Below are 72,089 nucleotides of genomic sequence, written 5' to 3' on the forward strand. Positions count from 1 at the left end.
AGTTTCTACTGCAGACATAAGTATTCCTCTTTTTAATGGTAAAAGTTGGTCCTTCATCCTGCCAAATAGTCTGAACCCATTGTCGTCTAGTTTCACCGTTAACAGGGAAGGAGTGGAACGATAGATAAGGCTGCTTTTGGGCATTACAAGAACAACCTGGTACGCTACTGCTGTTTACCCGTTGCCCTGACCGCAACAGGAAGTAGGTTTCCACAACGATTGCATATTTCCGGTACAAAATACGAAAGTTGTGAAAAATGTCTATTCCTTTTTACAGACAGATGGTGAAGCTCTGTGGACCAGTGAGGTAGTGGAGAGGCTGCAGGCGTGTTTGGACTGAACAGACTAGAATGTTTTCAGGTCTGGAAACAGGACATGTTTACAGATGCTGTGACGTCCTACATCTGCATTCCAACAAAAACCAGGGTGAGTTTTAACAATAACAAGTCCTGGTTCACAGCAAAGCTCAGATGCCTGAGGGCAAACAAGAGGACGCTTTCAATTAAATAAATGAATTTATTTTATTGCATAATTGTGACCATCACCAGCCCTCCCTAAGGAAGGGTAAGAAATTCTTTATTAAAAAAAGGATGTAAAAAGAGAAGACAGTGTTACTCATAGGCGCCGCACCCGCAGGCATGCAAGGGCGCGGTGCGCGCCACCCACCCTGGAAGACCCCCGCCAGGACCGGCCCAGCCAGCCGGCCAAACCCGCCGGACCCCAAGAGCACCCCCCCGGAACCGGGAACCCCCAAGGGCGAGACCCCGCAAAGAAAGCCCCCAGAAACTCCCTCGCCTCATGAACCCCACGAGACCCACCGCCCTGCAATGCCCGACCATCTTGATGTAATTAGAGCTCACCGCTTGACAATGGAAATGATGGCAGACTTCAGGAAGAACCCAGCCTTCATCATCCTGGGAGACTCTACAGTGAGCTCTGTGGAGTACTTCTGCTTCCTGGGGACCTTCATCACTCAGGACCTCAAGTGGGAGCTGAACATCAGCTCCCTTATCAAAAAAGCTCAGCAGAGGATGTACTTCCTGCGGCAGCTGAAGAAGTTCAGTCTGCCAACAAAGATGATGATGAACTTCTCCAGCTCCATCATCCAGTCCATCCTCTACTCCTCCATCACCATCTGGTACGCTGCAGCTACGGCCAAGGACAAGGCCAGAATTATTTAATAAACATTCACATTTGGGCATGATTTAAAGCTTTAACGAAATAACCACAAATATTGGGTTTGCTGCTGAAGGCAAAGGAGCAAAAGTTTATTCATATAGGGTTCTATTCTCCCGTGTGGACTTAAGCGTTTGTCGTGCGCCTGCAGTTATACACTTCTTTCCTATGCGTATTCTCAGTCCAGGCTCCTGACACGCCCACCGCGCGAAAGTCGAGCAAAAGAGTGTGTGAATGAAGGCGGGCTGATGGAAAGAAGGCGGTGATTTTTTTGGGCTGTCAAGAAATCACGGAACATGGAGTTTTCCCAACACTTGTAAATGTCATTGAAATCCGTGAAAATGATAAATGATTATTGCAGTGTGACTGAGGATTGGCCACATTCTGTCCGAGTCACAGTTAAAATCTTACTCCTTGATCATCATCATCATCATCATCATCATCATCATCATCATCATCATCATCATGACAGAGTTAGATGCTGTAGATATGAGGAAATAATGCGTCCGCAGAGCGTCCTGCTTTAATACAGAGGGATGTTTACAGTGAAACAGAACTATTAACTTCCATAATACACAGTTTTAAATATAAATAGTTTAAAGTGACCTGAGCTGATCCTCATTAAAATATGTGTGTGAACAGTTTGTGTTCCATCCTCATCTACATATGACAGCTTGTTTCACTCTGTAGTGGATCAAACTGTGACTTTACGTTGAACATAGTATGAAAATAGTTGAATCACTGTGACCAACGTGGACAGAAGTCTGTGTCTGTCACAGTTTTAATTAGTCACACAGCAGCAGCTGAGTGATCACAGCTGCTGCTGTGTGACGCACGAGTCCGTGTGGCTTCAAATGTAACTAAGTCCATATTTCTAGTGCAATATAATGTTTCACCTCATGGGGGCGCTGCACTTATTCCAGGGTTAGAAGAAGGAAAAGGACTTACACACACCGGAGAAAGTGCATAAAGCCAGATTTGAATAGGAACATCCACATTTCAAGGCTGCTTCACCCACAGTGCATAACTAAGATGAAGGCGCACAACGACTGACTTAAGTACAGGGGGAAAATAGCGCATGTTGTATTTTTCTAATTCAGATTAAATTACTGTATAATCAAAATAAAAGTGCAAATAGTTCTTATTATGTGGTCTTCTATGTTGAACCTGTTTGTTGGGTGTTTTTTCCAATAATGTTTTCTCCCTGTCAAATTAGAACCCTTACCAACCCCCAGACCTAAAGCAGATTAAATAAAGCCGATTAAACATGTTTTCCATGTAAACCTCAATTCAGAATCACTATTTCCATCTAAACACGAAGCAGAACACTAAACGTCATGTAACCGTGGCCGTTAGAAGAACGTTATAATAGTCCAGTCTGCTGAAGATCAAAGCATGGAGCGGCTTCTCCTTAACTTCACACTCTTCACTGCTGATTGTCAGAACATACTTGGTCTTTAGCAGGAGTAGGTGTAACTTCCGGCAGCTGAGCTGACAGCAGCAAAAGAGAAGAGTGGAGCTCACAGAGGAATTTATTTACTAAACATGAACCTTTTCTTCTGAGAAATGACACGATACTTCAACATCAAACTCTATCATTTACCATCTGACTCTGGCTCTGAGGTAACCATCTACTGCTTTTTTTTGGCTGGCTCAACTGGAAAGCTAAATAGCAAGCTAGCTAGCGACAAGAGGCAAGCTAACTAGCAGAAGAATGGCTCTTTCCACAACAGAATACAGCAGTCTTCTCCAAAAGATTACTGAACTGGAGACTACAGTGCGAGGAATACAAGTAAACATTGAGGTTAATGGACACTGTGGATATGATAATGATACGACTGTGCCACTGTTTCAAAACAGCGGAGTGGATAAAGCTAACTCGCTACCAGCCCGTGCTAACAAAGCTATCAGGCCTATGGAGGATCCTGTTCTCGTTGATAAGCCAACAGGTGTGAGTCCTCCCTGGAATACTCTGGGAGCTAAGCCTAAGAAAAAGTCATATCCACTTCAAAGGCTAACGGGCCGAGCAAAGCGCCCTGATATCAATAATGAGACAGACTGGCCTGCACTGGCTTTGCAGACTGCAGCCTCAACATCAACTCCCTTGTCTGTCCAGGCACAAAAGTGGACATCTGCTAAAGGCAGGAGTATCACCAAGTCACAAACCCAGTTTCATGTAGAACTGGGTAATCGATTCGCCCCACTGCTGAATGACCTAGGATCTGGCTCTAATGAGGTCAACACACAACCTTCTAGAACTGCGAAGACTGAAAGTGCTTCAGGAAAACAAAAGCGACATGGTCGGCCAAAGCAACAACCTCACACACTGATAGTGGGAGACGTTTCTGTTAAAGATGCTCAGAAGATGTTTAGCAGCAACATGAAAGTGATCTGCTTACCTAATGACACAGTATCAGACCTGGCTGACAAAATCTTGCATATTGTTGCAGATTACCCACATTTGAAAAATGTTTTGATTCATTTTGGGTTAAATGATTTAGCCAAGGAGGAGTCTGAGCTGTTAAAGCAGGATTTCACCCATCTGCTAAAAACTGTGAGCTGTTTGCAGCCTAAAGTCTTCATCAGTGGCCCGATACCTCCAGTCCGCAAAGGAGATCTGAAATTCTCAAGGATTTACTCTTTGAATAAATTTTTGTCTTCGGCTTGTGCTGCCCTTTCACTAAATTTTATAGAAAATTTTCCTATTTTTTGGGAACGTCGTCATCTTTTTAGAGCAGATGGACTGTGTCTAAACAAGGCTGGAGTAAAACTCTTCACATCCAACTTGTTTTACTTCACCAGTCACACTGCTATCAGTTCTGATAAAGACAGAGGACAACATGTACCATCGGAGAACAAAACAACAAGGAAAGAACATGGAGTCGATGAGCTTCCAGCAAGAAATCAAAATCGCCAAAATGAAGAGGTCAACCCAACCCCCACATCTCAGGACCCACCTGCTTCACCCCAAAGTTCACCTACTTCCACCTCATCCAGCTTCTCTCCTGCCCCTGCCTTCTTGGATTTAACTGCCCAGATGAACGAGCTGGTTCTGGCTGGCACCAGACTGACACCCCACCCTTTACCCCACCATGGTCAATCTGCACCACCCATCCCTCCTCGACGATACCAGTCCCAGGATCACTCTTCTCTTCAGGCCAGCTGTGTTCATTTTAGAGCGACACAGGTCTGATGTGTGCTGGGTCCAGACTGCAATAGCTCTATTTTTAGGAACAACCAGAAAAAGTCAGGGCCGTATGGAGTTAATGCAGCTTCTTTAATTCCTGTGGTGACAGGTAACACAGGTAAAATTGTGAAATTAAAGAAAAACAAAAAGCTTTATAGAGATAAAAATGTGACTCCTATAACATGTCATCCAAAAAGTCCACCAGTGTCTCCAGTAAAGTCTTTAAAATTAGCTCTTCTTAATGTTAGATCTCTTGTTAACAAGTCAATTAATGATATTATTTTGACACATCACTTGGACTTTTTATTTCTTAATGAAACATGGTTGAATGATGGTATCAGTAATACTATTCTCAATGAAAGTGCACCACAAGACTTTATTTATTAAAACAAGTGTCGTACTTGCAGGAAAGGTGGTGGAGTTGCTGCCATTTTTAAATCAATGTTTCAGTGCAAAGAAATAACATTTGGTGATTTTATCTCCTTTGAATATATGTCATTCTTACTGAAGGGTGATTCAAGAGTTCTGTTTTTAGTCATTTATAGACCCCCAAAATATTCTGGAGAATTCATGGATGAGTTTGCTGAACTACTGTCAGTTGTATGCACTGAATACAACTTTTTAATAATAACAGGTGACTTAAATATTTATGTGGACGTGAAAAAAAAAAAATATTCATGTGGACAATAACATGGACAATATTGCCAAAGAACTGTATGCTTTAATGGGCACTTTTGGTCTTATACAACATGTGACTGGTCTGACACACACTCAAGGTCACACTTTGGATCTGATTACCTCTAAAGGTGTTGATATCTCTGCTGTTGATGTAAGAGACTTAGCTCTATCTGATCATTTCTGTGTCTTTTTTGACCTAGAGACTGTAACATCTGTTCCCCCTAGTTATATGTGTTTAAAGAAAAGGTACATAAAAGACAACACAAGTGCACAGTTTATGGAAGCCATAGCAATGACACCAACATTGAGTGGTGAGACAGTTGATGACCTTTTGGATGAGTTTAATACAAAAGTCTGTAATGTCATAGATGTGGTGGCTCCAAACAAAACTAAGAGAAAACCAAACACACAGAAAACATCTTGGAGGAGGACTGAGCTAATGCAGAATTTGAAATCTGACTGTAGAAGAGCTGAGCATAAATGGAGATCAACAAAACTCCAAATTCATCTAGAACTATACAAAATAAGTCTGCAAAAATTGAATGATGGCTTGTTCAAAGCAATGCAGCAATACTTTACTGAACCCAAAAACATTAGAGGAAACTGTTCAGCAGATGAGTCCATCAACGTGTTGCCTTGTGTCACGGAGTGAGCCGTGACGCTCACACTATAACCACAGTTAGTTACTGACCTCAGCATCTATGCAGGGAAAGGCCTACCAGCATATGTGTTTGTGGGTTAGCAGCTAACTCACCACCATGGTCACAGGAGCACTTCCATTTTCAGGAAACCAGAGGGACGAAACCAACTCATGTAAATAGGGGTGTTTGGTGGGCTGGTGTTGGGTCAAATCATTTGTACAGGGGTGTTTGTGTAAATTTTGTTTGTTATGGATTTTAAAAACATTTAAGGTGAATTAATTTACATGAAGTTATTATGTATGATTGAGTAATTAAGGTTTGTTGTTTTGTGTGTTGCTTGTATGATTATTTGGTTTGTTATTGAGTTAATTGATTTTAGATGGGGTTTGGTTTGTCTGTGGGAGGAGTTACAGTTAGAGGCTGCCTATAAAGGAAGCACAGCCTCAGTTGCTAGAGAGGACCCTGAGTGAGCAGACCTGTTAAAACTGATGGCAACAAACAGAGGGTAAAGACCATGTTCAGGATTTGCAAAAATATAGCCTGGCATCTCAATGCCCTTTTCTTTTTGTTTTGCTCAAGTTTTTGGTTTTCTGTTTTGAGGGTTTCACTGTAAATATATTGCACCTGACAAGGAAGAAAAATAAATAGAAAAAGCTTGAAACGTATTTCTACTCTCGAGTCTGTCTGTCCCCTCCGCTGCCGGTCATCCTCACCACACCTTGACACAATACCCTCAAACTTCTTTAAAACTGTTGTAAAGTCAATTGTCACTGATTTGTGTCAGATAATTAGCTGCTCATTCCAATCAGGCACCGTACCAAAATCCCTGAAAGTAGCTGCTGTGAAACCTCTGTTAAAAAAGAGAACACTGGATACCTTACTGACTAACTATAGACCAATCAGCAACCTTCCATTCATGACCAAGATCATTGAGAAGGTGGTCTTCAACCAACTGAGTCAATTCGTAACATTCAACAAAATATTTGATACATTTTCAGTCAGGTTTTGGTTCTCATCACAGCACTGAAACTGCTCTGATCAAAGTGATCAATGACATAAGGTTGAACACTGATTCAGGAAAAGTATCTGTTCTCATTCTGTTGGATCTAAGTGCTGCATTTGACACTGTAGATCATACGATTTTGTTGCACAGATTGCAAACATGGGTTGGACTAAATGGAAAAGTAATGCAATGGTTTAAGTCCTTCTTGGAGGAGCGAAGCTATTTTGTAAGCATTGGAAACTTTGAATCTGACAGATTACCAATGTCCTGTGGGGTTCCTCAGGGATCTGTTCTTGGACCTCTTCTGTTTAGCCTTTATATGCTTCCTTTAGGACAAATTTTACAGAACTGTAAGGTTGATTATCAGAGCTACGCAGATGACACACAACTATATCTATCACTGAACCCAGATGACTATGGTCCCATTGAGGTGTTGTGTGACTGCTTAGAAAAAGTAAACTGCTGAATGAGTGAAAACTTCCTTTAACTAAACCATGACAAGATGTTGGTGATTATCTTTGGTAACAAGGAAAAGAGGACTGCTGTTAGCAATTATCTTGAGTCTCGATTTTTAAAAACTAAAGATCAAGTCAAAAACCTTGGTGTTCTGATTGACTCAGATCTAAAACATTAGAGCACTGTAAAGTCATGTAATGCTCTGCGGTCGCTTTGCCTAAAAGGAAGAATACAGCAATCAGACAGGCCTGGACAGGTGGGAAACAATGGTAAATATAAGAAGAACATCTGCCCGTAAACGGTGCTCAAATAATATTTTTATGTGTGCATTTTATGACTGGTGTATAAAGTTGTCGCTCTCACTTTTTAAAACCTCTTTTAAAACCTCTTCAATTCCGGCAGGGGCAGCTCCAGCTTCCCTGACTCTCACGGGTCTTAATGTTGTAAACAATTAATGAAATCACACACCTCTTCATAATCATAAGTAACTATAGAAGCTAAAACTGTAGCCAACCCACATTCAGAACAAAAGACCGCAGCACACACACCAGGACATGTTCAAAGAGGGAAAAGTCGACAACTCTGTAAACTCTGTCTTTTTCCGTCCTCTTCTTCAAAAAATAATCACATCTCTCTACAACAAGAGCCTACGTGAAACTACATGCTGAGCTGAATCCACTGATATACAGGTCAGGTATGTTACATACCAAAACAAAGCCACAAAATCAGAAAAATACACCGTGGAAAAAGTCAGCAATGACAACAAAGTTATGTCTTACTTTTGTTGTTTCAGGGTTTCGGGTAAACAACAGTAGCGTACCAGGTTGTTCTTGTAATGCCCAAAAGCAGCCTTACTGTATCTATTGTTCCACTCCTTCCCTGTTAACGGTGAAACTAGACGACAATGGGTTCAGACTATTTGGCAGGATGAAGGACCAACTTTTACTATTAAAAAGAGGAATACTTGTGTCTGCAGCAGAAACTTCCCATCTTGGGGATCACTGTTCGCCGCTTGAAACCCGAGTCTGTCTCTAGTTTTTCTCCTTGGAACAATTACACCTCTAATACATACAAAAAAAAAACATTTAAAAGTGATTCTAAGAAGAGACAGCAGTAATCAGAGGAGGAGAACATTGTTTCCTGGTACTGTGAGTGTCCGAAGAGATTCAGGGGAAGTGGGCGGAGCCCCGTGGACCAAATAGAACTTCAGTCACGAAGGAGCTCGTCCTGTAGAACTCTGTTACTGGTAAATTGTTGCCTGTAAATTGTCACCCTGTTGCTAGTCTACTACAATACACTCGCTACAGTATTCCCTCATCAATATTATGAACATGACATCTAACATGGTGCAGGCTAGCCAGTTAGCCACTAGTTAGCTCGGAAACAGTAACAATCCTGAAAGCAGCAGCAATACAATTTAATATATTTACATTCAGAACTTTCCTTATTGTTACACAATGGTCATGTAATAATATTACTGAACTATATGGAAACAATGTTTCTGCTCATTCCAGAGTTGTTGATGTGGGTTTGGAGCCAATGTTTCATCTGTAGCTCAGCTCATCTTCATCTCAGAACAAATCCAGTACGATTAATTCAGTCTATGCAAACATCAACATGATCAATATTATCTGTTGGTCCATTCTGAAATATTATTATACACCATTTACTTGAATTTATATTTGTTTATGAATAAATTCAACTATTATTAAGAATTAATAACATTTTAAATCTTTCAAAAACGAAGGAAGATGTTAACACAGATGTTCTTCCGTGGAACAGTCAGGGCCACGGTTCATGGACCAAAACCAGCAGGGCCAGGACCACGGCCATGGTCCATAACCTCCAGCTCATGATGAACTCCTCAGCACTGGTTGGACTGGTGTTGATTCTGGAGCAGATAGTAACTGAGTTACTTTATGAATGAAGTAACTAGTTTCTCTTTTTCAGTAACAATCATAACACTGTGCGTGTGTGTTTGCACCTGCTTGTCAGTCGTACTATTTTCCAGTGCTAAAACAATCACAGCAATAACAGTTCCAGGTTTGATGAATTGCATTGCGCCCACTACATTCATTTATTTGCATTTTTTCCACCCGTTATGAGATCCGCCTACTTTACATATTCATCAGAGGGAAACATGCTAAATGGATTGAGAGCGCATAGTGATTCCCTGGGGTTTGTACGCGTTATTAGCGCGTGGAGTGACGTTGGCACACGATTTAATACCCCTAAACCTTTAATGAATCTGCTCCCAAGTCTCAAACACAAGCAGCAGAATATCTCGAGGTTTTCTAAACAGCTAAACTCAAAGAGCACTTAGTCATTACTGCTGATGTTGATCAGACTGAAAACCTCTTCTCTTTAGAAAGACACCAAACATGAGCACAGTAAACACTCTGTAGAAGGTGATTTTCTTTAGGTTCTTTTCATTTCAAAGTGTTTTGAACAGAATAGAGCAGACACTTTGTACAGACACATTGTCCGTGGAGACGCCAGTATCAGCTGTGGCCACGTGTGTTCAGGGATACCTTGTGGTATACAAATGTAAAGAAAACCATTTAGCAAGTTTTACAAAGAACAGCAGCAGCACCATTTCTGAACTTTCCATCTTCACATCTTTTCTAATTTCAGCAGCTCATTGGTCAGTTTGTCCAACCATTCTCTATACATTCTTTATTTTATTTAATTAAATTAATCGCAAATCATGAATGTGGTTAAATTGGCAAAGAAAAAAAGTAATTAAAAGTGACATAACTGGGTCAACGTATGTGACGATCAGAGGAGAAGTAGTGAAAACAGTTCATAAGTGCTAAAAATGTCTCAAAAGTGGAAATGAACCTGCAGAAAGGCACTGCAATCTGATGGATAAGTGACAGAAATGTAGCAAAAATGTATTAAAAGGAGCAAAAATATAGCAAGAAAGTGATGAAAATATGTTAAAATATGGAAAGTTTGGTGTAGTTACAGAAAAAGGGTAAAAATACCAAAAATATAATAACATATTTTGAGTTTCTTAAAGAGGGGGCACATAGTTATTTGGGTATGCTGTAGAATGGTACTAAGCTACCCAATTTTTTTTTGGAAAATGTAGTAAATATTTAAAAAGAACTTAAAATTAATTTCCCTCTGTAGCACATGGTTCATGACGCTTTGATTTTGCCTCTGTCTCTTTAAGAAACTCCAAGCTTGTCTGACGCGCCCATGAACACACCCCCTTCAGTACTCATACAAACACGCATGGATGTTTAATTCTTTAAAATAAGTAAATGAAAATCTAAATCTGCGAAGGCGGGTGCTGTGGGCTGAACTAAGGAAGAGAACATAGGAGGGGGAGGGGCTCTGCTGTGGAGCGGTGGGCGGTAACTCGGCTGGTGACGAAAGGTCCGAGGCGTCTCTAGGAGGTGGGGGCGTTCCTAGGAGGACTCAGGCGTATTTACACCTAAAATGGCTGCCGTCAGAGTTTTTAAAGATTACTCAAACATACATGAATGAACCAAGGCAACACTCCAGGTATGTTTTTTTAATGAGGGAATGACAGTAACATGATATAAATCTTCAAAAAGTCAATTTTACATAATACTCCCCCTTTAAAGGCATCTGGCAACCCCCTCCCTGTGTCTCATAACCCCAAATCAGGGCCCGACTCCAAGGTTGAGAACCCCTGATGTAAAACAGTTCAACTCGTCATCAAAAATTGTGATATATGCATGTAATTAATGTTTTTCCCACCACTAGAATAAATAGATGAAACATTAATTATGAATGAGGAACTACTGTGTTCTGTTATTTACCCACATTACTAATCTTAAAACCAATGATAACATGTGGTTTAGGTGTTGCTAAAGAAAACACAGCTTGTGTTGAGGGTCATATCGTCACCGTTCTCTGTTTGCTATTCCTCCTGCTAGCTGCTGCTAGTCCTCACACTACAGATACGCTTAAGCCTGAACCACGCGGACAAAGTGAACACAAGATCTGTCCAAAGCTGTGGAGGTGGAATTACATTCAGTGCTGAGCTGTTAGCTCAAGGCTAAAGCTGGGATTTGATTTCAGGAGGCAGATTAAACACAGAGGAGGAAGAATGAAATGAGGTAAACGTATAGTAGATACTTGAATAAAAAATGACTCTGGTAAAAAAGTGAAAGTAGTGAAGTTGCTCCCTTACTTGAGTAAAAGTATAAAAGTACACGTTAGTAAATGTACTTAAGAAAAAGAGTAAAACAAATGCCCCTTCAATAACAAGACAGGGTTTTAAAACCAGCAAATTCCATCCATTCATTGGCAAATGGCAGCCACGCTTCTGTCACTATGCCAAAGGCAGCTGTGGCTACAATGTAGCTTACCACCACCAGTATGACTGATGTGAATGATGCGCTTTTAGTCTCCTTGACAAAAAGTGTGATATGAATCTGAGCCATTATCATTATTTATTCCAGCTTCAGGGTTGTTGGTTTACATTTTTTTACGTTGTGACATCATCTCCAAAGGTTTTAAAAGTAACGAGCTCATTTTTTAAAAGTGAGGAGGAGAAAGTACATATATTTGTTTAGAAAAGTAGGGAGTAAAAGTTTAAAGTTGCCAAAAAAGAAATACTCAAGTAAAGTACAGATACCAAAAAAACTACTTAAGTACAGTAACAAAGTATTGCAGTTTTTTTAATGTCAAACAGTTGAAAAAACTCAAAATTCTCACAAAATCCTTTAATTTTTGACATAATATTTCCTTTAATTAAATAGAAATTGGTCACAAACTCTAGGAAATTTAAAGTGAAGATCCTCTTTGGACTGACATCTGTCACTTATTGCTTGGATATTGTCAGTTTCTTACGTACAGTATTTTGTTTATACATAGAAGTGTAAACTAGGGCACAAAATTGTTGAAATTACTCATTTTCCCACAAAAATCTGCGTCCAACTAAAGATTAAACGTCTCCGTGTTTGGCCCCTGAACTGAAATAAGTTTGACACCCATGTTGTAGAGCCGTGGTTCCCAATCTTTTTTGACCCCTGTACCCCCTTTTGCGATTTTGTCAAATCATGTTGTAAAGACATCATTTCAGCATAATTTAGACCCACAACAGTTGCTCTGTGTTGATGAAGTCCACGCTGAGACGGGAATGTATAAAAAAACATATTTAATAAAGAAAAGAGCAAAGGATAAATACAACGACCCTTTTCCACAACAGGGGTGATGCGCTGAACCCTGAAAGAGAAAAGCAATATATTTCATAACAGATGAAGAGGAAGGGGAGGGAGGAGGGGGTTAGATGGAAAATAATTACTGCTTCTTCAGAGCTTTGTTGAGACCTTGAGCAGAGACTGGTTGTTGCTGGCACTGTGAATACGGTATGTAATCTAATCTAACATGACTCAGCAAAGGAGCAACGTCTCTGTTCAAAAGTACAACAAAATAATGCAGTCATCATAAACACATGAAGAATTGTACACATGAACACTCATTTGATGATTAATATAATAACTGCCATAACAATATGTACCCCCTTCATATCATAAGAACCCTCTCAATAAGCTTTTTCATTTGTGGAACAACGTGTTCTCCTATACCCTTAACTATGTCTGGAACATTGGTTCTATTTCTAAGGCTTAATCTACAACTTCAAAACAATGAGTTGAATTGAAAGTGGAATTTATTTAAAAAAACGACCAATGCAACTTTTATGTGATTACTCCAACAGTAAGTTATTACGGTCTCCTATGTATTCATTTCCTATGTATTTCCTATGTAATTATTGTCAGACGTGTGATAAAATGGGCCTCTACATCATAAAATAATCCTGTTTAAATAAATTACAAGAAAACATAGTATTTTATTGGGTAATAGTACTGTTAGTTTGTGGTGAATTTGTCCAAAAATAGCCGAAAAAGATTATTTTTTAAATCAATTGTTAAATCTTTCTGGTACCCCCTGCAAAGTGCTCCTGTACCCCTAGAGGTACATGTACCCCTGTTTGGGAACCACTGCTGTAGAGTATAAAGCTCCACCTTTAATTATACAAATAGTGTTATATTAAATGACAGAACTCTCTCTGCTGGTCAGACGGACCTAAACAAGTCGGATACAAAGCAGCAGCATTCTGTGTTCAAGGCCACTCTGAACTCTCATTTATAAATTGTGAGAAATTTCAATAAAAGCATTAATGTTTGTGTGATTAAAGCTGTGATTATTCTGAATTTTATGTTTATATTGGCCCAACAAAGCAAGGCAACATTATGTAGAATAGTTCAGCAACAAGACATTCAAAGTGATTTATGTAACGCTTTAAAAACATGACACAGGGTAAAAAGATAAAATAAAAATAGACATCATTTTGAATTCATTTTAAAATCATAAAAACAGCAACATAAATAAAACCTGCACTGTGTTCTACAACAGCTGTAACTCATTTGTTATTGTATATTATTTACAACAAGGTTTTTGTCATTAAAATGCTTTCAATCACATGTGGTTCGACATGGTTAAATCGTTGTTATGAGACTCAAACTAAGTACTTTAGAGAAAATGTGACTTTACAATGCACAAGCTCCGCCTCCAGGTGGGGAACCTCGTTAGATAAACCCAGAGTTCGGAGTGCATTGAACGCACCATGAGGCAAGGCAAATGTATTTGAATAGCCCATTTCATACTCAGGGCAAATAACTGCGCTTTACATGATTAAAAAGTTTAACAGAAAACATTCTACACCTTAAAAAGCAATAAGAACATTAAAATCAGCAGCAAAAACATTTAAAATCAGCAGTAAATACATTAAATCAACAAGAACATCATTAAAATGTGATGTAAAAAGCTGCTAAATGGAGGAACACAGGCTCTAAAACTGTAAAGTAGTCCCATTTATAAAAGGCAATAATACAAATATGATGCATAATAATGTGTTTTATTAGACATATATTTAGTAAAAAGGACATTTCAAAGGTTTTAGGCCACATCTGTAAAAACAGTGGAGGATCCCTTTAGTGTTTGGACTATCTTTGGATTTGTTTTTCACTACGTTGGTGTTTGGTTTTAGCCTCCAGTCCAGACTCAGCTCTGACATTAGGAACGTGCACACAAAGGGAGCCGCACGGGCACAGATGACAGTTTGAAATGTGAAGTTACTAAAGAAAAACATTCAACTTCATAAAAGCACAATGTGTTTGTGACATGGGACTGTTTTTGTGTACTTTCTATCCTCCGTTCTAGGAGTTCTGTTCACAGGAAAGTATGGGTACAGAAGATAAAGTTACAGAGAAATACTTAAAGGGTACTTGTAGTGTAAATGTATATAACACAAATGTTTTTAATGAATTTTCAATTAAAAAAATACGTGCACTTTTTTTTAAATTAAAAAAACACATTAAAAGTACTTTTAGAAATGATTTTATACAGTGGGAAATAAACTATGGAGAGCCGCCATTTTGTTCAGGATATGACACACGTTCATTGATCGACACGGCCTGTGACTTTAAAGAAATGGTGCATTGTGGGAGGTAGAGGCGTAACAGGTGTGTTTACCATGTGGGACGTGTAGTTTTTCTGTGTGCGCTGTCAGCACCACTACCTCTGAGGATCAGCACCTGGACCAACAGATAAGTTCTCCTAACAGAGTTCAACATTCAACCACAAGAAAATAAGAGGCAACAATGTGGTGGGGGTGGGGTTAGTGCCATGACACCCCCCATTGTATCAACTGTAAGCAGAAACGTAGAACAAGTATGTTTACAAGATGCATTCAAGGACTTCCTGTTTAGGAATTCTGTTGGGATCACATCTGGTTTCAGACGTAACTTTGGCTTGGAGCCCCAAGTCGACTAGTTAGGGCAGGTGGGTGGGGGCTTGTTGATTGTGGACTACTGCCCACTTCAACCACCCGGGCTTTTTAACGCACTGCACAACATAGGGCCGACATACATAAAAAAATAAATAAATAATTAAAGAAAAAATAGCATATTAACTAATATTGTATCGAGAATGGTAATAACAACAGGGAAGTATGATCATGGAACATAATATGTATATTAATGTACTTATATAACATATAATTGTATTGACTCTATAATTTGGAAACTAGTGACTATTGGTAATGCTTGGCATTGGTAACTATATGAAATAAAGTGTGGTGTGTGTGTGTGTGTGTGTGTGTGTGTGTGTGTGTGTGTGTGTGTGTGTGTGTGTGTGTGTGTGTGTGGTTATAAATACATTGCCTTTTGTTACTTGCTTTGTGAACATCTTACCTGTTCAAACAGTGGTTGTAAGCTTGGTCTATAAGCTGCTTTGAGATGAAACTACAAGTTCTTCTTTTGTCAATGAGGCCAATTGCAAAATGATGCTGCTAAATATATGGGTGATAATGTAATTGCAAAAGGATAAAGGTAATTCATAAATGGGTACAAGCTGAACACGTCTTATTGTTGTTATTACTGTAATAAGTATCACTCCTTTTGGGGAATGTATATTAGAACATGAGTTTATTCATGTAATTTTCTATTATGTAAATGCCAGTGATATTTTTACTATTAACAGATTGTGCATATAGTTCATTAATGTTTTTTCCTTGTTTTTTTTTTTTTCCTTTTACATTAAACTATTGTGAATTGCAAATGTTTTGGGGGTAGAGCAGAATGTTTACTGCTCAAAGAAACAAAATAAAAAATAAACATTTAGCTTAGCCCATTAGCTTAGCTCAATAGGTTAACCCATTAGCTTAGCCCAGTGGTCACCAACCCGTTGATCACGATCAACTGGTAGATCTTTGAAACGTTCCCTGTAGATGACTTCTCCTGTGTATGAACGTGTGTGATTCCTCGTCCACACAGTTGCTCCGGTCAGAGAGCACACAGCATGACAACAGTGATCAACTGTTCATTAGTTCACTGATGTAAAGGATAAACCATGTGATGAGATGATATCTTCCTCATTTGTGGGGTGTGACCCTGGATTTCCACTGGATGCGTATCTAAATATAATTTTAAAAGTGCTCGGATCAGGCTAACCATAGTATCATTGGAAAGGTCTGGTCCCCCTGAGTCCGAATATGTGCTTGGTTTTTGGGTAGAATCCGAATTGCGAGAGCTGAAACGCACAATTTTATTGCCGAAAATTCTTTTTCAAAAATGTGGTATCAGTGGACATGTTTTATTGCTTGGTTTTTAGATAGAGTCCGAATTGGGCTCATTGGAGGTCTCGGAAAGTCCGTTTTTTCCCACTTGAACTCGAAGTATTTTATTTTGAAAATAATACGAATATTTTGTTCTGTGTTTATGTACCACTTCCTGCAGCAAGTTAACAAAAAGTTATTTTTGTTAACTTGCTGCAGCGTCCAGCAAAAATAGAAGTGCTGCATATTTGCTGCAGAGGGCCGCAGCATGACTCAGCAGCATGACTCAGCAGCATGACTCAGCAGCATGACTCAGCAGCACGACTCAGCAGTGACGGTGCTGTGCTGGAGCAGATTACCATGCGGGGGAAATTGACACATTGACATTAATGGAAACCTATCTTATTATCATATTATCGCCCGTACATTCCTCAGTCAGGACCCCTTAGCGGCTGAACACAATGGTGTAAAAAACAATAGCTGCCTGTTTAGATCCCTGAACAAAACCACCGGAACACAAATGAAGCATACGAAATGTATAATAATCGCAAAAAAAATAACACAAATACATTATGGCTGATCAATGTTTCTGTCAATCCAGTCCTTGTATTTTTTCAGTGTAACAGGCTCATTAAATTGACCAATAGGATCAAGCACTTCTCTCCTATGCGTAATCTCCGGTCCAGGCTGCTGACACGCCCACCGCGCGTAAGGAGACAAAAAGTGCGTATCTGTGAATGAAGGCGGGCTGAAGGAAAGGAGATGATGATGTCATTTTTTGGGCTGTCTAGAAATTACGGAACCTGGAGTTTTACCAACGCCTGTAAATGTCTTTGAAATTCGTGAAAATTATAAAGTTCACTTTTAATTTGAAAAGCCTTCATTGATAAACAATGTAACAGGTTGATTTGATCAGATTATTGATAAGATTATTGATCAAATTATTGATCAGATTATTGATCAGATTATTGCAGTGTGACTGAGGATCGGCCGCATTCTGTCAGAGTCACAGTTAAAATCTCTCTCCTTGATCATCATCATCATCATCATCATCATCATCATCATCATCATCATCACTGTAAAGCTTGACAGAGTTAGATGATGTAGATATGATGTAATAACGCGTCCACAGAGCGTCCTGCTTTAATACAGAGAGATGTTTACAGTCAAACAGAACTATTAACTTCCATAATACACAGTTTTAAATATAAATAGTTTAAAGTGACCTGAGCTGAGCCTCATTAAAATATGTGTGTGAACAGTTTGTGTTCCATCCTCATCTGCATATGACAGCATGTTTCACTCTGTAGTGGATCAAACTGTGACTGTACGTTGGACATAGTATGAAAATAGTTGAATCACTGTGACCAACGTGGACAGAAGTCTGTGTCTGTCAGAGTTTTAATTAGTCACACAGCAGCAGCTGAGTGATCACAGCTGCTGATGCGTGACGCACTAGTCCATGTGGCTTCAAATGTTTTTAAGTCCATATTTCTAGTGCAATATAATGTTTCACCTTATGAGGAAAAGGACTTACGCACACCAGAGAATGTGTGTAAAGCCAGATTTGAATGGGAACACCCACATTTCAGGGCTGCTCCACCCACAGTGTGTAAATGGGATGAAGGCACGCAGTGACTGACTTAAGTACAGGGTGGGAATAGCACACAGTAAAAAACAGCACTGCTGGGTGGCTTTTTGGACTTACACACATGGATGTTTTACATTTACAAATCAAACATTCAGTTATTATAGTTAGTTAAAAATGACATTTTACTGTTGATTAAAGCAACACAAATTTGTTTAAGATTATTGATTTATTTATTATTATTCATCTTTTAGGGGTCTGTTGGGTCTGCTTTATTTGATTTTTTAGGTATATAAACATGATTTGTTTAACGTGTATTAAGTTCAAGTTTTAAAATACAATTATTCTTATTTGTTAATGATTTAGACTTTGTGTATTTTGGGTCAAACTGAAATTTTAGTGTTTAGTGTCCGAGTTATTTATTTCTGATTTGTATAATCACATGGTTGTGTTTTTGTTAGAGTTAGATTTATTTAACTGTTTGTCCTGTGGGGCTTTGAAAAAAGTTGGCTTGACTGAGAATGTATTTATTTAACAGGATTATTGAGTATAAAGATATATAATTATAGCATTCCACACAAAAAAAAAAAATCATGAATTATAATTTATTCCAACAGTGTGTATCTCGTACCGATATTATGGATCCAACGTTTGCATAATTCTGACTTAGTGTCGTTATTTGGCTCAGAGACGCTAAAGAAAGGTTTCTGTTGTTATAGCAACCATTGGCTTTACACTCCACCATTGTTCAGAAACTGCAGACCAACGGAACACAGTTGCCTAGCAACAGCTAACAAGAATCAACAAACGTGTAATATCCTGAACAAAATGGCGGCTCTCCATAGTTTATGGCCCAAGGTATAAAATCGTTCTAAAAGTTTTGATGTGTTTTTTTTTTCTATAAAAAGGTGCACATATTGTGTTTATTGGTAATACATCAAACACGTTTTTTATGAGATACATTTTCACTACATATACACTTTAATGAGGATGAGATCACGAGATACACTGATTGTACGACGACCAACAGCAAACTAAAGAAAAATTCAGTGGCAAAAATGAATTATTTTGGACCGGTGTATTGAACATGTAAAGAAAATCTAGATCAGGATCAGGCAGGAGGGTCACTGTATGTTTTGGTCAGAATTTTTTGTTCAGAAAAGGAAATAAAAACAAAAAACAAAAACATAAACATAAAACGAGTGGTTATTTGATTTTCATTTTCTAATATAAAAAACAAAAATTTTAATATAAACAAACAAAACATTTTTGTTTCTAAAACCAAAAAAAAAATGGATTACCACAGGACAAAAACAAATCAAACAAAAAACTGCTCGTTTTTCATTATGGTGAGACCAGAAGTTGTTCTTTTCAAAATAAGAACATTTGAGGACGCTGCTGTTTTTCTGGCACCAAAATATATTAAATATCTCTATATAATCCCTGCTGTTTAAAATGTCTTTGGAACTGTACTCTGAAATCATTTTTGAAATGACAAAACAAGGCTTGTCATCTGCAGAAATCAATATAAGTGAGAGTGGAAGAGGTTTGTCAGCAAGATTTTACACAGAAAGTGGTTTAATGCTGATATATATATATATACATATCAATCAATCAATCAATCAATCTTTTATTTGTATAGCGCCAAATCATAACCAATGGTATCTCAAGACACTTTACAGTAGAGCAGTCTTAAGGACGGACTCTTCATTTTATGGATACACACATATGCATATATACGTATATACACATACATATGTATCCCACACCCAACATGAACAGACTGTATTGTTATTGTGTATATATATATATATATATATATATATATATATATATATATATATATATATATTTATACACACACAGACACACACACACACACACACACACACACACACAAGAGCAGCAATTTGCAGTGACAAACTGCAGAGTGAAACTCCGGTCGGACGCCTGTTCACCCTTCCACTTCTGAAGGCTCCATCCATTAGAGCAGGGCATGCTGGGTAAGTGGCAAAGAGACACACACACACACACACACACACACACACACTTGACTTCTAATATAAATTGTAGTGTTGTGTTCAAGCCCACACTATCCGAGGCCAAGACTTGCCCGAGACCAGAATGCACCGAGACCAAGACAAGACCAAGACTTTCGGGAGCCGAGACCGAGACCAAAAAATATATATAAATAAATAAAATGATGACAAGGTTGGACAGTTAAATAACATTCTCTCTTTAATTTTAGTTTATTTTAAATACATTTGACGGAGAAAAAAGGTGCCTGGAAAAAATGAACTAAAATATTAAAACTACTACTGCTACTGATGAATTCACAATTATTCTACATATTTGAAAACAGGTCAACAGGTCACAGAGTTCACAAGATAGTTTTTTCAGTTTGAAAAAGCCTTTACACAGGTTATTTTCATTAATTCACTTAGTTGATACATTTTAATTTGGTTGCTGTAATGTAACTAGAATAATCAATTAACAAAGGTTTGTAGCTGTAACTGTAAAAGTGAAACTTTTTGAAATAAAACTACAAACAAGTTGTCATCTATACTATAATTCAAGGGAGGTCTGTGTGTGTGGATGTGTATGTGTGTATGTGTGTGGAGCAATTATCTCCCCGACGCAGTGCGAGTTCGACCTGAAACTCGGTCAATGGGTTCCAAATACCCCGAGTGTGTGTATCTTTTATTTTGGAGTAATTTGGTCATTTCAAAATGTTTATTTTTATTTTATTTCACTTCTGGACTGTCCCTAAATGAAACCTATTCAACTTTTAACCTCAGGGTGTGAGGGGGCGCTAGCGCACCATATGTTGAGAGACGAGTTGAGTCGACTTCTGGTATCCATTTTGATGGCGAAACAGATGAACGGTAATCACTGCAACACATTTAAAAAAAAAAATCTATCGGCAGCCGCGTTAATCAATCTTATTTTAGAGTAATTTGGTGTAGCAAAACGGTCAAATTAACGTTAATTTTATAATTACGACTCCCTCGGTAAGAGCGCAGTTTTGAGTGCGCTACTTCCCGTTCCGGGTTCATGACGTCACCGTGTCGCAGTTTGGGGTAAAAAAAAAAAAAGAAGTCAATATTAAAAACATTTTTGTACCACTAAAAGTAATTTAAGTTAATATTTCATGGTTATTTAATATTATTCCCGTGATTCCAAACTTCCTTTAAATCTCCTTCGTCTCCATGACTGTTGACGGAGGCTGTGCTGACAAACATTCAGAAGAATGTAACGTTATTGTGAGCGGAAGGGTCCACAACACCGCTCCACTATAATTATTGTTTCTGGATGTACTATTCTGATAAGTAAACATGCATGTTTATCCGTGAACACAGCATTATAAACGCTCATATTTTCACCACATAAGCAAAACAAAAGCACGTGAGGCTTTTACTCCAGAGCAGAGCATCACACGTTGGAGAAGTCAAGTCATTTATAGCAGAAAAACCCACAAAGTCCGTGTTAACATGCACATAGTTCTAATGTCTGCAGAAAGCTAAGCTAAGCTAAAGCTTATCACATGGTGCTCGAGGTAATACACCTAGACGTTGCATCCAAAGAAGGAGAGATGAATGATGTGACTACATATTAGTCTTTCTTCTAATTGTTTTATCTTATAGTTACTGGTATTCTCATTGTAATATTGCTATTACCTCATTATTTTATATTGTTTTATTTATTATTGTATTATAGTTACTGGATTCTCATTATAGTATTTTGTTATTGCTATTATTATTTTATAATTGTACTACTACTCTGTTATTGTTATTGCTATTTTATATCCTTAATTGATATTTTATCTTATAGTTACTGATATTATCATGTAATATTATCATTGCTATTACCTTTTTAATATTTATTATTTTATTATAGTTACTGGATTCTCAATATATTTTATTGCTGTTATTATTCTAACTATTACTACTTCTACTATTAATATCATATCCCTATCTAATTGTACTACTACTTTATTATTGTTCCTGCTATTCTTATTTATTATTTTTATAACCATTACTATTACTACTTTCACTAATAATATTATATCTCTATCCAATTGTACTATTACTGTATTGTTATTCTTAAATTATTATTTTTTATTATTTTATCTTATAGTTACTGGTATTCTCATTGTATTATTATTATTGCTATTACCTTATTATTTTATGTTTATTATTGTTTTTATTATTGTATTACAGTTACTGGATTCTCTTTGTTATTTTGTTACTATTATTATTATTATTATTATTATTATTATTATTATTATTATTATTATTATTATTATTATATAATTGTACTACTACTGTATTAATGTTATTGGCATTATTATAATGACCAGTATGTTTTTAAACTCCTTTTTAATTATTAATATTTTATATTATAGTTACTGATATTCTCATTGTATTATTAGCATTGCTATATTATCATCATATTACCATAACATTATTTAATATTTTTTATTATCGTTTTTTATCGTGTTATCGTTACTAGATTCTTATTATTTTACTTTGTTATTGCTATTATTACGATAATTATTATTACTATTTTCGCTAAAACTATTTTTCGTATATTATCATCAGGGCTCTACACAAACTTATCCAGTGGTGGCACTGGTGTGACCAACTTTCTCTGTACAGCATAGCCATGCATGCTGATGACTTAACTGGCATACTGTAGTTTTGTATGAAGTAAAGATTGACAGTGACTCGAGATATATTTGCAAAATGTTTTAGCATCAATGTTAAGTTTTTCTGTAACAAGCAGTGGCTGAAGTAATTATAATAATAATAATAATAATAATAATAATAATAATAATAATAATAATAATAATAATAATAATAATAATAATAATAATAATGGGTCCACAACACGGCTCCACTATGATTGTTTGTTCTGCGCAAGGGTGAGTTTTTCTTATATTATTCTATGCGCTAAGAAAGGTGCTAGCAGCTACAATGTAAACACACACACACACACACACACGGCTGATGCACGTTCGTGCACTACACCGGTATGAAAATACTGAACTCACACAGAGCCGTCTAGAGAGTTGGTGTTGCAAAACGTTTATTTTTCGTGGTACTTCTGTGTCTCTCTTAACAATCTGCGACGGATTACGTGTAAGAGATAACGCACGGAGGAGATGGATGGAGAGACACACACACACAGTATATATAATAAAAATATACTAAATGAGTAAAATAAAACAAAAACTAAACAATATTTATACAAAAAATACACCAAATGACTCCAGAATCACACTACAATTGCAACAAAAAACAATAATTATACAAAAAAATTCACAAAAAGACAACTGAAAGATTAAAAAAACACAATGATGACATTAAACCAGGAATATTGCACCCACATTTTGCACCCGCAAATATACCCCTTATGCTCCCACATGAATGCATACTTCCGATGGTCACTGTACTAGTCTATACTATAATTCAAGGGATGTCTGTGTGCGTGCCTGTGTGTGTGTGTGTGTGTGTGTAGCAAATATCTCCCAGACGCGGCGCAAGTTCGACCTGAAACTCGATCGACGGGTTCCAAATACCCCGAGTGTGTGTGTCTGTTATTTTGGAGTAAATTGGTCATTTCAAAATGTTTATTTTAATTTTATTTCACATCTGGACTGCCCCAAAATGAAACCTATTCAGCTTTTGACCTCAGAGTGTGAGGGGGCGCTAGCGCACATCTATATCTATTTCACTGCACAGCTCCTCACACGAGTAAGAGTCACGTGTGCAGCCAGAGCCAATCGCTGCGCACACAGCCAAGCAGACACGGACTGTAAACACACGAGTGAGAGAGAAGAAGATAGTTTTATACCGGAGAGGGGAGAGGAACGTCTTAGCAGCCGTGCTTGCACTGATAAACTAGCAAAGCTCTTAAGTCTCACTTTTTGGGCCTGATGTTAGTCACTGAGGTTCATGTGTGTGAGCCACGGCAGACTCCACTTCCTCCTGTGCCATGCTATCGTTAGCATCTCAATCACGGGAACTCTCTGAAAAGATCATTTGAAACCATCAGCCACTGGTGAGTCTTTTGCAGACACGTTTCCCATTGTTTAAACCATAAAACTGTTGTTCAATAACGCGCTGTTTCACTAGAGTCGGTTTTGACCTCAACCTGTTCAATTCTCCATCTGGAAAACTGCAGATTCTGTGTCATGCTGTGCATGGAAGCTAAGCTCTGACCACTCGACTCGAAGGTAAAAAATTATTTTTCTTTTTTTAAAAAGACAGCTGAATTGTAGGTAATACTTTGATTTACTTACTCACTCATGTAGTTTGGAGCTTTACATTAAGTTTTGTGCAGTTTTGTTACTTTTCTGATTGGCGCTACAATGTCTATGGAGTTTTGTTATCAGCGTCTCAACCATTTCACGGACGGTATTTATTTATTTAAATATACTAAATGAGTAAAATAAAACACAAAAATGCACAAAAAGACAACTGAAAGAATAAAAAATACACATGACTCCAAAAAACATACTGTACATTACAGAAAAATACACCAAACAAAAAAATATAAAAGCGAGTAAAAAAACAAAAACAACAACAAACACATTTATTATGTTCATGTCCCATAGAAGTAAGCCAAGGAAATCGCACACGCTGTTTTATATTGCACCCACAAATAAACCCCTTTATAATACCACAGAGTACAGAGTATGTACACCTCTTTGTACATCCAACCTTCAAACACATACTCATTTGGACATAATTAACTCTACTTAAGCTCCCACATGAATGCATACTTCTGACTGGCACTGTATCTATTTCACTGCACAGCTCTCTTCCGGTGCGTGCCAGCTGAGTTTGGTCCTGATCTCGCTCCTGTGGAATTCTCTTTTGAGGAAAAATATTTTTTTACTGTTCCTTATTTGGCGATGATGTCGTTTCAAAACGTTAGTTTGACCGTACGCTATTTAGACCGGACAGACCTCACCCGGAAGTAGGGATGTAACGATTAATCGTAAGGCAGTTAAAAATCGATTCATAGGTATCACGGTTGATATCGATTTTCTGAAAATTGAATCGCAGTACTTTTTTTAACCAGCACAAGTGTAGGTGGCGGGCGGAGTCTGCTAATACTTTCTTTCTGGCCGCCTTCTACTCTTAAATATGTTAATAAATGATTCATTACCCCTTAAGCACCGAAATAATATCTGTAATATTACTTGAATATCTGTAAAAGTCACGTTTTTCTATTAGCCCTGTCTGCTAGCATAGCTTCTCTTCTTCACTGCAAGATACCTGCATGTCAACCGACCACTGTGTTACCAGCGCCCTCTGCTTTAAAAGTCCAATTGTTAAGGCACAAATTACATTTTCAGTGGCACTTTTAAAAGAAAAAGAACTATTGTGCAGTTTTGCATTGTTTATTATAGAACCAGAATTTAAATTAATAGGCTTCATTTTCATTTGTATTATTCCTTTATTTATTTCATTCAAGATTTATTTTTAGTTAAATTGCATTGTTTTGAATTGTTTATCAAGGAATTCTTTTGACAATGAAAAATAAAAGGTAAATAATACAGTATTTTCTAGTTTTTTTCCCAAAAAAAAAAATTGTCTACAGTCCCATTTTGTAAAATAAATCATGAGAGAATCGTATCATGAACCCAGTATCGTGAATTGAATCAGATCGGGAGTTGAGTGAATCGTTCCATCCCTACCCGGAAGTGATTGACGGCAATGGCTGCTGTGTTGAAAGCTACAAATTTCTCTGCAAGTGCGTGTGTGAGAGAGAAAAAACATATATTACAGAAAATTACACCAAAACGACAACAAAAATATGAAAATGACTCAAAATACACTAAACTAAATATTTATACAAAAAATACACTTAAATGACTCCTGAATCACACAACAATGGCAACAAAACAATAACTATACAAAAACACAACAGAAAGACAACATACATAAATACACATGACTCCAAAAAACATGTGTTACAGGAAAATACACCAAAGAAAAAAATATAAAAGTGATGATGAAGTCATGCACATTTCCCATAGAATTAAACCAGGAAAATTGGACCCGCAAATACTGTATACCCCTTATGCTCCCACAGGAATGCATACTTCCGACGGATTCCGACGCACTGTACTAGTATACATCAATGTAATTGGAGTCTAAAGCCACAAAAAACACCACTTTAAAAAGATAATAGACTAATATAAGACCTCTTTACAGTTATTTGGGTAATTCTGCGCATGTGCGCTGGTGACGACATAATCCAAGATGGCGGCGGCCCGGACTACAGCCGACACTATTTAATAAAACCCTTAAAAGACATGGATATAATGAAAAGAGTGGATGACAGAGACATAAACATGCAGACTTTCACACTGACACACACGGACCTCGGTAAACGGAACAGGCTTTACCGACGGCAGGCACTAGGACCCAGAGGCGGAGTAAGTGCGTCCACTGTCCTGCATTCACAGGCTGTAATATCATCAGTTTATCATTTTACCTGTTGTTAGAGCTACTGTCTTTACCAGGGAGAAAATATTTATTACTGGTGATTGACACCGTAGCCAGACACACACACACACACACACACACACGAGTGTGTCATTATACGGGGTGGACTAAAGAATGAATAAAGGATTGTTTTATCCCGTTTTTCGCCGTGTTATTATCACATTATAAAAAAGTTTAAAAATAGCAGGAATTAGTGCTGGTCTCGAACGGTCTTGAGAGAAAATTCCGTGTCCGAGACAAGACCAAGTCAAAATGCTTCAGAGTCCGAGACGAGACCGAGACCTTTAAAATTTGGTCTCGAGACCAAGACCGGTCTGGACTACTACAACACTAATAATTTGTGTGTGTTGTGCAGGGGTGTAAAGAGTACAGAAAAAATATACTTAAGTATAACTACTGTTACTTTGAATAAATTTTACTGAAGTAGAAGTAAAGTTACTGGTGTAAAAATCTACTCGAGTAAAAGTAAAAAGTAGCTCACTTAAAATGTACTCAGAATAAACGTTACTGTTACTTTTTTTTTTTTTTTTTTGTCCTTTTGCATGCCGGAAAGGGCGACGGAAAAAAGCATTATGCTTATCCAGATCCGTCCCCTGATTTGAACACAGATAATTTTACATACTAGGTTCTTTTTTAATTATTATTAGAAAACAAGACATGCTGTGGCTAACCTGGATGAATAAAATAAAATAAATGTCAATTTGATGAAGTAAGTATTTGTGTCAATACATCCAATAAATCACCTCTGAAAGCAATAAATGCGTACAGTATGTTATATAATGTCTATAAAACATTCTATGTGGAATGAGCCAAAGGAGGGAAAATTGATACTGACCCAGGGTGACGTGTGCGTGCCAACAAATACAGTTTTATATTAATAGTAATAATTGTATTAAAATCACATGGTCATTGAGCAAAACTGCTGATCAATTGGCTACAACACCTGTAGCTGTTTTAAATAGAAACACACACACAATGTGTTATCAGGCACTGCTGGAGGATGAGGAGCACAGGAGACCAGAGTCAGCAACAGGTAGTATTAAATGGGGGGGCATTAAGAAAACTTTGGGGGGCACAAAAATGCTCTGCTCTGAGTCGCACACAACCCCCCCCAACCCCCCACCCACCAAAATCTGTGTATTTCTGAGTGGTTGGGTCCACAACCTCCTCAGCAGTAATGGCTATAATGAAAACAAACATGCTAAACATCTTAACAACGACGTTAGCCTGACAGTCAATGATTCCTGAGGTTTGTTTGCCACATACATATATAAATATTACTACTGAATAGTACTTTATGACATGTAGTGAAATAGCATTAGGGTGTACAGCTTTATGTGCACAATGTGCAGCAGGGGTGAAAGAAAGAAGGTAAATAATAGTGAATGGGCATTTAATGACAACCTAATGCTATATAAACATAGCCACAAAAACAAAGTTAGCTCACTAAGCTAACATACCTCTGACCAGGTGATCACTGCAGACACTGCATCAGCAGACTCTGCTCCTCCTGACTGCAGATGTAGATTTAAAATCCACTTTTTACGGCGTTGTTCTGTGAATCAACAGAGCAGGCCATAGACATATACACATTCTATTGATCTACTGATCCTAACAACAGCTCTAGGATACGTTCTATAGCACAAATGTAAAACAAATACACCACAGTATATTATATCTATGGAGCAGACTCCTGTCCGTGAGGGATTTATTTTACTCTGTAACAGAATCTATTTCAAACGTAGTGAAGTACTGTTACTTGAAACTAAATTTACTTAAGTAAAAGTAAAGTTACAGATTTTAGAAAGTACTCAAAAAAGTAGAAGTACTCAAAAAATCTACACAGTAACGAGAGTAAATGTAATTCGTTACATTCCACCCCTGGTGTTGTGATTATAGAAGGGCTACAAACGTGATTAGTTCTTTGGTTGGGTAAATAGTTTAATGTCTTTTAAAGTGATAAACACTGTTAAAAATTGTTAAAACCATCTTGAGCAGGAACAATGATGCTAATGTTTGTAATGCTAATGGCAGCCTCCTTTTCATTGAATAAAATCATAATTTACACCTCAAACAAGATTTCATTACCCTTATTATTATAATAATTGCTAATTAGCCACCTGCTAACTGCTACTTCATTTTCACCGGCTTTTAACAGCTTTGGAAACAAGATTAAAATATCACCATGTAAAACAATAGTGGATAACGAACATTATGCGTATTTAACTCCAATAGACTCTATTTAGAATAATATGCTCTTTTAGCTTAGCTTACATATCCTTTCCTTTCTGTCTCCTGACTTTAGCTAGTTCCTATTTTCTTTCATTTGCTGCATTGCTGTGAGCATAATGTCACACATGCAGAGTAACATTTATTGAATTCTTGCAATAAATGGTAAAACAAAGTTTGGCTAACAGCAGGGAGCATGATAGCAGCAGCTTTTGCATCAATAACTTTTGGTGGCACTGGTTTGCTCTGCAACAGCTATGAAAACCTAAATAAAAAGAAAAACCTGAGAAATCAGGTTGATCAAATGTAAACGCTGCAGCAGAATCAACAACTTCACGTCACATCAGCCCAACATGGATGCTTCACATTTTAAGGTGGAAAATCCTTCAAAATTTGACTTTAAATGTGTTACTTTAAGTAAATCTTAATATAATGTATTTTTTTCTTTTTACTTTATCGCTTTAATTGCAATCAATTAATTACAGAACAATAACGCACAAAAAAAATTAACACATTTATTAATTTTTTTTTGCAAACCAGACAGCATGGAACCTTTCTCTTTGCACAAGTTCCCAGTATGCCTAAAATACTGATGCACAGACCACAACACAAGAAACAGGAGAATCAGAGGAGAAGTCGATGCTGTGCTTTGTGGGCATTAATTTTAGTTTTAATAAAAACACTAAATGGAAAACTAAAGTCCAGTTGTGTGAAAATTATGCAAGAATGAGTTTGTGGATCAGTGGAGCTCTGCTAGCCTCAGCTAGCACCTCAATGCTAAACACGTAGCAGCTAGCACCTCAATGCTAAACATGTAGCAGCTAGCACCTCAATGCTAAACACGTAGCAGCTAACACCTCAATGCTAAACACGTAGCAGCTAACACCTCAATGCTAAATACGTAGCAGCTAACATCTCAATGCTAAATACGTAGCAGCTAACACCTCAATGCTAAATACGTAGCAGCTTACACCTTAATGCTAAACACGTAGCAGCTAGCACCTCAATGCTAAACACGTAGCAGCTAACACCTCAATGCTAAACACGTAGCAGCTTACACCTCAATGCTAAATACGTAGCCGCTAACACCTCAATGCTAAATACGTAGCCGCTAACACCTCAATGCTAAATACGTAGCAGCTTACACCTCAATGCTAAATATGTAGCAGCTTGCATCTAAGGATGGGAATCGGAAACCGTTTTTTTCCGAAAATCGGTTTTCAGTAATCCAATTCCTAGAAATTGTTTGTTTGCTTGCCTGTTAGTTCTGCTTATCGGTTCCTCTTACGTCACAAATACGTAACAATAAACTCCTCCAGGTCCTGTATATTGTGTTTATGCTAGCACCAAGTGAAGCTCCTTCCACCATATAGTTGTTTACTGTCCACCACGGAGAATCCACCTCCTCCACCCACAGCTGTGCTGTCCTCTGTGCTGTGTTGCTACGCTAGTCACTTCCATGTTCTGTACACTAGCGCTAAAGTTGCTTCTTGCACGACTTTTCTTTCGAAAACAACAAACTTCCGCCAGAACACACACCTCGTCATTTATAGAAATGTAAACAAAGGCTAAACTAAAGCTTTATCGTTTAAATACATAACAATAAGTGCTTTTGGTTAATATGTTCTTTTTTACGAAATAATTATTTGTTTTATGTTTTTGTATTTGTTAAGTTCGAAAGGAGCACTGTGAATATTCTCAAATGTTTGCAGCCAAAATGTGTCATATGTTGTAATAATAATAATAACAATAATAATAATAAAATAATGATAATTCATCAATTTTATATAGCGCTTTTGTATATATTACTATCCAGTGGAAACCTGGTGGATTAAAAGAGAGCTGATGTCCCTGCAGGAAATTAAAGAGACAAAGATAATATAACATAATATAATATAATAAAGAGTTAAAGCAAACAAATCCATTATTATCCATATTTAATTCCCTCACCCAATGAGAAGTGATGAGAGAATCGGATAAGCAATATTGATAATAGAATCGGAATCGCTGAATTCTTTTTAATTCCAATCCCTACTAGCACCTCAATGCTAAACATGCAGCAGCTAGCACAGGGGTGGGCAAACTCAATACTTGTATCATTGAATGCCTGGAGCTATACAACATCAACAGGACTCTAAGAGCCTTCATTGCAAACTCGATGAGGCTGTGGAAAACCACCCTTGAAGCCAACGACAAGCCACTTGCACAAGTCTCCATCAAATGTGGCATTCTCCACTGCTGTTCTGCATAGGTTTGAACCCCCTCAGCCAAATAATCAACAAGACTGGCTATGGATACCGACTCAGGAACGGGGCCACCATCAGTCACCTCCTCTACATGGATGACATCAACTCACTGATCGACTCACTGATCCATACCACCCAGATCTACAGTGCAGACATTGGGATGTCATTCGGACTAGAGAAATGTGGTCAGATGGTGACTAAGAGAGGGAAGGTAGTCCACACAGAAGGGGTCCCACTCCCAGAAGGAACAATAGCAGACATTGAGGACAGTTACAAGTACCTCGGAATCCCACAAGCAAATGGCAACCTCGAAGAGGTGACAAGGAAAGCGGCTACGGCCAAATACCTCCAACGAGTACGGCAGGTCCTAAGAAGCCAGCTCAATGGCAAGAACAAGTCCCGGGCAATAAACAGCTACGCCCTGCCAGTAATCAGATACCCTGCAGGAATAATAAGCTGCCCAAAGTATGAGATACAGACCACAGATGTTAAGACGCAAAAGCTCCTAATCATGCACGGAGACAAATCCAGCACCCTGAGACTGGTCACTAGCCGGAAGGAAGGAGGCCGAGGACTAGTGAGTGTGAGAGCCACTATCCAGGATGAAACATCCAAGATCCATAAGTACATCAAGGACAAGGCTCCAACAGATGACGTGCTCAGTGAATGTCTCAGACAATGGGGAACAGAAGATGAGGTGCTCGAGGTTCCGTCATGGGAGGACAAGCCCCTACATGGGATGTACCACCGAAACATAACTGAAGTGGCGGATATCAAGAAATCCTACCAATGGCTAAACAGAGCCGGACTAAAGGACAGCACAGAGGCACTCATCATGGCTGCACAGGAGCAGGCCTTGAGCACCAGAGCAATAGAGGCCCAGATCTATCACACCAGACTAGACCCCAGGTGTAGACTGTGCAAAGAGACCAATGAGACAATCCAGCACATAACTGCAGGGTGTAAGATGCTGGCAGGGAAAGCTTACACGGAGCGCCATAACCAAGTGACTGGTATAGTGTACAGGAACATCTGTGCAGAGTATGGGCTGGAAACCCCAAGGTCAAAGTGGGAAACACCTCCAAAGGTGGTAGAGAATGACCGAGCCAAGATCCTGTAGGACTTCCAGATACAGACGGACAGAATGGTAATGGCGAACCAACCAGACATTGTGGTGGTGGACAAAGAGCAGAGAAAAGCTGTTGTGGTCGACATAGCAATACCAAGCGACTTCAACATCAGGAAAAAGGAACACGAGAAACTAGAGAAATACCAGGGGCTCAGAGAAGAGTTGGAGAAAACCTGGAGGGTGAAGGCATCAGTGGTGCCGGTGGTCATTGGGGCACTCGGGGCAGTGACCCCCAAACTGGAGGAGTTGCACCAGCAGATCCCAGGAAATACATCAGACATCTCGGTCCAGAAAAGTGCAGTTCTAGGAACAGCAAAGATACTGCGCAGAACCATCAAGCTCCCAGGCCTCTGGTAGAGGACCTGAGCTTGGAGGAAAATAGAGACCGCCCGCGGAGGGTGAGGAAGAGGTTTTTTTTTTTTTTTATATATATATGTATATATATATACATATATATATATATATATACATATACATATATATATATATATATATATATATATATATATATATATATATATATATATATATATATATATATATAAAAGTAGCTCAGTTAAATAAAATAATGTTGTATTTCTTTAAAACTGCAACAGTTTCTTTGCAAGTAATAAGACATACAGCCTTTGACCAGACTTCAGTGAAAAGTATTTACTTGTCCATTCATTATTAAACACTCAGCACTCACTGTCAACTCTTCTTTTCTTTGGGCCACTCATTGTTCTAGATGTGTATGGCTGTCAGTGCCGCAGTTTTACTCCATCAATCTCCACCTGGCTCACAAGGCAGCGGAGCGTACTTTTTATTTTGATATATTTATGGGAATGAAAAGTTTACACAATACTCAACTAAGGAGTAGAACATTTACAGAGAATAATGCAATTAAGATTTCCTCAAATCAACCAATTCATTGAAACAAATCAAACAGCAGCAGTGGGTATAAAACAAATGTGGGTCAATAAGGTGTCATGTGTCCATGATCATTAATAACAGCACCAACACAAGTTGAACAGCATGATGAAGAGGACACACAAACATATGTTTATTGAAATACAACAACATCCCTTCAGTCACACACAGGAGGTCCTCGGTCCAAATTCAGATGAATGGAATGACATCAGGACACGTGAGTTTGACACAAACATGAGCTGATATTCTGGTCGTACTGAGTTCCACAAGCAGTGTGATCACGGACGTGCACAGACAATCAGCCTTAAGAGCATGATAGAATGATAAACACACATAACAAAGTCAACATATTGCCTTCATCTGCTATACTTATGCAAGCGTAGTCGAAGCTAAGTAGCTTAGCAAAGGCTAACACTAACACGGTCATTGTTAGGAATTAAAACGTCTTTGATAATTACCTGTGTTCCCAAACAATGTCACAGATTCCTGGGACTCCAATGAAGACGGGTAGAGTTGTTGGGCTGAATCTTTACGGAAGATAGGCAAATCCATGTTGTGTAGACTTTCTCATTCATTTTAAATTGTGTGGATTTCTCGTAGCATACACTATGATTGCTTATTGTGAAAAAGATCCATCAGGTGGAGCATCACAACAGTGCTGAAGGAATCACTATCACGTTGTTAGACCAGTTACTGTTCACATCATCCATCTGCAGCACCATCCTCATGTTTTTTGTTCTTATCAGGTTTCTGAACCATTTCCTTAAAGGTTTGTCTTTAGAAGATGCCTTCTCCTTCTCCTTCTCCTGAATTGTGGCTTGCATGTTGTGTTTCAGTGAGCGTGGCCTTCATGATGGACATAGTAATGGTGTGGTTGGACCACTCCTCTTCCATTTCTGTGATTGCTTTCAAAGCTTTTCTATTCTCCACCACCAGTTGGTTCCATTGGTCTGTCCGGGTTTTTAGGTCATCCGTCTTCCTTTTCAGAGTGGCCTCCAAATGTGAAATAGTTTTTAGTTGTTTATTTATTTTACATTTGTTCTGTTTTAAAACACTGTTCATGTTGCTGATGTTCTTCTCAGCCTCAGCTTTCTGCTTTAAGAACATTTGTTCCTTGTTCTGAAGCTTGTTAGTAATGTCCAACAGAGCAGCCTTTTCTTCATCCAACTGCTTCTTCTGAGCCTGGACCTCCTCACGTAGCTCCCCCAGATTAAGTTTGAGGCTGGTACTTTCTTCTTTATGGTTCTGAAGGCTGTCCTCCAACTGGCTATTTTTAATATCTAATTCATTTTTTAACTCATCCAGTAAAAATGAGAGGTGGGAGATTTTCTCTTCCGTACGTTCCAACATTATGTTGTTTTTTTTCCCATTTGATCTTTTGTTCCTGTTGTGTCTGATTCAGTAAATGATTAACTTCAGAGATTTTGATTTCTGATTTTCAATGATGATGTTGTTTTCTTTTAAATCATTTGCCATTTTTTCCAGTTCTCTTTCCCATTCAATGTTATTATCCGTCTGTTCCTGTTGTGCCTGATCCAGTAAAAGGAGGAGATTTGCAATTCCATCGTTTTGTTTTATATCATAGCTCACAGTGGATTCTTTTTTCTGCACACAGACTTCTACAGTGCAAGATTCTGAATTCTGATTGGCTGTTAGGAAGCACTATTCAAAATACTGATAATATTACTAAATTGATTTTTTATAGTGCTTTTCAAGAAACTCAAAGACACTTTAAAACAGATGGAAATGTTAGTGATTTCTTTTAACTAGTTTTTGGGCATTTTAATGATGAAAGTAAAAAAACATTCAGAAAATACTGGAGAAAGTGGGTGGGGGGAGGGGGGTGGTTCTCCTTAAAACATGTCAACATCATTTAATTGTATACGTTATCATCACATGCATAATAGTATGTTAAAATGTCAAGAACTTAATGTAAAAACTATAAATGACATACATTTTGGATAAATTGACAGTCAGGTGAAACTAGAGTTTCACACGTCTCCGCTAACCAATCAAACAGTGTGTTCAGTTACGAGTGCAGTGTGTGATGTCAAACCTTGGAAGGCAACTTTTACCAAGAAATCCTAATGATTAATTAATTAATTGAGTTTCAAAATGATTCTGTTAGCTATACAAAAAGTAACCATTGTCAATGAATGGATTAGGCTGAGACTGAGAGGTGGACATGACATTTATTTTTCCTTCAACAAATATAAATGATAACATAGACGCTATAACAGTGGTTCTCACACTTTTTTGGCTCTAGTACTCTACTAGTTGGCTCTAACTTTTGAATCCAAGCACTCCCTTTGTCTGACTCCAACATCTTACTCAGAATTTAGTGAAAAAACAACTAATATAGAGCATATGGAATGAACCAGTGATAACACACATTTTAAAGAATCTCATTTTATAAATAAGTGAATGAAACAGTTTCTTCAATAGTTTTTGTCATTTACATTCATTTCCCTCCTGGTGTGGGACCAAGACTGACCATTGTATTTTCAGTTCATGATCTAATCAAGATCATTTCTATTATTGCATTGTTTGTGTTTTTAGTGTCATTTTGTGTATTTAGTTGTTTGTCTGTTTTTATTTTTCAGTCTATTCTTCTCTTATTTTGTGTGTTTTTATTGTCATTTTTGTGTGTTGTTGGCGTTATTTAAAATATTCTATCCCAGTGTGTGTTTTTGGTGTCATTTGGTTGTTTTTTATGTTGTTTTGTATGTTTCTCTGTTATTTTTGTGTATTTTGTTGTGATCTTGTGTGTTTTTCTTTCATTTAGTGTGTCTTTTGTCGTTTTGTGCGTTGCTGTTAATAGTAACTATTCTTATCTCTTAGTGTGTGTGTTTTGTTTTGTGAGTTGCTGGTGTAAATGTTTAGTATTCTTATAATTTTTAACTAAAAATAAACATTGTAAAACCTCATTATTTTTTTTATGCTTTCATTTGTTAATGTTCCCCTCTCTCTCTCAAGTAACCCCTGTAGTGCCGTGGCGTACCCCCATTTGAGAAACACTCCACAGGTGATAGGTAGGTGGTTCCACCTTGTTCCAGTTGATGGTCATAGATTTTAAAGCTGCACTCAGAGAGATTTGCCATAAATACTCGGCAGCTTTTCCCACTATACCTACTGGTTTTAGTCCAAATAAGGTTTCTCTTTGATTTTTGGGAATATTGATACTAAACACCTTCCTAAGAGCATGAGAGACCTTCTCCCCAAACTGCTGTAGTTTGGAGCATAACCAGAATATGTGGACATGGTTCCCAACAAAGTCTCCACAATTCCTCCAACACTTATTGGACTGTGTTCTACACATCTTTGCAGTTATGTGTGGGGTCCGAAAATATCTAATTTCAACTTTCCATTTGAATTTTCTCCAAAAATTGTCATTAGTTATCCTGTGACAGGACAGAGTTTGAGATTCTGTTGAACTCATTGACTGCCATTTACGTACATATATACGTCATTTCAAATCCAACAGTTCACTGCCGTTGACGTATATGTACGTCAATTGAGTTTTTCAATGGGGGTTGCTAGGAGACACTGTGGCAAAATTCTCCAGTGAATATTAGACTTGTACTGTGGTGTAGTGACCAACTGGTGCCATGTAGACCTGAATAAAAATGGATATGTGTTTATTTCAAGCCAAACTGCAATACTTAGTGGTCAAACATAAGATTAACAATGATTGGAATAAATTTGACTGACATTCCAGATAACAAAAAGAGACTGGGCCGTGTCTGGACCACACCTACCATTACATTCGACACCGATCCGCCAAACGGATCCGGGTCTTCGTCCAAACGCACAACGGCCCAGTAACGGTATGGCTCAGGATTGTGGGTCTGTTACGGCCAAAAGGTGGCCCATTTCAGTTTTAAAGCTGGGTTGTTACTGTGCCAGATGCAGTTTGGATCTGATATCCACATCAAAAACATATCCTAATGACTTGAAGGTTTCTTTTTAATCAGACACAGTATATTTAGGTAAGGATCATTGCTAACTGTTTTGGTTGTCATTGCAGCTTTTCACAAAACTGTCACAATGTCAACACCACACCATGTCAGCTGTGTGGGAATCTAGTTAACAGCCAAAACACTTAGCAATAAGCAATAAGGCAAGACATCCCTACCTAATAAATGTATAAACAAATAAGTCATAATAAAGTAAGGAACCATGAACAGAACGGTGCCTGTTCAATCTGAAACTTTGTCCAGGGCCTCCATATACCCCGAGTTTGTGCATCTGTTATTTTGGAATAATTTGGTCATTTCCAAATGTTTATTTTAATTTTATTTCGGCTGGACAGCACATTCATGTTCACCCAGAAGTGAAACCTATTCAGCCTTTGACCTCAGTGTGTGAGGAGGCGCTAGCGCACCATCTATATCTATTTCACTGCACAGCTCCTCACAGAGGCGAGCTTGAGTCACGTGTGCGGCCAGAGTCAATCGCTGCGCACACAGCCAAGCAGACACGGACTGTAAACACACGAGTGAGAGAGAAGAAGTTAGTTTAGACTGGAGGGGGGGAGGGGCATCTAGCTCACGCTGATATACTAGCAAAGCTCTCAAGTTTCACTGATTGTGCGTGGCTAAAGCGCGTGTGTGAGCCACGGAGTAGCAAGTCACGCACAGACACACACACATACACCAAACGACAAAAAAATATGAAAATGACTCAAAAAAAATTCACAAAATGACAACAGAAATGCACTTAACTACACTGAAAAAGACACAAAAACACACAAAATGACTCCAGAATCACACTACAATGGCAACAAAACACAATAATTATACAAAAATGCACAAAAAGACAACTGAAAGATACAAAAATACACATGATGACGTAAAACAAAAAAATAAACAATATTTATACAAAAAGTACACAAAAGACAACAGAAATGCACAAAAACACACACAAAATGACTTAAAAAGACGTATATTACAGAAAAATACACCAAACGACAACAAAAATATGAAACTGACTCAAAATACACAAAACCAAATATTTATACTAAAAATACACAAAACTAAAAATTTATACAAAAAAAAACACAAAATGATAACAGAAATGCACAAAACTACACCAAAAAAGATACAAAAATACACAAAATGACTCCAGAATCACACTACAATGGCAAGAAAAAAACAACAATTATACAAAAACACAGATAGTATCTTCAAAATCATAGATTACAGAAAAATACACCAAATGAAAAAAAATATAAAAATGAGTAAAAAACAAACAAACCAGGAATTAAACCAGGGAAATCGCAATTCAACCTAATTTAAAAAAAACATGTTCAATTCTAAGTATTTTACTTTAATTTTGACTTTATAAAAAAAGTTAAGCCAGGGGGTTAAAATCCCTAAGCAGTTGGCCATCTACTGTATGTAGAGCTTGTCTATGACCAGTTTTGAATTTTTGCCTTTCTGATGTTTTTCTTGAAAATAGGATACAGGGTTTTTCAACATTCATTTATCTCCCAAGGGAATTGATCATTCATGCCAAATTGTGTACCTTTAAGTTCCCGACCTTTACCTTTAACCTGAATTTTCTGTTGAAATTGTTCAAATTTGGTAATGATGGGGCGTGGGTGGTTACCTATACGTGGTCCGTGACAATGGACACGGTGAAAGTTAATGTTTTTCACGGTTTATGCCGGGATTTTAAACTCAGACATTAAGTTTTTCAGCAGAACTTCTGGGTTGTTGTTGGGGGTCTCTGGAATACCTGAGAAGATCACGTTGGATATAAAGGACTGTCTCTTTAAGAAGCTTGTTTTCATTTTTCAGCTCTTTTGCCTCTGAGGTCACTGCAGATAAAGCTGAATGGATATCATGATTGTCTTTTTGCAAGGACTGATTTTGTTGGTAGGCAAATTCCAGGCTGGCCTTCATTTCTTGAAAGCTTTGGTGCAGTAAATCGACTACACCTAGCCTTTTATTGATAGAAGATGCCCAGCAACCCCCTGCCCACAACAGAGTGCTAAGGAACCAGCCGACCTGGACTCCTCTTTAAAAACCTTTCAAGGCGAGGGCCCCCCGGGGTTCCGTACTTGTGCGACTTTGGTGGTGAACTTTGGGGCGAGACAGGCAACTGCCCTGAGGAGGTCTTTGGACCATCCAACGCCACCCCGAGCCCAGGAACTGGAGAGGTAGGAGAGGTGTTGGAGAGGAAAGGCAGAGAGAGAGGAGGGAGAGAAGACAAGAGGGGAGGAGAAACAGGGGGAGTGAAAGGAGGGGTGAGAGGGTTGTGAACGAGGGAGTGAGAGAAGGTGGTCAGAGGAAAGAAAGTGAGATTGTAACATGGAATGTGCAGCGCTTGTCTTTGAGGGAGCAGAACAGGAGAAGGTTGAGGAGGGTGATTGAGAAGATTGTGATGAAAGGTTTGGAGATTGTGTTGCTGAGTAAGATTAGTGCGGATGTTGAAGGGGTGCTGTGGTTAGGAGAGGATGAGGAGAGAGTGGCAGTTGTACACTCAAAGAAGTCGGCGGTGGTATTGTGTGGAGAGACGATGGAGTTGTGGGTGAGTGAGGGGCAACAGAAAAGGTTTGAAGATAGGGTGGCCGCGGTTGTGCTTGGAGGTCTGAGGTTGGTTGCGGTATGGATGTGGATAGTATGGAGAGGTACAGAAGGGCAATGGAGAGTCAGGTTGCAATTGATGGAAATGAAAAGCTTATAATTGGAGGTGACTTTAATGCAAATGTTGGAAGAGGGTACGGAAGAGAGGGAGTGAATGGGAGGTATGGGATAGGCAGAAAAAAAGAAGCTGGAAGAGAGTTGGTAGAATGGTGTGGAGAGCATGACTTAGTGAATGTGAACAGTTACATGAGGGATTAAAGGAGAGGGATGTGGTTCAATGTGATGTATGGAAGGTGGTATGAGTTGGAGTGTTTTATTATGGGAAGGAGAGACAGACACTGGATGGTGTGAAAAATGAGGATGGATGAAGAGTATGTGTTGTCGGACCACAAACCAAAAGTGATAACTGTGATGGTGAATGGGGGGAGATGAAGGAGAGTACCGAAGATGAGATGGGAGTTGTTGAAAGAGCAAGAGAAGAGAGAGGAGTATGAGGAGAGAACGAGAGAACTGATGGAAGAGGAGAATATACAAGGAAATGGAAGGAATGAATGGGAAGTACTTTCCAAGGTGGTGACGGAGGCAGTGAAAGAAGTGTGTGGAGTACAGGAAAAGGGGGTGCAAAACCCATCGACGATTGGACATGAAGAGGAGTTGAATGTGATGAGTGAGAGAATAAGAGTGGCGGTGAGAAAGAGGAATGAGAAGGTAAAACTGGTGGGTAACAGAAGAAGGCTGAGACAGAGGAGATATGAACAAGTAATGGAGAGAATGGAGGGCGAGTTGGCGAAAGTGAGAGAGGAAGTGAAGGAGGCGGAGGCTGGAGGAAGAATGTTGGTATTTTTTTTTAATTTTGTATACGTTATTATCTCACAATGGATAAATTCACTAACCATTCCTTGGGGAACAGTTGGCAGCCATTATTTGCGGCACCTGGGGAGCTGTTCGGGCTTAAGGGACTTGCTCAACATCCCACAGTGATAGCCCAGGGGATGTTGAGCATGTGGAGAGAGAAGGTAAGAGAATGTCAGGAAGTGATTGCGACTGGCAGGGTGGGTGAGTTGTATAAGTGCTTGAGAAAGAGGGCAGTAAAGAATCTAAGGCTCCGGTCAGTGCAAAATAACAGTGAATGAATATGAAGAACATTTTCAAAGGGTGACGAGTGAGAGGTATGAGGAGGAACCAAATATGACTGAAGAGGCGGTAAATGGAGCTACAGATCTACGTGAGAATGAGAGACCGAAAAACACAAATGAAATGCTGAACAAGACGCCTGGAAGGGAGGAGATTGAGGAAGCAATGAACGAGATGAAAGAATCAGCGCCTGGTGACGATAAAGTGAAAATTGGATATATTAGGATGGCACATGGCGAAGTGAAAGAGATTGTGATACAGATGGTGAGAGAGATGTTTGAGAAAAGAAAGTGGGGTTGATGGTGCCTTTGTATAAGAAAGGAGACATGAATGATAGAAACACCTATAGGGGTGTGTGTCTGTTGAGTATGGGAAACAAGATTTTAGCGAGAGCGATAGCGAAGAGGGTGGTATGGTGGGCGGAACATCTGAGGAGCAAGCGGGGTTCAGGAAGGGTAGGTTGACGGCGGATGTGGTGCAAATGATGGTACGAATGCAGGAGGATGTGCAGGACTACAAGAAAGGGATGGAAGGACGAGAAAATGTAGGGATGAATGATGATGAATGGCCAGTTGCTAGGTTGCTACATTTGAGAAAAGCGTATCCGAGAGTGATTAAGCCTGGTCTGTGGAAATTATTGGAAAGGTATGGAAGGAATGGGAGGTGTCTGGAAATGATCATGGATATACACGAGACGACTGAGTAAAGGGTGAAAGGGAAGGAAGGTTTAAGTGAGAGTTGGTTGCCTGCGAGGTGGTTGAGAGAGGGGTGCTCCACGTCACCCTTACTGTTTAATGTTTATCCCCAGGTGGTGATGAGGCAGGTGGAGGAAGAGAGGAGGAGAGTGGGAGGTGAGGTGGGGGTGACGTGGAGATGGGTACCTGGGGGATTGTTAGCGGGAGCGAGTGTGTGGGAGAAAGGTAGTTCGGAAGCTGTGAGTGTGAAAGTGTCTCCGGCTCTGGTTGCAGATGACACTATGATTGTGGGGTTGAAAAGAGAGATGAATGAAGGGGTGAGAGCGGTGAAGAGTGGGATGAATAAATGGGAAGAGAGAAATAATGAGTATAAGGAGGAGGTGCTTGAGTTTGGTACGGATGAGGGTGGAGAGATCAGAATATTAGGAAGTTGGGTGAGTTCAGAGGTGAACGTGAGAAATAGGATTAGGCGAGCAGGTGGTTTGTGGTGGAAAGTGAAAGGATGGTTAAAAGGGTCGAGATTGTCAAAAAGTTGGCGAGAGTGGTGGAGGAGTGTGTGAAGAGCAGTTTGCTGTATGATTGTCAGGCGCGAGTGTCATATGTGAGAGACATGAATAGGCTGCAGAGATGGATGGACAAGTGCTACAGGTATGTATGGAATAACAGGAATGGTGAGCCATTGAGACAAATGCAGGCAAGAGGGGTGAACATGGTGGAAGATTGAGAAGCGAGTGGATCATGTGATGTGAATGGGGAATGATATGCTGACTAAAGCAATGGTGTTAGGGTTTTATACTAAATTGGAAGGATGCAAGAAGAAGAAGGGTCGACAGAAGAAAACGGTGCTGTATTGGAAAATAATGATTAATGAGGCGGGGTTTGACTGGACTGATGTGGAGCGGTTGTGTGGTGACAGGAAGAAATGGAAAGGTATGGTGGGGGAGAGAATGGAGCACTTGTACAAATGGGAGTGCCAGAAAGCACATGAGTATGTGTGGGGTGACAGTGAACTTAGAATGGAAAGGAATGAGAGGAGAATGATTGCCTTAGTGCGTAGGAATGAGAAGTGTGGGAAGGTCTGCTGGAGTAAGGCAGGTCTGACCAACCATCAGAAGCGTATGCATCGAGTGGCTGAGGAGAGAGTGAGACTTGAGTGTGGGGTATGTGAAATGTGTGGAAACAGAAGGTGCGAGAGTGATCCATGAACAGACATGTACTGGGGGTGAGAGGGCGGTGGATGGGAGGAGACAGTGTGGAAGGTGTGGATAACTCTTGGAAACTATGCAAGACATAGAAGAAGATGAAAAGTAAATGGCCTTCATGTGGGGGTGGAGTGGAGGTGGGTGGAGAGGCGAAAGCGTTGGTGGGAGCAGTTGGTGGAAGGAGAGCGAGAGGCAGGGCTTCTGTGTGCCCGGGGTGCCAGAAGGAGTTGTCGGTTGCCAACATGGCGAGGCACCAGAGGAGATGCATGGTGTGGGACCCCGGGGGGGGGCAAGTCCTTGACGGGGACCGACGGCCCAAAATGGAATAGATGATGATGATGATCAAGGAGAGAGATTTTAACGACTCGGACAGAAGAATGTGGCCAATCCTCAGTCACTCTGCAATAATCTGATCAATGATCTGATCAAATCAACCTGTTACATTGTTTATCAATGAAGGCGTTTCAAATGAAAGGTGAACTTTATCATTTTCACGGATTTCAATGACATTTCCAACTGTTGGGAAAACTCCATGTTCCGTGATTTTTGGACAGCCCAAAAAATCACTGCCTCCTTTCCTTCAGCCCGCCTTCATTTACAAACTACGTGCTTTTTACTCTACTCTACGGCGTGTCAGTAGCCTGGACTAAAGGATATGTGAAGGACAGACATGTGTAACTGCAGGCGCGCAAAGAAACACTTAAGTCCATACGGGAGAATAGACCCCTAAATGAATAAACTTTTGCTCCTTTGTCTTCAGCAGCAAACCCAATGTTTCTGGTTATTTCGCTAAAGTTTTAAATCATGGCAGAATGTGAACTTTTTTTCTTTGTTTTTTGTTTTTTCACTTCATGAAATAATTCTGGCCTTGGCCGTAGCTGCAGCGTACCAGATGGTGATGGAGGAGCAGAGGATGGACTGGATGATGGAGCTGTAGAAGTTCACCATCATCTTTGTTGGCAGACTGAACCTCTTCAGCTGCCGCAGGAAGTACATCCTCTGCTGAGCTTTTTTGATGAGAGAGCTGATGTTGAGCTCCCACTTGAGGTCCTGGGTGATGAAGGTCCCCAGGAAACAGAAGTACTCCACAGAGCTCACTGTAGAGTCTCCCAGGGTGAGGGGGGTGAGGGGGGCTGGGTTCTTTCTGAAGTCTGCTATCATCTCCACTGTCCTTAAAGCATTGAGCTCCAGGTCGTTCTGACTGCACCAGGACACCAGCCGGTCTGTCTCCCAGTTGTAGTCATACTCGTCTCCATCAGAGATTAGTTTAATGATGGTCGTGTCGTCCGCAAACTTCAGGAGTTTGACCGACCGGTGAGAGGAGGAGAAGCTGTTGGTGTACATGGAGAAGAGCAGAGGAGAAAGAACACAGCTCAGAGGAGATCCAGTGCTGATGGTCTGGGAAGCAGAGATGGTTTTTCCCAGCTTCACGTGCTGCTTCCTGTCAGACAGGAAGTCCGTGATCCACCTGCAGATGGAGTGTGGCACAATCAGCTGGGAAAGCTTGTCCTGAAGGAGAGCTGGAATTATTGTAATAAAAGCAGAGCTGAAGTCCACAAACAGGAGCCTGGGGAGTCCAGGTGCTGGAGGACGAAGTGGAGAGCCAGGTTTACAGCATCATCTACAGAGCCTCTGTGAGCAGCTGTGGTGAGGCTCCTGCTGTGATGAGGGGAGTGAAGGTGTTGGAGTGTAGCTGGTCATTGCTGTGAGGTAGGATGCAATCAGGTCTGTCCCATTGTCTATTGAACCTACAATAGAATTAATTAGGCTGTTGTCCAGACAGAGGTCATTTGCAGCAGCAGGGGCTCTGGGCTTACAGTTTGTTATTCTTTTGTTATTGATTTAATTGATTCAGTCATAAACCAACATACATTTAAACTGAAAAACATTGCTTCTCATGTCAAATATTGTTAGACCATTAATTTTGATTAAATGAGATTAATTATTTACAAAGTCTCTAATTAATAAGATATATATTTTTTTTAAATCGAGTCTCACCTCTATGTACATTTCCACCACAGGGACCCTTTAAAAAGTATGGGGAACAGTCTTTACTGTGAGAAAGGTTCAAGAACAATAAAAGTGGACGATATGAGAAAGGTTCTGTCATTTGTGCTTCAAGAAAATAATATTTTTCACTAAGAATCCAATAGTTGTTTGTTGTAATTATAGACATTAACTCTAAATTCAGCATGTGGTAATATTGATGTGTGATTGATCTTGTGCTGCTTTATAAATAAACATGAATCCAATATTTATATAAATACAACAAAATGATTTCTGTTTGTGAGTGTTTTGTTCTCGACCCTCAACATTTTTCTTGATGTTTTCTGTTTCTGTTTTTCTTTTAATAAGCCGTCAATCACGCAGCAATGCAGACTCATGCAAACGCTCCTATTTTTATGCCTCTGCGGGACGTCTAAGGTTCTGCTCTCTTTCCACGGAGAGAAAAGAATAATCATCAAAGAGAGAGATGATAATAAAACAAGCCCATGTCTGAACCATCTGTCACAACATGAGGCTGTGAGTCATACGTCTCCAAGGCCCTCCTGTTCAAACTCTGTCGTTTAATATCTACCATGCAGAATATCTGCAAGCTGGTGAGGTCATAAAGGAACGGACCATTAGGCAGCATTACGGAGTTAAAGGACTCACAACCTCCAAGATGACGATACAAAGAGGAAGGAAAAGAGAAGAAGAAAAGGAGGAAAGAAAGACTCAGAGATGAATAGATGACTGTGTTGTGTTTCCTAGATCAGGCTGGTTTTGTCCTGATTTCCACTCCAACAAACCCCAGATTATCTTTTGTCTTAAAGCTCCAGTATTATGTTGTTTTTACCCATCTCCATTTGTTCTAAAAACTCTAACAACATAGTATTTTAGGTTTATTTGAGACCAGCCACCTAGACAGCTGCTGCAACAATCGGTTTGCATAACCAAAGAATTTCTGTCAGAAACCATCTCAGGGAAGCTCATCTGCATGCTTGTCGTCCTCAACGGGGTCTGCACCTGACTGCAGTTTGTCGTCGTAACCAACTTGAGTGGGCAAATGCTCACATTCGTTTGCTTCTGGCACGTTGGAGAGGTGTTCCCTCAAAAGATGAATTCCAGTTTTCACCGTTCAGGGCAGATGGCAGACAGCGTGTGTGGCGTCGTGTGAGTGAGCGGTTTGCTGATATCAACGTTGTGGATGGAGTGGCCCATGTTGGCGGTGGGGTTATGGTATGGACAAACAAAAAAAATACAATTAAAATAAATATTATCAATTGTTTTCACTTAAGTTAAATCCGAATGAATCTTAAAACAAGCCATTGTTGGTCACATTTAAAAGTAAAATAAATTAACATAAAAAAAACATGGTCAAGGGGTAAAACCAGGAAACTCAGAAGTTTTAGTGATTGACAAGCTTACAACATGAAAAATGTGAAAGTTATTAGTTTTTTCATCATAGATATTCAATTTTAGTCAGTGTACTGTATTTACATCAGATATTTGTTTGGACCAGCAGAGTGCGCTGGTAACCCAGTGGTCGGTTGGCATGCAGCTATTCTAGCAGTGAAGAAGAAATGCTATGCGCTAGCAGACAGAGCTAATAGAAAAACGTGACTTTTAGTGATATTCACGTAATATTACAGATATTCTTTCGGGGCTAAAGGGGTAAGGAATCATTTATGAACATGTTTAAGAGGAGTAGGCAATTTCGCCCGCCGCCTACGCTTCTGGATGGATTAGTTCTCTTCGACATGACGAGTGATGTTGTTTGTATTAAGCATTTTCTTCCACATTACTTGCTTACAGTGAGCTGACCAATCATGGGAAGGTTAGGTCCAACGTCACTCTCTAGGTTGCCAGTTTGTAATTACAAACGAATGCATGGCTGGATAAATTACTGGAAATGCGCCCTGCGGTTGGTGCAAGTAGGGTTGCCAGGTTGGGGGCCCAAAGCAGCCGCTTCGTCTGCGAAACGTACCCACCTATACTAGTTATTATATATATTTTCCTGGTGTTTACTTTTCAACATTTATCCAGAAAAATGACAGTGTTTTCCAGTAAGTTTCCCAAAATGACGTTGAGACGTTGGGATGCCTCAGCAGCTAACCTTCTGTCAAAATAACATCACTATCCTATTTTTCAGCGTGAAGCCAAAAAATAAATAAAAAAGTGCGATGAGTCTTTCAAAGGTGACATGTTCATTTCCAGCTGCTGGCTTTGCACTTTTTCTTACCTTAGCTTTCATTTACATTGAGTTTTCAATTTAAGTGAAATCAAACGGAAAACTGCAGAAGTAGAAAAAAGGACTTTAACCTATAGTTCATTGATTACATGGAAGGGTGATGAATATTAAACAGTGAGTGAACCAAAGATTTGACAGCAGCAGCAGCAGTTTTTAGGGGAAAATGAGCTCATTTTTCCTTCACAAACATAAATCACACAGGAACACAATCTAGGACTCAGGCCAACAGGGAAACTATGGCAGCCTCTGACATGTGAGATCGTGTTCACCTTGTAATATGTACCAGTATTTATGGACTCGTCTATTAATATGTTGAGATTAAAGAGGATAACAGTCTAAGGAAGATAAATCATGGTTAAGAAAGGAAAATTCTTTAGAATTAACTACAATATCAAAAAAAGGAGACACGATGTCCTGAGAGCTTGTTCTTTTTTCTAATCTTGATTCTTATTCAGCAGGAGTGAACCCAGCACACAAGACAAGGCAGAGAAAGAGTGTTTACCTCCTCTTATCCTTATCTTATCTTTTCCCTTAACCCTCTTAATGCAATTTAGCTCCTCTACAGCAATATAAACAGAACAAATAGACAATCAAAAGTTGCACTATGAACAGTGAATAATAAAAATGACCTGGCCCAGTTTCTACAACAAAAAGGTTTCAGCGTTAAAAGATTGGACAAATGTGTCTCTAATCTCCACAATCAGATAACCTTATAGTAGGGATGTGAGGTTTAATCCTAAATCTGCTAAAAATAAATGCAGATTACAGGGGATTAAAATGGATACAGCACAATATCATATTTTCCGGGCACCGCTGTATTGGCCGCATTCCAATAATTTAGCAATTTTCCAGGTAAAATTTACATAAAGGCCGCTTCGTGACACACTATTGGCCAATCAGAACATGCAGGTAGATGCGCTGCTGTACTCCCGCTAACGAAGGTTTCCCTTTATTCTAATGAGTTTCAACGAATGAGTTTCTCCTCACTGCTCCACGTCTGCGTATCAGTCCATTTACAGCTTTTTATGGTCACTTTTTACTGGAACCAGACAGATACACCCATAGGCGGAGTTTGAGATTCTTGCTGGGGGGGCAACAAAAAAAAAAAAAAGAATAAATATGTAGAACGTCTTGAGTTTTGCTTCACAATAAGGAATGAAAACAAATGTACCAAACAAACTGTTTTTATAATTAGGCCCGAGCGCCACGAGGTGGTGAAGGGTAATGTATAGTTCATGGTACTCAAAAAGGGGGAAAGATTGTTATTGGGTTGGATTATTGCTGGAGATCATCTAGAGAAGTGGGACACCGAAAGCAATCCATGGATTTTTGATAACTTTTACAGTGTTTGCAGGGCAGAGCCGTGAATTTTGGGCAAAAAGTACAAAATATAAATTTTTTTGGAAAATGCTCCCATTTGCACATACAAACTCTGATTTGCATCAAATGTGAATCAGTTGTTAAACCCTCGGCCCTAATCCAGCTCAATGTGGAAAAACGACATTGGCGCTTTAGCGCCCCCTACAGAGTGAAGAGAACTTAATGAGCCAAATGTCCTATTTTAACACACTTCTCCTAGGGCGTTTCACCGACAGGGCTCAAAGTTGCTGGAGATCATCTAGAGAAGTGGGACATCAAAAGTTAGCCATGGATTTTTGATAACTCTTATGGTGTTTACAGGGCGGAGCCATGAATCTTGGTCTAATTTATTATTTTGCTCCCATTTGCACATACAAAGTTGGAGTTGCGTCAAATGTGACTCAGTTGTTAAACTCTATGCCGTAAACCAGCTCAATGTAGAAATATGGAAATTGGTGCATTAGCGCCCTCTACAGAGTGAAGACAATTTAATATGGGCCAAAGTTGTATCTTAACACACTCCTCCTAGGGCGTTTCACTGACTAGCTCTAAATCGCTGATGATCATCTAGAGAAGTGGGACATCAAAAGTTATCCAAAGATTTTTGATTAATGCGGCACATCAAAGGCGGCACGACAAAGGTGGCGCAGATTGCTGAAGGCGGTGAAATTTGGTGAAGGCAGCGCGACAAAGGCGGCGCGCCAAAGTGGCATGGCGACGGCGGCCAAAATGCAGCTTGAAATGTTCAGCACCTCCTGTAACGTAAAGAATGATAGAGTAAAGTTGATGAAACCCTTGATGCATGTGCTTTAATATGGGAGATACACTATTTGGGTTACAAATTAAGGAGAAAGTTAATTTTAATGATTTTAAGTGTTTTTTTGAAAAGTTTTTGTGTGTCAATTTGTGGAGAAAAAATGATGGAACAGAATGAGTGTGGAACTAAAACAATGTTCAAACAATTCAGTTTAAAAGCAGGTTTAAATAAATCATTTTCACAAGAAACAGGATTAATCTGATCAATAATTACCAGTTGTTTTTTTCTGTTTTGATGAAGCTGTGGACTATGTGTGAATATGTAGATTGTTTGTAAGCATTTGTGGTAGTGATTAAAGGGCTAGGATTAAAAAACGTAACACTTATTTCTACTCTTTTTTGCAGAAGTGAATCATATCAATGGTCTTTTTGAACGGCTTCCACATAGAGTGTGTGCATGCATCATTTTGGACTTATTTGGTGATAAAAATGTTTATTTTAATTTCATTTCAGCCTGACGGCACATTCATGTTTACCCAGAAGTGAAACCTATTCAGCTTTTGACCTCAGTGTGAGGGGGCGCTAGTGCACATCTATATTTATTTCACTGCACAGCTCTGCTTTGGTGCGTGCCAGAGCCAATCACAGTGTCGAGCTTCTGAGGAAACACACTTTTTGACTGTTCCTTATTTGGTGATTATGTTTCAAAACGTTTATTTTCATGTTTGTTTGACCGCTCGGGACTCGGAAGTTATTGGCAGGCAATGGCCGCGGCTGTGTTGAAAGTGTACAGTGAAAAATGCTAATTTCTCAGCGGATACGGCATTATAAACACGTGCTACATAGTCAAACGCTCACAGAGCCATTTAGAGATAGAGTTGCGACAACGGTCCGATTTTTTTTTCTCTACACACGCATTTCAACAACCTGTGACAGAGTATGTAAATGCAACGCGGCTGATGCGCGTGAGAGAGGACCATGGAGTAGATGGAGGTAGCGAGTGCGCGTGCACACACACACACACACACACACACCGTATTTATAATGAAAATACACTAAATTAGTAAAATAAAACAAAAAACTACACAAAACAACAACAGAAATGCTCAAAAATATACGAGAAGACTCCAAAAACACAAAATGACTCCAAAAATATACATTACAAAAAATACACCAAACGACAACAAAAATATGAAAATGACTCAAAATACGCAAAACTAAATATTTATATAAAAAATACACAAAATGACTCCAGAATCACGCTACAATGGAAACAAAAAACAATAATTATACAAAAAATGCACAAAAAAACAACTGAAGGATTCAAAAACACACATAATGACTCCAAAAAACATACATTACAGAAAAATACACTAAACTAAAAAAAATATGAAACACATTCATCATGTCTCATAGAATTAAACCAGGGAAATCGTGCACGCTATTTTACTTTGCACCCACGAATAAACCCCTTCATAACACTACAGAGTACAGAGTATGTACACTTCTTTGTACATCCACACTTCAAACACATAATACCATAATTGGCAACTCTACATAAGCTCCTCCCACTATATGAATACATACTAGGGTACTATACTAGTCTAACTAATTACAGAACAATATTTAACCTTGTTTTGGCTCAAACATACTCGGGCGTACATCACTCCAACGCAGTACGTGCGGAGTGCGCCCTGCCAATTTTCTGCAAAGCTCAGATTTTACTGCCGCACGGAAGTTGTGTGCGTACACGGTGTCACACAAAACACTGCTCGGCATGTATCGACCCGCATTAAATGTAACACCAACCTGTATTTGAAGTGGAGCCATTCCCCAATATATAAACTCCTTTCATGGCTTGACTGCTTCATGTAGTATCTGGAGACTAATGGAGTGTAATGTTCCCAGTGAAGTAAGTCATATATGATACTAGCAAAATCCAACAATGTTTGTAATTTGTGTGTTACTGTATGCACAGCCATTTTGAGATACACAAATGTAAAATTAGATAGACGGGGATTGAACTGCTTATCAAAGCAATATTTTTATGAAAAACTCTTAAAAAATGCACAAAAACTACTACATAAGCTTGTGATTGATTGACGTCTGGGTTGCTGACGCAACGTAAAAACACGCTATGAGTTTGTTTTTGTTATAGTCGCCAACAAGCTGGGTTTGATTGTCACTGCATCATTTATCCTACACAAAGATGTTTCACATTTAATTACAATCGTTCTGTGTACTTGTAACTATTTACTATGTTGTTTTTTGGTATTTGACGGTATTTCCAGTTTGTCTATGATGAGACAGTCAACCACACAGTCCAGCTTTTCACCAGGTGTTGCTGACATAAGTGACACCTCAGACAGCTCGCAGACTAACCAGTCATTGTAAATACTGTAATAATAAACCATTGATGTACAATGTTATTTTGTGTGTTATACTTGTGTTGCATGGACAATTTTATTAAAATATTGTATTACAAATTCATTGTATTAAAAATTACAAACTCAGCTTGAATACATGGATGATCAGAAGTGAAAGTTATTGATTACAAGTACTAACGTTAATGTAATTTAGTTGTTTTTACGGGTACTTGTCCTTTTGAGAAAACTATAACATGAATTGACAACAACAAAAGCAAACTTGCATAAATAGTTTTTATTTCACTATGATTCACCACTACGCTGCTGCACATTCAATCTGCCTCTTCTAATGATGGCAGTTTGCCACAACACAAGTTCTGCAGATTGTTCTGAACAGCATATGATGTTCTACCACTCCTGGTGGCTCCGGATCTTCTGGTCGCAGGGACAAAGAGGTCGTCTGCTCCAGCTGTTTGTCTTTATTCACCTGCAGGGATAGGAAACGACAACAGGAATTCTATTTAGAATCTTAGAATTCTTTAACCAATTATACTGTAGAAGTTAAGCCATATACTATTTTTACTGTGTGTGTGTGTGTGTGTGTGTGTGTGTGTGTGTGTGTGTGTGTGTGTGTGTGTGTGTGTGTGTGTGTGTGTGTGTGTGTTAACCTGGCACAATATCTCCTGAAGGCAAAATGGTGTCAGTGTGGTTTGGTGGGATGTACCCCATCCCCTACAAACACATGTGAAGTGGTGGTGTTTGTTCCAGGCAGATCCTGAGGTGATGCTTTGTCCATGAGTTTGCAACCAAACTCACTGTCGTGGAAGATACATCATCGCTCTGGCGTCCAGTGACGTGCAGTGACCACTAGGGTTGGGTCGGCATGTTGCAATTAGAGACCATTAATGACAATTTCATATGTTTCTGCTGGCAAGTGTTAATCTAACAAAATCATTATAAACACCATTAAAGAAACATAAACAATTATTTAATATAACCTCCATACTCTCCAACAACATATATCTCATGACACGGCAGCACATCTGTTGTTTGTGTTGAAACACAGAAACATGGAGAAAATGACAACAACAACAACTCAGAACAGCCTCAGTGAGGATCATCCACAAAGTCCATCCTTCCTTTTGTTCCATTCACTGTAGAAAATACCAACAATGTTCTGACCTTACCTTTGCTGAAGGTCTGGTAGCTCAGGTGTTGGTCTCCATCTTTTAAAAGCTGTCGTTTTTCCTCAAAAGAAAGTTTATTTATCGTCTCTAGGGCTGTCATCCTGACTGTAGTGTCATCCAGCCCAGTTGCAACTTTCCTGCCTCCGACCTGGTGGCAAGACGTACTGCTTTACGGCACATCATTCATTTATTTTACTTGTCTCTCTTCCTCATACTGTTCACATGGTCACATGGGACCATGTGTGTGTGAAAGCACCCTCAGTGTCACTGTTGGATTAGGATTTTTCAGTGATCGGTTGCTACTGTCTTGGAGAGCAACCGGGCGGGAGGTGGGGCAGGGCGGAGTGTTTACGACAGTGACATAACCCTAAGGGACTTTTAAGGGGAGCGCTAAGCACAAGTTACTTAGTTCTGCTTTAACTATGCTAACACCAATACAATGAACTTATTCAGAGCCAGCTGTTTTAGAGCATTTTGACTGACCCACAGAATATTTAATACTCTGACAATCTGAAATCTGACCCCAGATTCTGAAAAATTTAAGTCTCTACTTTCATTATTTGCTGATTGAAAACTAAAACATAGTTCCACAACCACACTGAGACAATAAGGCTTTTGATGGTGAATGTATTATTATTTTGCTCTCTGGCTCACAGTTGAATGTTTTGCTTACTGTATTTTTTATCTGAAGAATGATGCATTGTGGGAGTTCGCCTCAGCCATAGTCCTCCCTCTGTTGTCATACCCTGTGCAGTGCACCTCATTTTGGCAAACTTTCAACATAAAATACCTGGAATAATTATCAAAATAAAATACCTAATCATTATTTAAAACTTAGTGATTGGGGAAGTTAAATAATGCAGCACACTATTTTATTTTTGCAGCTGTAACTCAGCATAAACAAAGAAAAAGCTTGACCTATATGTATTTTATAAGGAAACTAAGTTCCCATCTCACTTTTTTGCTCACAAGATTTAATTAATTTCATTTTATTCATACAGCATTTACTTTAGATTGAAAGTATTATTGTTATTTTTTATCTATTTAGGGAAAACCATTCAAACAAACTCAAAGTTTGACTTATAATTGTCTTCTTTTATTGCTTAAATCCCATTTATTTGAATAAGAGCTGCACATAACTTTGAACCCATAATTGGTAAACTCCAACTTCAGCACCAAAAAAAACTCATCGATATCTGTAATTAAATCTATGGCTGACTCCCATACAGAGTGGATTCTTTTTCAACTTCAGCTGCTTTGAAACACAAGCATTTTCACTGGTTTATAAATATTACACAGGCTTAGAGAGCGCACGAGCTGAGCCACGTGATCAACATTTAGATTAATGACCAATCTGACCATCAACAACAAAGACTTTGGTTTGTTTCTGCTGCCATTCTCTGTGTTTTTGGAGTTATTTTGTGTGTTTTTGGAGACATTATAGTGTTTTTTTACCTGTTTTTTTTTATTGTTGTTTGGTGTATTATTCTGTTTGGAGTTATTCCAGAGTTTCTTCCATCCTTTTCTGTGTTGTTAGAGTAATTTCGTACATTTTTCTTCTCATTTTGTATATTTTCTATTATTTTCTGTGAGTTTTAATGTGTTTTTCAGTCATTTATAGGGTTGGGCACCGAGAACCGGTTCCAAATAGGAACCGGTTCCAGAACCGTTACAAAGATGTTTGCATTTGGATTTTTTTTTTCGATTCCTAAATGCCCGAATTAGTTTGTTTCCGTGGCTTGCTTTGTTTGTTTACATGGGGTTTGTATAAGATGCGTTCAGAACGCCAATGTGTGTGTGTGTGTGTGTGTGTGTGTGTGTGTGTGTGTGTGTGTGTGTGTGTGTGTGTGTGTGTGTGTGTGTGTGTGTGTGTGTGTGTGTGTGTGTGTGTGGCTACGGTTTCAGTTTGGACCGTGGAGCAGAAAGGAGATAGGAGCTAATCACCAGTAAAAAACACTCCAGAAAACAATCACCAGTAATAAATATTATCTCCCTGTTAAAGACAGTAGCTCTAATAACTGGTAAAATGATAAACTAGTGATATTGCAGCCTATACATGCAGTACGGGGATGCATTTGCTCCGCCCCTGGGTCCTAGTGCCACCCTTCTGGCGAAGCTTGTTTTTTTTACCATGTTTACCGAGGTCCATGTGTGTTCAATAAGTCCGTGTGTGTCCGTGTGAAAGTCTGCATGTTTATGCCTCCGTCCATACACTCTTTTCATTATATCCATGTCTTTTAAGGCTGTTATTACATAGTGTCGGCTGGAGTCCGGCTGGATTATGTTGTAAACAGTGTGTCATTGCCGCAAGTTACGCAAGCGCAGAACGATCAGAGTTAACTTAATCTTTCTCACCAAGAACTGTTGATTGATTTGTCACATGACTGTTCCAGGGTTTTAGTTTGTTTCTTTAGTTTCACATCTACCTGTAGCTCTATGTTTTTTACACTGATGACAACTTGTTTGTAGTTTTATTTCAGCAGGTTTCACTTTTACAGTTACAGTTGGGACCTTTGTAAGTGAATATCCTAGTTATATTACAGTAACCAAATTAAACTGTATCAACTAAAGGTTCTATTCTCCCATGTGTGTAAGTCCAAAAAGCCACACAGCGGCGCTGTTTTTTACTGTATGCTATTCTCCTCAGTCGCTGTGCTCCTTCATCACAGTTACACACTGTGGATGGAGCAGCCCTGAAATGTGGGTGTTCCCATTCCAATCTGGCTTTACGCACATTCTCTGGTGTGTGTAAGTCATTTTCCTCTTATGTTCTTCTAACCCTGGAATAAGTGCAGCGCCCCCATAAGGTGAAACATTATATTGCACTAGAAATATGGACTTAGTTACATTTGAAACCACACAGACTAGTGCGTCTCGCAGCAACAGCTGTGATCACTCAGCTGCTGCTGTGTGACTAATTAAAACTCTGACAGACACAGACTTCTGTCCACGTTGGTCACAGTGATTCAACTATTTTCATACTATGTCCAACGTAAAGTCACAGTTTGATCCACTACAGAGTGAAACAAGCTGTTATATGTAGATGAGGATGGAACACAAACTGTTCACACATATATTTTAATGAGGCTCAGCTCAGGTCACTTTAAACTATTTATATTAAAACTGTGTATTATGGAAGTTAATAGTTCTGTTTCACTGTAAACATCCCTCTGTATTAAAGCAGGACGCTCTGTGGACGCGTTATTACATCATATCTACATCATCTAACTCTGTCACGCTTTACAGTGATGATGATGATGATGATGATGATGATGATGATGATCAAGGAGAGAGATTTTAACTGTGACCCAGACATTGTTTATCAATGAAAGCGTTTCAAATTAAAAGTGAACTTTATCATTCTCATGGATTTCAATAACATTTACAAGCGTTGGTAAAACTCCAGGTTCTGTGATTTCTAGACCCTAAAAAAATGACATCACCGCCTCCTTTCCTTCAGCCCGCCTTCATTCTCACAAACATGCTTTTGTGTACCTTACGTGCAGTGGGCGTGTCAGTAGCCTGGACCAGAGAATACGCATAGCAGAGAAGTGCGTAACTGCAGGTGTGTCAGTCCAGATGAGAGAATAGAACCCTATATAAATTAATAAAAATTACCTGTTTAAAGGCTTTTTCAAATGAAAAAATATCCTGTGAAATCTGTGACCTGTTGACCTGCACAACTCAAAGAATCAGAATTGAGAATGAGAATCGTTCAAATCCAAACAATGCCCGACCCAAGTCGTTTTGTGCTTTTTTGGGTCATTTTGTGTGTTTTTGGAGTAAATTTGTGTTTTTTTCGTTATCAGTTGATGTAGTATTCAGTTTGGAGTTATTCTAGTGTTGTTTTCATTGTTTTTGGAGTAATTTTGTGCATTTTTGTTCTCATTTGGTACATTTTCTATGATTTTCTGTGATTTTGTAGTCGTTTTGTGCATTTTTGTTATAATATCTGTTTGTTTGTTGTTTTTTGTAGTTTTTGTTATTTCTGTCAACATTTTAGGAAATTGTAACTTTTTCCAACCTAAAGAAGCTTCTTGGATGCTAATGGATGCTAATGGATGCTAATGATGGATGTATATTTAACAAGTACAAAATGCATACAGTATTATTTTTAACTTGTAAACAAACTTCCTCAACATGTAGGTTGAATGTGTGAGTGTGTGTGTGTGTGTGTGTGTGTGTGTGTGTGTGTGTGTGTGTGTGTGTGTGTGTGTGTGTGTGTGTGTGTGTGTGTGAGTGAGTGGTGCCAGTGTCCAGCTAAGACTAGTGCTGCTGTTCTCCAGGCTTTAGAAGTGCTGAGCGTGCACTCGCTGCTCCATCAATAAAAACAAGCCTTCAACGTTCTCCTGACAACACCATCAAAAACCTACAGCTCACACACACAGACACACACACACACACACACACACACACACACACACACACACACACACACACACACACACACACACACACACACACACACACACACACACACACACACACACACACACACACACACACACACACACGAGCCTGGATGAAGCTGAAAGATCAAATATTGATGTTTTGATCTAGTTTGTGTAAAAACTTTCCCATCACTCATATTATGTTTCTACTTCCGCTGCTCGCTGTGATTTATTTCCTCAGTTTTTTTTTTGTTTTTTTTTTTTCGCACCAAAGCTGTTTTCACTGAAGTGTTGATGACTTGGTGAGTTTTTGATTTCACAGATCTGACAATCAGTGGATTAAAAGCCAGGATTGTTTGTAAAACTACTGATTGAAGAAAAAAAATGCATACTAGAGGAGAAATCCCCTCAGACGTCAGAAAGTTTTTTTTGTGCATTTTGCTTTTATTTATTGTGTTTTTGGACACACATGGTCTTCGTTCTCATTGTTTTGTGTGTTTTTGGAGTCATCTGGCGTATTTGTATGTCATGTTTGTGTGTGGAATCTTTCTGGTGGGTTTTTTTAAATCATGTTCTATGTTTTTGGAATAATTTTGTGCATTTCTTTATTATCATTTGGTGTATGTTTCTGTTATTTTCTGTGTTTTTGGAGTGAGTGTTGATGACTTGACTAGTTTATGGTTTTACAGATTGAACAGTCAGTGGATGAAAAGCAAAGTCTTTTTTGTAAAACAACTGGTTGGGGAAAAAATGAATAATAGAGTAGACCTCAGAAAGTTTTTTGTGCATTTTGCTGTCATATTGTGTATTTTTCTATCAATTAGTGTTTTTGGAGACACTATAATATTTTTTCAGTTATTTTGTGTGTTTTTGGGGTGACATTGAGCTTTGTTGTTATCATATGTGCATTTTTAAGACATTTTGTGCATGTGTTTGGAGTCAATCTAGTGTTTTTTCATCATTGTCTGTGTTTTTGTTATCATTTGGTGTATTTCTCTGTTAGTTTCTGTGTTTTTTTGTTATCATTTGGTGTATTTCTCTGTCAGTTTCTGTGTTTTTTGTTATCATTTGGTGTATTTCTCTGTTATTTTCTGTGTTTTTGGAGTGAGCGCTGATTATTTGATGAGTTTTTGGTTTCACAGATCGAACAATCAGTGGATGAAAAGCGAGGATTGTTTGTAAAACGACTGATTGAATGAAAAATAAAAATGCATTATGGAGAGTAAACAACTCCCATATGTGTGGAAGTGGATTGTTAACATCATGGTGCACTGACAGGAGGACAGCGCGGGTCACAATCTGACAGAAAACTATAGAAATCCCCTCAGACTTCACAAAGTGTCCATTAAACAGCGGCTAAATTCAATTGCTGAGCTGCCAGCGTTGCTTTGACTCTCTCCTGTCGACGTTGCCCTCTGAGTAAGGCTGTTAGCCCCCATCGCCACATTCTGTGTGAGATGACAGAACAAATACTCAGCTCTTTATACAAAGTGACAGCAGTCCAAGAGAAAACATCATTACAAAATAAAAAACCCTCCTATTCTCCTCAAATATTACAAACACATTTTACGTCTGGGGTCAATCTGACCACAGCAATATTTGCCTCCGGAAAATGATCTTCAGAAAATTGTTGACCAAGTTTATGTGTCAGACACCTTATTTATTTGCTGAATCCATAAATAAACCCTTGGTAATGAAACTTTGACCTGTTCTCTAGCGCCACCATCAGGACAAACTTTTACTTTACAATTCATTTATTCTGAAAAGTTTTTGTCCAAATCTTCTCAAATTTACTGACAACATTAATGACTACAAGACTATGAACCAGGGTTGGGGTCAATTACACTTACAATGTCAATTATCCATGTTAAAATACAGTTCAATTATAATTACAGTTACCAGCATTTTTCCTAATTAAAAATTTACTTAAAATGTTCTTTTTTTTCCTCAGAAAAACCAATTATAACTGGAATATTTGCATTTCCTGAAGAAAATGCAAGTGAAAATGCAGCTGGCCCCTCCCCCTGCTCAGCAGGAGGGTGGGAGGAGCTAACAGGCAGTTTGGCAGAACAGTTATCAGAGCCGGGCCATAAAAATGTGATGAATCTGAGGATCACGTGATCAACATTCATGTCAGCATTTAGAATATTGACCAATCTGAGCCGAAGTTTTTGTGTTTTTAGCCATTTTGTGTAATTTTGTCGTCATCCTGTGTATTTTTTCTTGTTGTTTTATCTTTTAGTCATTATTTCTTGTTTTGCTATTTTTGTGTGTATATGTAGTCGTTTTGAGATTTTTAAAGTATTTTTGTGTTTTTAAGGTCCTTTTAGGCGCTAATTCTGAGCTACTAGTTGCCCGTGTTTGTTCTACCATATTCTAGAGATGTCTCTCTTCTACAAATGCTCATTTCTTCTGCTCCATTAAAGTACAGTAACCATTCAAACAGTTGACGTTTGGAGCTAATCAGCCTGTTTATCGCAGAAACCATGAAAGAAACGTTTCACAGTCATAATAATGTTGGTAATTACTGAGCAAATAAAACGGCTTTCCTCAGGCAACACTGCCAGTAATTGGCCCTTCAGTCACCGCTGTTTATCTACCAGGACGGATGACGACCCTCCGATGTATCATTAGACTAACTACTGTGTGTGTGTGTGTGTGTGTGTGTGTGTGGTCTCACGGCGAACCTCCAGCACAGACGTGGGCAACATGCGAGGCTGATTTTTTGCCCCTTCAGTAAATGCACAGAACGACTCCCAAACCACTATGAATTACAGAAAAACACACAAGACGACTACAAAACATATAAATGGATGACAGAAAAATATAGAAAATGACCATGAAAATACACTAATGGACTCAGAAAGGACACAAAACAACAACAAACACACTCAAAACGACAAATTAATGGACAAAACGACAAGAAAAAACACAAAATGACTCCAAACAAACACAACACAACAATAAAAAATACACAAAATGACATACAAATCATAACTACATACAAAATAACAGAAAAATACATGAAACGACAATGAAAATACACAAAAGGACACACAAAACAACAAGACAAACACATAAAACTAGGAAAAATACACAAATTGACAACACAAGCACACAAAACACCAAACAAACTTAAAATGACAAATTAATGCATAAAACAAAAAAAACAAAACACAAACACTAAATGACTCCAAACAAACACAACACAACAATAAAAATGCACAAAAGGACTCCAAAAACACAAACAACAACAAAGATATACATAAAACTAGGAAAAATACACAAATTGACAACACAAGTACACAAAACAACACTAAACAAAGTCAAAACGACAAATATCGTGTGTGTGTGTGTGTGTGTGTGTGTGTGTGTGTGTGTGTGTGTGTGTGTGTGTGTGTGTGTGTGTGTCCACCTGTTTCAGATCAGGCCACACATTAACACACTGAATAGCACACACACACACACACACACAGTACACACACAGTACACACACACACACGCACACACACACGGAGGCTGTAACCAGGGGTGGAGCAGCCATTTTAAATGTTCTATAGGTAATTTAATAAATAATTTTACTAAAACCATGATAAAGCTGTAATTAAGTCAGTGATTCTCAACATGTGGCTCTTTATGTCTTAGTTTCAATTGTTTTTCCCCCAGAAAACCTTAAAATAGGGGAACTTTTTAACCCCTTTTTACCTTTTGCTTTGACAATTTTATCCCTTTTCCAAAAAAATTGTAGCTCCTTTTGCCAATAAATATCCCCTTTTTCCATTTTTTTTTTTTTTTCACGCTTTTATCCAAAGGTTTTGCCCAATAAATACCACTTGTTTCTGTTTTTCCTACATTTTTGGCAGTTTTTCCACTATTGTTTGCCACATTTTGCTTATTTAAGCTACCTTTACCATTACATAGCACCTGTTTTTTGCCTCCTGTTACTCATTTAGTCACTTTACTTAAACTTTACTAATGACTGTTAACTTTGTTTGCCTTTTCAGAACGCTTTATCAAATGGCTGGCTGTGATTGGCTTGATCACCATTCAATCAATCGATTTGGACCAATACGTTTTCAATAAATAATTTTTGTTTTTATAAAACACGAGGCGAGGACTCGTCTCACATTCTTTATTCACGGCTGGAACTCAGAGGAAGTATTTCACAGAGGCTGTGGGAGGCCAGACGAGGAAGTGACAAACCCAGCCATGTAAAGACATCTTCACACTCCTCTCACTGCAACGACTCCATCTCCCACACACACACACACACACACATTTTTATTACTGGAGCTGGAGCAAATCTGTTCGCCTCAATATTTCAACTGGTTTTGCTTCCTTCGTTGGTGACAAGAAGAATTGATGATGAGAGAAATCCCTGCACACATTGTCTGTGATTCTAAAGTTCAGCTCATGGTTCTCTCTCCTTAGACTCCCATGAAGACTTGATGTCACACAAATACAAACTAAACCTTTGAGAAAAAAACAAAAACAAAGCATGATGAATGATAATCAGTGAAGTAGATTTAAAGTTACCTGTAGTGTACATGTATATAACAACATATGTTTAATGTACAGTATATTAAAAAAAGCACATTTAAAAAGACTTTTTTTAGAATGATTTAATATCTTCTGGCAGTGTTTCCTAAACTGTTTTGCCCCTTGTTCCCCTTAACCTTTAATTCTTATTGTAAGTACCATTTAGCTCATGTTATACAGTATTTATTTGTGTCTGCAGGCTAATTAAAACTATTTTCGGTCTCGTCCAACATTAACCCTGAATTTGAATGTTTTATTCATTTACTTCTGATATTTGGCTTGTTTTAGAATTTTAATTTCACCTTTTGGTTTATTTTAAATAAAATATTATGAATGAGAAAAAAGTCTGTGTGCATGTAAAAAAATAAATATATATATACATGTACGTATATAATGTTAAAATGTAAACTGAAATGTTTCTCTGTACCTTCTGAGAGGTGTACAAGTACCCCTAGAGGTACACATACCCTAATTTGGGAACCACTGTCCCACCACTGGAGAGTCCCCATTTTGGACAGGATATGACACATGTTGGTTGATTCCTGTTAGCTGTTGCTAGGCAACAGTGTTCCAATGGTTTACAGTTTCTGAACAATGGTGGCGTGTAACGCAAATGGTTGCTATAACAACAAGAAAAAAAACTCAGCAGAAACATTTCTTTAGCGTCTCTGAGCAAAATAACAACTCTATAATATCTGTACGGGTATACACTTAGAACGTTCGGACAAAATTGGGTGGTTTGCTTGGACCGCTACAAGCTGAGCTGCTATGAGAGGGATCTGTGGGCTAAGCTAATAGGCTAAGCTAATAGGCTAAGCTAATGTACTCCAAGCCAAAGTCTGACAGGATTCCTTCACAGAAAGTCCTTGAATGCAGCTTGTAAACGTACTTGTTCAGAGCACTACTACGTTTCTGCTAACTGTGGATACTATGGGGGGTGTCGTGGCACTAACCGCACCCCCACCACATTGTTCCCTCTTATTTCCTTGTGGCTAAATATTAAACTCTGTCAGGAGAACTTACCTGTTGGTTAGGGCGCCGCCAGGTAGCGGAGCATCATCCAATCCATGAAAACATATCCTTTCACGCAGCTTTCATCACAGTTCAGTTCAATTCAACTTTATTTAAATAGTGCCAATTAAAACAATAGTCATCTTGTAGCGCTTATCAAAATATATAATTCTTCAGAAAAAAAACCAACTTTTCCACGTGAACATGCATCAGCTACAGTGGGGACAAAAAAAACTATCTTTTAACAGAAATAAATCTTAGCAGAGCCAGTGCTAACACACAATGTAAACAGACCTCTTTGTCCCACAATGCACCATTTATTCAACGCAACAGGTCGCGCCGATCAATGACGGTACGTCATAAATAAGCGTTCCATAACGGTGAATTTCTATGGGTTTCTTACCATTTCCTGTGAGTTCCATCGAAATTATCGATGCTCTTATTTTGAAGGACAATAGTAGGATGTTAAATGAGACAAGATGTATTATAAGATGCTCAGAAAACAGCATAAATAAGAGTCTGAAATATTTTGGCTTAAGCACCCTGCTGTTTGAGGCACAATGTTTGTATTTACATGATTCCACATTAATACTGTTGTGAAATGACCTTTTTTAGTGTTATTTTGGTAGTTGCTAACTTTAGCATGTTAGCTTTAGCTATGAAGCTTCTGCATCTCACAAAAACACTACCCTTGGTTAGGTTATCAGTGTGTTTTATTTCTGTAAGAAATATAAGCAATAAGTGGACAGAAATAAGGTTTAAATGCATTTCATTCATGTCATGATTGAGATGAAAGGTGTTTATTAGTTTGCGTTGTAATTTGAATTTGTCATTATTAAAAAAAAAAAAAAAAAAGTAATTTTAAGTGATTTTACACATTAAAGGAGCTAAGGATAGATATTTGTTTACATACATTTATATTGATATTTCCTTTTGTTATTTTCTTCTTAGCTCTTACGGTGTTGATACGGTGTTATTACCCAAAATTACACAAATTATTAAAGGAACCTCTGGGACAATAAAACATTGTGAAACATCAGTTTGGGAATAAAGTCTTTCTAAAAATTTATTTTAATGTGTTTTTTTTTTTTTTATTATTAAAAAGGTGCACTGATTTTGTTTATTTGCAATGCATACAAGAATAAATAATAATTGCTATTTACATTTTCATTACAAGTACCCTTTAGAGGAATCGTTGGAGTCAACCAGAAGATATTTAAGGCTGTGAATCATTAGCTAAGCACAGAAATGTGACGCCATCTCACTTTAATGACATTAAGGGGTAGATTCACTAAAGGTTTATGGGTATCAAAATGTGTACAAACGTCACTCCATGCGCTCATAAGGGCCACAAACCCCAGGTAATCAGGACAGAGCGTGTTCAGCGCGTCACAACGCCCCCACAATCCAGTTAGCACGTTTCCCTCTGATGAATATGTAAAGTTGGGGGGGGGGGGCATCTGAGAGTGTGTAACACAGCACTACTCAGGAGCTCAGACCTGCTGGATGACGTTTTCCATGGACTGATAAGAGCAAAGTTACAGGAAGTGATGGAACAGACACATTACATTAAGTTTATTAAACAGCATTTTTATTTGTTTATTTAGTTTTTCACTTTATTGACTGTTTGTGCAGCAGACAGAGAAATACACCTTCCTCCATTTTGTGCTTCTGTACACTCACCTCTCCACATTGAACCAGCAAAATGTTTAAAATTTAAATAGTGCGTGTAACCATATCTACACGCCACCTATTAGTGAATTCCTCACAACAGGTGAGGAAACAGCGCTACCAAAGGATTTAGGGACGCACCTGGTTTACCAGCCTTTATCAATCAATCAATCAATCAATCAATCAATCTTTATTTGTATAGCGCCAAATCATAACCAATGGTATCTCAAGGCACTTTACAGTAGAGCAGTCTTAAGGACGGACTCTTTATTTCACATCTTAGTGAATCCGCCCCTAAATGTGTTTATACATTAAACATGTTGTATGGTTTTTACATTGCGAGTCCAGGTTCCCGTTGAGGCAGTAAGAACGTCTGTCTGTGCTACATCATCCTGGCACGTTTAGATAAATCACATGTGATGATGAATTGTGTGTAAGAACATGTGCACGTTTCACCAAATGCATATTCATCATGTACGTGGGAAGGTCACTGTGTTTCTCTGTGTACTTTTACTGTGTTTATCCAATGAAGCGATTGTTTTTACAAATGCTCTGTAAGTGTGTGTGTGTGTGTGTGGACGTTATCTGCTCATCCATCACTGCCTGAACAGCGGGGGGGGTAAAGACCATCCATCTACCCCAGCTTTCACAGCCAAGGCTGACACTCAAGGTGTTTGTATGACTTAATGTTCCCCTTTGCAGGATTTCACAGCAGCGAGAACACAACTCAAAACACTGATGAGACTTTTTCCTTCTGCGATTGGCATGGTGATGGTCCAGGGCTTTATTAATTCAGCACATAGAAGGTTACAAAGGTCGGACGGTGTCAGAAATATCCCTGAAACATTGGATGCATAATTCCATCGACAAAAGTGAAAAATAAAGCTACTTCCAAGTGTTGGTGGGAGTGTGTTGGCAAACACAAAAGCTCTGCAGCCTTATTGAGCGCCTCAGGCTATGACCTTAGAGAAGTGTGTGTGTGGGCGCTTACAGTTATAGGTCCTTCTCTTTCTCCAGCTAAAGGTCAGCTCTGAGACAGTATTGAGCATCTCTAAAGGTGAGGGAGGCGTGAAATATAGTAAATGATTAAGCACAGAGTTATCACACTGTTTCACTTATTTCCCATCGTTAAACACACCAGATGGAAATCCTTTAACTTTGCTGATAGTGAGAATAATAAATACACACTTTGTTTGTTGTTGATGTAACTTTTCACTCCTTTTATACAATGTGGAAAGGTTTCAGCCTTCAGATTCTGTCTGAGCCGACTGGTCCACACACAGAGGATAGGATTGATAGGATTAATAGGATTGATAGGATTGATAGGATTAATAGGATTAATAGGATTAATAGGATTGATAGGATTGATAGGATTAATGGGATTAATAGGATTGATAGGATTAATAGGATTGATAGGATTAATAGGATTAATAGGATTGATAGGATTGATAGGATTAATAGGATTGATAGGATTAATATGATTAATAGGATTGATAGGATTAATAGGATTAATAGGATTAATAGGATTGATAGGATTAATAGGATTGATAGGATTGATAGGATTGATAGGATTAATAGGATTGATAGGATTGATTGGATTGATAGGATTAATAGGATTGATAGGATTAATAGGATTAATAGGATTGATAGGATTAATAGGATTGATAGGATTGATAGGATTAATAGGATTGATAGGATTGATAGGATTGATAGGATTAATAGGATTGATAGGATTAATAGGATTAATAGGATTGATAGGATTAATAGGATTGATAGGATTAATAGGATTAATAGGATTGATAGGATTGATAGGATTAATAGGATTAATAGGATTAATAGGATTTGTCATGTTCTGTTGGTTAGTTTAGTTATTCTGTGTCTTTGTTTATTTTGAGTCTAGTCATGTGTTTAACTCTTGTCTATGTTTCAGGTGTTCCTGCTTGTGGCTCCACCCCCCAGTGATGTCTGTGTGCTTGGTTGGTGATTGATTAGGTCCCTCATGTTTTCACTCAGGTGTGGTCCATTCCTAATCAGGCCTCCTCCACTATTGAATGAGTGCTTGGTCACAGTGTGGTTGCTGGTTCGTTGATGTTGTCAGGTTCGTTGTCTCCCTCTTCGTGTACAGTTGTGTCTGGTCTTGCTCTCTGTTCTTGCTCCCCTGGATTTGAGTTTGGATTTTGGAATTTTCTTTTGAGGAATAAACATGGACTGGTTCCAAGAACGTTATGCTTCTATCCTGCCTCCATCTCTCCTTGCATTTGGGTCCACACCGGACCTTGACAGGATTGATAGTAATGATATTTATTTGTTCTTGGCTGTCATCTGACATATACAGTTCAATACAAAGAATAAACATTCATTTTCACAACCATAAAAGGAATGGCTGAAGCAATAAGTGCCTATTAGAGCCCATCCCCCAAACAGCATTATATACTGTATAAAAGCACAATAGAATAACTCAACAACAGCTCTATTTATCAACTTATTAAAATATGGAAATGATCAGTTGATCTCTAAATGCAATTGACCAAATTTTATTGACTAAAAGAATGGGCAGAGGTGAGCCCGCTTTGGAGCTGGATGACTGTGTCTTGTGTTTTTATGGCATACGCTGAGGAGGTTTTTCATAGTTCTATAATGAGCTCCACCACGGGAACTCAGTTTAGGTCCTGCCTTTTTTCCCCCTATCCCCTCCTTTCCTCCTGTTTTACCCACTTTTCATCTCAACATGATGGACGAGTGTTCTTCACTCCAACTACGAGTTAAATTCCTTGTGCTTTTTTTTTTTTTTTTAACTGTACCTGGCAAATAAAAGTCTTTCTGATTCTGACTTTTTATTTCAAAAAGAGCAAAACAATTTTTTTTAAGAATTTTTGAACATAGACGGTGAACTCATTAACTTACAGTCATCATCAAGATCATTCCTAACTTTAACACCGTAAACAGAAATACATCTTCTTTTATCAAAAATATAAACCCCGCTTAATTAGTATTTTCCTTCTCTTTTTTAAAAAAGTTTTATGATATTCAAAGGAAAGTTTTTATTTCGTACGCTGAATTAAATCTCTAACAGTTTTAATTTTACTAAATCCATAAGTTTTATTCTAAACACTTTGTTAGTAGGTGTCTGGAATTCCGCTTTATGTATTATTCTAAATTATCTCTGTTGTAATTTGATGAATAGATTTATATGTTTTACATGTATTGGCCCAGCTTTCTGATCAATAGGCCAGACACAGGTAAGACAATATAATAGATGAGTAAAATCTCTATTTAATGTACTTTTTGTTCTGTAGAATGCCAATAGTTTTAGATATTTTGTTTCTATTACGTCCTATGTGCAGCTTCCATCAAAGCTCATGATCTATCATCTCATCAATTTCTGTACCATTCAGACCCAACTTTATATTATAATGTGTTCTACACCATCCAAAACACATCCATTTGGTTTTCTTTTCATTGAAGGAAAGTTTGTTTTTCTTAAACCATTTTTCTAATTTTGACGTTTTCTACTCATAAAATAAAATTATTCATATTTTGTCCAGAACTAAATATATTTGTGTCTTCAGAAAACATCATTCATTTAAAGAATTGGAGACACTTTGTAAATATCATGTGATTTCAAGCAGCATTTTGTTTGTTTGTTTTTTGTTCAGCTCCTAAAAAGCCTGTGGTGTTACGGTCCGAGTAGTAACCAAATAAACTGGTGACTGACTATTGACTGTTGCTGGTGTGAGGCCAACAATAGATGTTAGAAAATGTACCATTAGAGACTTTTACAAAAAATATAATTAGCTTTAGTGAGAGCAGATAATGTTTTAGGGTTCTATTCTTCCATTCTCCAAGTCATAAAAGCCACGTAGCGGCGCTATTTTTGGCTGCGTGCTTTCCTCCCCCTGTACTTATGTCAGTCACTGCACGCCTTCATCAGAGTTACGCCCTCTAGGTGGAGAATCCCTGAAATGTGGGCGTTACCTTTCAAATCTGGCCTTACGCATATTCACCCCGACTGCTTAAGTTATTTTTCTTTTACGTTCTTATGAAGCTGGAATAAGTACAGCGCCCCGATGAGGTGAAACATTATATTGCACTAGAAATATGGACTTAGTCACAATTTAAGCCACACGGACTCATAGTCATAATACTGCAAAAGAAAGAATCTATCCAAACTGACACTGTCACATTGTTACACTGTCACAATGTGACATATGGGGTTCAATATGTTCACATTAAACATTTCTAGACGGGACAAAATGTGTTACATTTCATTCTATTTTATCCGTGCAGTCTTCTCCTTTTTCTGTAGAAACAGTAGGTGCTGCGTCGCAAAGTTGATCAGCTGTGAGCACCCAACGGCTGCTGCTGCTGCTCAATAAATGAAACTTTGACAGATGTCAGACTTCTGTCCACGTTGGTCACAGTGATGTCCAACTGTTTTCATACTATGTCCAAAGTAAAGCCACAGTTTGATCCACTACAGAGGAAATAATAAGTGAAACTTGGTGAAATGTAGGGATCTGCATCGTTAACCGGTTTCATTTGGGAACCGGTTCTTAGTCAAAGATTTTTTGGAATCGCTAACAAAAACCTTTTACGATTCTGCTATGGATTCTTCCCGTGCTGCACCAACACTGAAACCAAACGTACCCTACTCGCTAATTTGCGATGATGTCACACACGCAAGCTGCTGCAGAGCAGAGGTGAAATGAGCTGCAGCATTTCTCTAAGATGGACGACACCTCGGGGATCGTCACCTGTAATTCCTGCTAGAGGGATCTGTGCGTCAAAGGCCGTAACACAACCAATATGTCCAAACATTTGGCCACACAACACGCCATTACACTCAAACAATGCTGAGTCTTTAGCAGCACCAGGGCTAGCATTAGCACTAGCACAACAGGTCAAACTAAACAACTCTACGCTGCACTAACTCTTTTATTAAGTTTGTGTTAACATTGTCTTTTATGTTTCCTTATTTTGAAGGACTGTCTTATATTGTGTCTTTGTAAATCACTGTTTATTCTGTTTTGTGTTTTTACTGTAAAGGACGTTGTGATTTCTATCTATGAAAGGTGTTATATAAATAACATTTACTTACTAACGATATGTGATAATGATAAAAAATGTGGTTAATTTATTATCCTGAGCTAATAGACACTTGACTTGTGGACTCATTTTACTCATTTGAGTATTGTTTATTCTCAGCGATGAATAATTAAAAACCTTATTATTATTTTAATAAACCATGAGGTTGTATTATTTTCTGATGTCATGTACTACTTGTTTTTCAGCCAATTTGGAAAAAACTGGATCAATAAACAGGAATTGATAAAGCATTGGAATCGCTAAATCATTATCAATATACATCCCCAGTGAAATGTAAGACGATGGACCAGAAACTGTTCTCACACATATTTAAATGAGGCTCAACTTCAGTTCAGACTCGCTCACATCAGCTCCATAAGACATTAAACTATTTATATTTAAAACTGTGTATTTTGTAGAAAACCATGATTCTGTTTCACTGCAAACATCTGTGTCTCCTCTGGATTAAAGCAGGACGTTCAGTGGGATTGTTTCCTCAAAACCTCCAGCACGTCACACATGGTCACAGATACTGTATTGATGATGATGATGATGATGATGATGATGATGATGATGATGAGCTGATCATTTCTGAATGCAGGAATAGAAGACGTTTATAAAATCAGTCTTTCCACACAAACAAACATTAATCTATCGTTAATATGAGGAAAAAGAGAGATTGTAACTGTGGTTAGGACAGAAGAATGTGTCCGATCATCACACGGCAATAATCTGATCAATAATCTGATCAAATCAACCTGTTACATTGTTTATCAATAAAGGCGTTTCAAATTAAAAGTTAACTTTATAAATTTCACGGATTTCAATGACATTTAAAAGCTTTGGGAAAACTCCATGTGCCGTGATTTCTATAACCCAAAAGTAATGACATCATGCTCCAGTCCTCCTCCTTTGCTTCAGCCCGCCTTCATTCAGACTACGCGCTTTTGTTCTACTTACGTGCGGTGGGCGTGTCAGGAACCTGGACTGGAGAATACGCAAAGGAGAGAAGCGCGTAACTGCAGGCACGCAAAACAGCGCTTAACTCCGGATTGGAGAATAGACCCTAAGGGGCCAAATCACTGAAGGTTTAGTGATATTAAAACGTGTGCAAACGTCACTCCACGCGCTAATAAGGAGTACAAAGCCCAGGGAATCCGGACTGTGAGTCTTCAGGACGTTAGAACGTGCCCTCATTCCATTTAGTGCATTTCCCTCTAATTAATGTGTATAGGAGGCGGATCTCCCTGGGGGAGCAAAAATATGGGAGGAGAAAATGCAAATAATGAATGCATGGGACGCAGTGCGATTCATGAAATCTGGAACTGCTTGTGGTGATTGTTTTAGTACGAAAAAATTGTACAACTGAGAAGCAGGTGCAGACACACGCAGTTGACAGAAAACACAGCGGAGATGAAAAAAAGGCTCCAGTTGTGTGTGTGTGTGTGTAAGCTGGATGTGCGGCCCTGCGGTGCAGAGGGTCGCTGTGCACAGAGATGGTTCTATGGATATGACCATGGATCAATGGAGCTTCGGACTCACTGCTCCAGTCTGTGTCTTTCTCTCCATGTTTTCGCCGTCAAATTCTTGTGTCGTGTTGATGTCAGGCCAGAATCAGCAGATCAGATTTTCCGCAGTGGGGATCACTGATGCACAATGGTGATATGAGAGTGTGCGTGACACAGCGCTGCTCAGACCTGCGCTGGATGAACTCAGATCAATGGTAGATCAATAGGAGAGTTTCTGTCCAAATCTGCCTATTTTTCATGCACTGATCAGAGCAAAATTACAGGTTCTGATGGAGCGCCCACATTAAATTAGGGGGAAAAATATAATTTGGTTTTTAAATTGTTTTCATTTAGTTTTCTACATTATTTAATGTTAGTGCAGAAGACAAAAAGTGCGTATGTGTGAATGAAGGCGGGCTGAAGAAAAGGAGGGGGTGATTTTTTTTTTTTGGGCTGTCTAGAAATCACAGAACCTGGAGTTTTTCCAACGCTTGTAAATGTCTTTGAAATCTGTAAAAATGATAAAGTTCACTTTTAATTTGAAACGCCTTCATTGATTAACAATGTAACAGGTTGATTTGATCAGATCATTGATCAGATTATTGCAGTGTGACTGAGTCACAGTAAAAATCTCTTTCCTTAATCATCTTCATCATCATCATCATCATCATCACTGTAAAGCGTGACAGAGTTATATGATGTAGATATGATGTAATAACGCGTCCACAGAGCGTCCTGCTTTAATACAGAGGGATGTTTACAGTGAAACAGAATTATTAACTTCCATAATACACAGTTTTAAATATATATAGTTTAAAGTGACCTGAGCTGAGCCTCATTAAAATATGTGTGTGAACAGTTTGTGTTCCATCCTCATCTGCATATGACAGCTTGTTTCACTCTGTAGTGGATCAAACTGTGACTTTACGTTGGACATAGTATGAAAATAGTTGAATCACTGTGACCAACGTGGACAGAAGTCTGTGTCTGTCAGAGTTTGAATTAATCACACAGCAGCAGCTGAGTGATCACAGCTGCTGCTGTGTGACACACGAGTCTGTGTGGCTTCAAATGTAACTAAGTCCATATTTCTAGTGCAATATAATGTTTCACCTCATGGGGGCGCTGCACTTATTCTAGGGTTAGAAGAACATAAGAGGAAAAGGACTTACACACAGGACTAACCCATAGTGAATTCTGTGCAGCAGGTGAGGAAACTAAAGGATTTAGGGAAACAACTGAATTATCACCCTTTATTTCAGATCTTTGTGAATCCGCCCCTAAATGCGTAGAACTGCCCACAGCAGCCGTCAACACACACGAAAGTTAATCACAAAAAATGCAGAGATACATAAAACACCTCCTCTGATTTCTTTAATTTCCTTCTGTAATAAAAATCAAACAAAGCAACAAATTGAAATATAATACAGAATATACATACACACAGCACTAACACCATAAAAATACGTATTATGAAAGTAACACCATTAATAACATACC

Source organism: Gouania willdenowi, chromosome 11, assembly GCF_900634775.1.
Source record: "Gouania willdenowi chromosome 11, fGouWil2.1, whole genome shotgun sequence".
Taxonomy (NCBI): Eukaryota; Metazoa; Chordata; class Actinopteri; order Blenniiformes; family Gobiesocidae; genus Gouania; species Gouania willdenowi.